At 38.2% G+C, this 72089-nt stretch overlaps 1 protein-coding gene across 1 annotated transcript; it reads right to left on the bottom strand.

The window, feature by feature from the left end:
• Positions 1-15621: 15621 nt before the first annotated feature.
• Positions 15622-65106, bottom strand: OLFM3 (olfactomedin 3). The gene is made up of 6 exons (XM_058808612.1): positions 65023-65106; positions 31207-31353; positions 28661-28816; positions 25548-25767; positions 18848-18954; positions 15622-17123 (listed from the first exon to the last, which is right to left on the bottom strand). The coding sequence occupies exons 1-6, from the start codon at positions 65089-65091 to the stop codon at positions 16446-16448; spliced, it is 1377 nt and encodes a 458-aa protein (XP_058664595.1). The 5' UTR covers positions 65092-65106; the 3' UTR covers positions 15622-16445.
• Between the last annotated feature and the right edge of the window lie 6983 nt (positions 65107-72089).

Here is a 72089-nt window from a genome sequence, read left to right as displayed (position 1 = left end):
GCTTAGAACTAACATTTCATTCAACCATGCAAATGGAGAGGAAATGAATAAACATTGATTAAGGATGAGAATGGGTATTTTGTGTTATATCAGGCACACAGGAGAGACTGCATGTTGCTGGAATAATTACTGTTGGCATATATGCATAACTGAGGCACAAATGGGAAAAACTGAGAAAGCCCTAAATAGAGGTTGCAGCTGTTTGTTAACAGTGTGATGGCAGATATCCCTCACCCTTAACTGTTCTTTACATTCCTAGTGCTAATAGATTTTTTTCCCTATGGAAAAGCTAAGGAACTAATTAAGTTAATGAACTATTAGGCTGTTTTGTTTCTTCAGATAGCTATGTTATTGTAATAAAACACATTGGCACTTTCCTTAGACCTTTTATTTACTCTGTTGAATTATTATTTGAGAGATATTCTTGAAGGATTGTTAGCTTTTGAGCTACTTGTTAAAATGGTACTTGGTGTTATTTAAAAGTCTGTATGCATGGCATTTTTTCTTCTACAAAAATGCTTATGTTTATTGTAGGAATATTAAGGTTATTGCTTCACATGATTTTAATTTGAACAATGAGAAGAATAGGGTGAGTATGTGCAGGTGTGTGCAGCAGTAGAGGAGCTTTTCCAGAGATATCAAAGCAATGGGTTTTTTTATACCTGTTTTTCATGGCTCTGATGTCTTTGCAGGGTAACCACCCCACGATTCTGTACATATCTGAAAATTCTTTTATAAGGTCATAATTAACTGTGGCTTTTAATAGACAGCATTTGATTTTCAGAAATAAGGTTTGCCAATGGTAAAAAACCCTCTGATTCTCAAGTGAGGGGTTTAAGAGATTTGACGTGAAATACCTCTCTTCAGGGATCTCTTCTCTTGCAGGAGTGGGCCAGCTTTTGACCAGGGGCTCTGTTAGTGATGCTTAAAGGCTTGAGCAGACATACCTGAGGATGAAGTTTATGGTCTGATTAGAGCATGCCTTGGTCACCTGCAGATGCATGGCAGAAGGCTTGTTTCCCTTGGAGCTGTGCTTGAACTGATGTGCAGGTATTGCAGTGCACACCTGCAGTGCTGCCTGAAAGGGCAAAGCAGGAGTTCTCAGGGGGCTGCTGTGGTGCAGGCCTGTTATCAAATACCCAGCCTCAACCTGCCAACAGCCTTGCAGATGTTAATGGCTTTGAATTTTCAAAACATTTCGAATGCCTGGGGAAGGAGACAGTGGCTATCAGCCAAGAATATCCAAAGAGTATTTTGAACACTCCCTTTTTTCCTGAATGCTGATAGGGATAGGGTGGAATTTAATTTTTTGTTAATTTGGCATGGACTGCTATTCTGTTGTCTTTCAGACACAGACTGCATGAATATTAAGCTTTTGTAATGCCTAATTACTTTTTAAGAAAACCTAGATATTAATTTCAGTCTATGCCTCAATAAGCTAATGCCTACATATTTGAAATGTGCATTTGAGATGCTGTGAGTTTGAAATGTTAGTCTATGAAATGTAGCAGGTAAATTGAGAGTAAGAATGAAATCTAGTCTCCTTTCTCAATAAGATAATCAGGAAATCATGTGTTTGGTTTTTTTATTTTATTAGAAAAATAACAGTGCAATTTTCTTGCCACTCTCTGCTCAAGGGCAGCACTTTCATTGACTTATGTGATGTAACTTTAATAATTTCTATCTATTCCAAGAAAACTTATGTTAGTGATATACAATTACAATAAGCTGTGACTATTTCCACAGATCTGTTTCTGTGGACAAAAGATAATCTGTACAATATATCCCAAAAGTTACTAAGGACATTCATCCTCTACAGCCACAGCTATGAAATGAAAATATAGTTAAAATCCCTGGAAAACAGGTAGGCGTTTCTCAGTTTTGCCACTTGTTTATTTTTAATCTATGCTTAATAATGTGCTGTGTTTCAGAGACTGCCAACAACTCCACAGTGTTTGATGAGGCATAACTAAATCTTTCACTACCTATAAAAAGTGCTCTTATCATGTAGAACCAGAGACGTGCGCCGAGGCTGACAGGACTTCTCTAGTGACTGTAAACTGATGTTTGGCTGCAGGGAAGTAGGGAACAAAGAGTCTTTTAGTGGCTTTATTGATCTCCTGAAACAAGTGGAGAGATAGTGAGACAAAGCTGGGTGTGGCTTGCTGTGCTCACGGGACAGGAGGAGTGAGAGGCAGTGTCACTGGGAGGAGGGATGGTGGGACACGTGTATGTGGTGTCTGGTTTTCATCCATTTAGCTCATCTGGTTTGCCTTTTGTACCCCTCAGCTTCTGTGTATAAATGGGAACTGAAGGCAGCAATTATTTTCTCTTTTTTCATCCCCTTATCCCTTTTTTCTCTGCAGTGGCCTGGGAATTGCAGGGTGCAGTGCTCACCACACTGTGCTCTGCTGCTCAGGGTGGGTAAGGAGTCCTGTCCTGGAGAGGTTAACCACGGCTATAGGGAAAACAGCAGCACCTGGAGGGGCCTGGGGGTCACGAGGGGAGAAAGGACAGAGGGTGACTTGCCCTTGCTGTGTGAGGACATGATGGCAAAGCACTCCTTGTTCCACAGCTCAAATATGTACTCATTCTTCTCTTTGCTGTTTTCCAGAAGTGAATTTTAAACTGCCTGAGACTCTATTGCCACTCTGTATTGAAGTACAGAAATGCAGGGAAGACCCTCTTTTGTTTGACAGACAACACTAACTATTGGACAAATAAAAAGGAATTAATAGAAATGCTGCTAAATATTTCTCCTTGAAATTTGAACAATAGATGTTGTCTTTTGCCACGTTATGTAGCAAAATAACACATTTTTTAATCATATTTAGTATATCTTGGAGGAAAAAAGAATAAAGAGTAGTTTGTGTCTCTGTCCACTTAGATAGATACTGTAAATTTCCCCTTTGTTTTTCGGAAGACAAAAAAAGAATTGTGGCGCTTTGATTTTCAAAATATTTTCCGTGCCATCTTTTAAAGAAAGACAGATATTTAAGTGCATTCAGCTACAGGCTCTTCTAGTTCAAAGAAGGGAAAAGAATAGATACAGTACTTGGCAGTCCAGTCTTTTTTGACTTAACACATTGTTTTTTTCTTCCTGCTGTGGCAGTTTAAATTTATGTATGGTTGTACTGCCAGTGCAGTGTCTATCCATCATACATGCCAGATAAAGGTCAGAATAGAAAAATGCCACAGCTTTAGGAGAGGAGGATTAAAAACATTTGTCTGAGCTAAAGCACTGGAAAATTAAATCTAGATTCAGTCAACTACAGTTTAAATATATATTTTGATAAAGTTATTTCATTTAACCAGACACCTTGTAGGGTAAATGAGCTCTATTAAAGTAATCAGAACTGATGAATTTGCAATGCACTGAAGTGAATGAATGGGCTTCAGTGTTAGTTAACCTTTTCATTTTGTGAATATAATATACATTAGAGTGAACATTTAATCTACTTGTCTTATTTGTCCTCATGATCAGTGATGGCCAAGGTATGGAACTCTGAAATAGTCTGTAGACTCCACACTTTACTGTATTTTGTCACTCAATCATCTTGTCAGCTGCTGCACTTCTGGTTTTTAGTAGCATCAATTTGGAAACTGCTGAAGGAATTGTCTTAAATCCAGGTGCCTCTAGAACATTACAAGACAAACACAAGAGGATGAGGCTGCTCCTGAAGTCACACACACAAACACATCTCTTTCATTTCTCATTTAGTGTTTTAGAACCAAAACCTCCCTTTCCTTCAGCGTGTTATCTCTAATGACACATTGACTTGTTATCTGGGCTAAACAAATAACTTCAATTCAGGTTTGATGCTTTTATGCTGCTTAAATGATCTGATTTATTATTTTACATGGTGTTCCTTTGTGGTATGTATGTATATGATGTACTCTCTCATATTATAATTTTCAGTCATGTGTCACATGAATTCCACAAAAGCAAAAATATCTACCATTTCTGTCTTATCAATGCAGCCATAAAGCCCCCTAAATGTCCCCCAAACATTAATTGAAATACTTGCTGCTGGCCAGTGTGAAGAAACTGGGACAGTTTGTCTGAATCTAAGTATGGCCATACACAAAGAGTATTTGCTATAGAATTTACTATAGAACTTATTATTAGCTACCAAATGAAGCTCCAAAGGTACATTAAAAATGTAAAATATAAAACTTACTCATGGGAAAATCAGCATAGAAAATGCCATAAAGAAGTTCCTCAGAAAGCTGAAGACTTACACTAGACTGGTTAAATGTGCATCCACAGTGTTTTTCTTAACCTGCAGTCTCCTGAATCAGGAAATACATTTGGCTCCATGTGCTTTTCTTTACTTATGAAGCAAAGGTAGGCTGCTTGTCAACCCACCACCAGGGCATTATTCCAAAAAAAAAGCTATTTCAGTGTTGGTAATGAATGGAACACTTTCTAAGGACACTGAAGTAACCTTAGAGAAAAGAAAGAATAGCACCAAACCCAATCTTTTCTTTCTAGAACAAGTTATTGGAATATTTTATGGCTAGCATCTTCTTTCTTTACCTGTCAAAAGTGTTCCAAAAGAAATTTCTCTCCCTGTTGGATAAGTTCACACTGTATTAAACAAACATAAAAGTTTTTTTTCATACATCAGTCTCTACATTTAATGACATCTTTCATTTTCAGAGTATTTGGGGCAAATCTGGTATAATCCCCTATTCTGTATCCCTGGCCATTATGCAAGTTACAGCAAGAAAAGTGTTCATCTCCAGGAGTTGTTCTCATGGTTTGATCTTTCTAAGGTTCTTAAAAGTACTTAAGTGATTTAAAATGGTATTATCACTAACTTCTTGATTTAGGGAAATTAAAACTAATTTTTTTAGGAATCATCATTATTCTGTTGCTAAGGAACAAGCCGAGAATGCTGGCTAATATTCTTTCACAAACATAATCCCTTATAACATTCTTTCTATGTATTTATGCACAGAGCTGCTGATGACTGAATGGAAATAGGATTTAGTGGGATTTCATTATATTCTCAGTAGAAAAGCTTAACTTAATATGCAAGTTCTAGTGGGAATTTTCTTTCCCAAAGATATTTTATAAGCATTTAGATACTTTAAAGTATACAAAATAGTGATCCAGCTCTCAAGAAGAAAAAGTAACTCTCATAAAAATATTACTGTATTAAAATGTAGATCTTTGTAGAAGCTGATACTAAGCTCACGAGCATAAATCATGGGATTATTTATTTTAAGGCTTTGAATTGCCTGTTCTCATTCTTGTTATCAACTACATTCAGTACAGTCTTTTAATGTATGCTCAGTATTATCCAAAATTGGATAAAAAGAATTATCCCAGAATTGGATAAGAAGAAATTTCCCACAGCTGGTCAATGATAAAGAGGGATGAAGTAACCAGCAGCAGCTGGGCACTCTCCCCCATACAGTCTGAGCCCCCTCTGTGAGATGTGGAGTTGTAATCCTGAGCATGTCCTCCACTCTCCAGGAGTGACAGGTTTGACACAGCTGCTTCACCCTGGTGTGACAGCACAGATAGAAATTTAGCTGGAAAACTGACTATTTGTGCAGGTTTTTGCTTCCACAAGGTAGCTGTGAAGCTGGTAGAACATTTTTTCCCCCAAAAAGGCCTTGGCCTTGATGGTTGTGAGCATCATGACTGATATGGTCTGGCAACTTCAGCTTCTGTAATGAATTATTAACAGGAGAAAAGCTATTTAGTACCTCTGGAAATTGTAGCTGAATGCTAGTATAGAGTCTCAGTATTGTTGTAAGGGATGCTAATGAATGGGCTCTGTAAAATTGAAATAATGGAAAAATCTTTAGAATATTAATGGGGTAAAATCTGCCTGTCATGAGTCAGTGACACAGCAACAATTGGTTACTTAGTACAGGTTTGGAGATCTTGAAGATGGTTTACTGAGCCAGAAAATTGTCTAATAAAGTGACTTTCATATAGATGTTTTGTATAAATTTGTGGTTATTTGCTAAATTACAGTCCATGTAATTTTGTAATATAGTGTGGAAGGTATTTATTTCAGCCTTTTTTGCTCAAATTAGATGGATTGGCCTGGATCATTTATTCAAGAAAATGCTTCCTGAAGAAGTGATAGCTATTTTAGAAAGAAGGAAACTCAGATATCACCAAAAAATCAGAAAGGCGAAGCTAGTGTCTTCATACATTCTCTTAGAAATATTTCTATCCACAGCATTTTAATGTAGTGACTTGGAAGCTGAGTAGACAAAGGCAATATCCTCATTGGACTATTGCATCTTCAAGGATGGAAACAAACAAAAAAACAAATTAAAATAATTGGGTTTCTGTCTTTGATAATAAAATTAAATGGAAATATGGAGGTCTCTAACTCACTCCTGTGTATTTGCAAAATAAAAGGTGATGGTTAAGAAAGATGGATTTTATTAGCAAGTATCATCCAGACACAAACCATAGTGATTAAAAAGCCAGACATAAATGTGTAGAAGTAAGGGTCAGGTTATCTGGGGTCTAATACCTGCCCAGATTATCTGGCTTGTGGTTATTTCAGTCTGTTTGGGTTTCTGTGAGCCATGCTGGGACGGGGTGAGTTCCCTGCCTGAGATTTGTTTTTTCTGTTGGACAGACACTGAGGCAGAGCAGAGCCACTGAGCAGAATCACTTCTGTGGGGGTTGGTGGGGTTCAGACAGCCCCTGTAATGCTTCTCTCCTGACCCAAAGAGGTTTAAGGGTTTACTCATCCTAATCCATCAGTAGCTCACCATCACCCATGGTCTCTTCCTACATAGCTATTGTAACATCATTTTGTTTTGTTTTATTTTTAAGGCAATTTTCTTAAATTTCTCTGAAAAAAGAGAAAGTCCATTTGTTGCATCCCACTGTTGGGGCTCTTGCTTTAACATTTATGTTCCACATGCTACGTTGACTTTACTACAGTCAAGATAGAGGTCTGGAGGAACCTATAATTGAAGGCTGTAATCATGTCCCAAAATCTTTCTTTTCTTTTAACCTAATCTATAAGCCAAATCAATGAGTGCCACATTTATAGGGCATGAGACATTTATGGCTGTTTTTGTGTTTATGTGGCAATATCTATCTAGTTGTCTATGTTCTCTGTTTATTCCCCCCTGCCATTTTTTTTTTCTATTTAATTCTAGATTATTCTATTTGTCAATTACACAGCACCCCACACAGTTGTATCAGCTCAAATAGGCTCTGAGTAGTACCAGGGAGCTGGAAACAGGAGGTGAAAAGAGGGAAGCTCTTTAACTGGATTTACTTCTACTGAAATGAAGTGTAGAACTATACTCTTTAAAAGCTTGTGATTAGTCTTGATTCCTGGCAGGTCTGTAACAGTCATTGAAAAGACCAAAAATCATTCTACATTTACATATAAACATATATCCAATAAATATATTGGATAAATCACTTATCCAATATACAGTCTAATTTTTATGTTAATGATAATTGTTAAAATTGATTAAATGCCGGTTATCTCATTTATATTGCCAAAGACAATAAAGGCAGCCCGAAGTTACCATTGTTTAGCATTATCTGATTTTTTGGAGCAAAAACTCACAAAGGGTTACTCATAACCACTTTCATGGGACTTTCTAGATCAGTAATGTCCATGAGGGCAGGAAAGTCCCAATCGATGAGGCAATTTTTAAATGTTGACCTTTTTGTGTTTCTTGAAGCATTGCTGTGTTTTTATTCAGTTTTAACAAATATGAATGGAAGAATGCACCCAAAAGTGCTGATAAACATTTTAGATTCTAAATCTCTCAGAGATTCATACTGTCAGAGTGTAAATCTATACTGAATAATGCATTACCTGATCTGACCTTTCCTATTTCGCAGACCATTACACTTCTCCAAAATTGACTCCAGTATTGGTTCCTTGTTGAGTCCGATAGTTTGGGATTGACTGAAGCAAAACAGAGGTGAAACTTCCCACTGTTCACACATCACATCCTCAGCATCTCTGGGTGCAGCAATCATTCAGTCAGTTCTTTTACAGCTCTTATTGGTATAAAAATATTTTCAGATAGGGTTCCTAATGCCTCTTTAAAAGTCAATAGAGACAGAATTGTTGATGTAGAAGGGAAACAGAAGAGTGTTTGTTGAAGACATTTCTAATTAATTACTTGAAATGGCGAAGGTCCTTTTCCATAGCTTAGTGAAGCACCTTGTAAAAGGGCTCTGAAATTTTGCAGGACAGGGCCCAGTAGTGTCAGTGAAAGATAATTTAGCTGTTAATATTGATAGGTGCATTCACACAGACAAGACATCCAGGCATGACAGTGGGGCCAATTTCTATTTCAATATATATGTGTAGGCTGTTTAAAATGGAATATTTGCAGGCCAAAGGAATACCTATTTAGTAGCTGATGACTGACGCATTCCAAAAAGAATACAAATCAGAAAAAAATTTGTAAAAAAACCTAATTAGGGTTTCTAGACTTGCTGTAGGTATCTGCTTATTCATCAGAATTTCTAATGAATCATCCTAGTTCCTGAGGCTGTGCCACTGAGTGGCCTAGCTAGACAGTGGCACAAAGCTTTGCAAACCCCTTACAAGCTGCTTACACGAAGATTGTTTTCTTACAGAGCCTGTCACACTGTACAGTCTGCTTGACTTACAGAGCTTCCTGTGATTATTTGGATGACCATTATGTGGAACGCTAGGGATCCTCAGGATTATCTGCTGAGAGCTTCACAGTTTCCCCAGGATGAACATATTGCTGTTAGCATGAACATATTGCTGTTAGCACTGCATGGTGTGGCAGCTGCCTGATCACTGGGGGCTGTGGCTGTCCCAGTCTGTCTGTCTGGCTGCAGCCTCTGCAAGGCATGGCTCATTTTGTTCCAGGTAGAAGAAATATATCCATTTTGGGAAGTCTGGCTAACAGGGGAGTAGTTTTCTTATGCTGCATGTTGGATTGTTTTCTGGCTGTTATTGCTTCAGTCAGTGTCTAAACTCTTGCCCACACGTGCTATATTCTCTCCAGGCATGGTTGTAAATATAATGTACAACCCAGGTACAGTCATGTGTCTCTATTTACATCTGCATCTGTCCGTATTATCTGCAAAATTGATTTTGTGCTTTTTCTAAGTACAGTTTGGAAAGAAAAATACAAAACTGAAATTTATGTAGCTCTTTCATCCATATATATTTGATACACTATATACACTGATTTCTAGTTTTCATCTTCAATAGAAATATCATCCTACTCTGTGGCATAAAACATTTCTATTGAAATGTGTTTTCTTCTTCTAATTTAATATGGCAAATAAGCAGTGTTCCATGCTCATAATTATAGGATTTTAAAATTTTTTGTCTGTTGAATGACATAAGTATTAATTTTTAGATGGTACATAAATATTCAATTCCATAATTACCTACTTATGTGATGCATATTACTATTCAGTAATACCAATAAAATCAACTGAGCTGGTATTTGGTATATTCTGTTGAAAAGCTATGAGTGTTATTAAGCTAGAGCATATATTGGGAAGCACTAATTGGGATAATTTTTTAAATATGTTATATTTTATAGTGTTATTGTCTTTCAGATTAGGAGCACTGCTGTGTGTCATTTTTCTGCTCTCTATCATGATATTGCATTGCTATTAGGATAACAGCATTTTAGTATTTGCCATAAGAGTGCAGTTTAGTATTTTAGAGTGTAATTCATTCCTGGGCACGGGGCCAGAATGAGGCCTGTGAATCTCCCAAATAAGTGTCAAAGCATATAAAATTTGTCATGTTTTCCTCCCTCATTTGGCCTGCTGAGCAGAACTGCTTTTGTAAATACTTTGATGAGATTTGTGCTGTGAGGAGAGCTAGTCCAGAGATGTAAGAGCCTAAAATGTGTTTGGGTAGGGACCCTCTGCTCCTCCTCAGCATGGCTGGGCTGTGTCTGATGCCCAGGGATGGGCAGAGCTCTGTGCCCAAGGTAGTGCCCATCCCTGATGCTGCCCGGTGTGGGAGCAGCCTTTGGGCTCCTCCTCCATGAAGGGACCAAAGTGACTCCATGTAAAATGCCATCTTTTTCCTCAGAAATTACTGGAAGGCGTCATCCATGGCAGGCGTAGCATGACTGTGAACTGACCAGCCACTTTACCAGTGGACACAGGCCTTCTAACTAGGCTGAAAACAAAACAGGCAAAGCATTAAAAATCAGTCTGAGAGTATGGGAACTGAACTTTTGGACACACATATCTGTCTCAGCACAAGTGAGATAATGAGTGATACACTGACTGGAGAACTGAAAATCTAACATCAGCTGCTGGTGAGCCAATGAAGCCCTGCTGGGCTTAAGCTGAGCACTTGTGTCCAAGGCGCTCAGCCTCAACACTGAGACTTGTACAAATGTCCTTTCTTCCCTGACAGAGTGGGAAATGGTCTAAATGAGTGTCTGTAAATAACCTGCAGTCCTGAGGAGGTGGCTGCTGCAGGAATGGCAGGTGCTGTGTGCTCTCCCCAGGAATGAGTCACTGCCAGTGCTGTGATGATGAGGAACCTCCCCAGGGCACCTGTCTGTCCCCTGCTGCACTGACAGGGACAGCCTCAGCCACCATCCATCTGGGGTGTCCTTCAAGGTGACAGCAAGCCAAATTTACTGACATGAGGGAAGCCTGAATAAATGGCCTGTTTGCATGGTGTGACACAGACCTGGAGCTTAACTCGAGAGGTGTAAGGACCTTTGACAGTGTGCACACTCAGTTACTGTGAGACCTGATCTCCTGCAGTTGGAAGTGCTGCTGACCACCTTGAGGCTGTCATCCAGAAGGGAGAAATAGATGTCTAAACCTGCTGGGGACAATGATGAATTTAATTTGAATGAATTTCTTGCCATGGCAGATATGAAACAAAATATTTCCTTTAAAATAAATAAAAGGGAAGAAAGTTATCTTGAATCTGATTTAAATTGTTTCTGTAGAGCATTCCATGATATACAATCAGTATTGCTTGTAAGCAGTTTTATGAGCATGCTAGAGCTAAACTGGAAAAAAAAATTATACCTTCTCCAGATGAAACTTGCTGTACTATAAATCTTCTATGCACTTTGAGTTCTATCTGAACAGCCATTCATTAAACATACTACAAGATGAGAGGGGTTGAGGCAGCTTTAAGTGAGGATCAAGATGATTAGAGCCAACAAAAGAAGAGAAAATATAAAGAAAAATAAGCTGGAGTGGTTTGTGTATGTGGCTGATAATATGTGGGGGAAAAATGTGTAGTTCTGGCCCAGTGGGTTCTTCCTGTTTATGTTTAATATAAGAACTGTGTAAATAGGAATTCAAACTTCTGTACAAAAGGCACAGACACATCTCAGTGTTTTGAGATGGCAGATCTGAGCTGTTAGCTGTCATTTTCATGTGTCTTCATATACTTTGCTGTGCTGCCCTGGTCTATCAGTCACACAGTTTCTAGGGAAAAAGGTACTTCTGGACAGTGGATGTCGAGGTGGAGCCAGAATGCAGCTGATCTAAATATTGTATTCATCTATAGTGAGCTCTGTTTAAAACTCTGCTGTTTTTTGAAACACAATCCTGAGGAAGCTTAAATCAATAAAAAATGATTTGTATTTTAAGAGTGAGGATTCCCTCCAGAGGTGGTATTGGAAGAAAGAGAGTTTTGATATCAATCAAAATCAATATCTATATTTATGAATAATCCCTCCTGAGTAATGAGAGCTGCAGAAAAGGTGTGTCCCTTGTGTTCATGACCCTCATGGCCTGACACAATGTGTGCTACCTGTGTGAGAGGCTTCTGAGCAAAAGAGAGAGAGGTAGCACTGTAGAAGTTACCTTGAAATGCTTACTAAATACACAGATTGACCACAAGTAGAAGTCTACAGGAGCCCACAGATTATAAGGATGATAATTAATCATAATACCAGAATATTCAGGAGGGTGATGTGCTTGCAGTTTTGAGAAAACTGCACACCTCAGTTTAGTGACTCTGTGGTCATAACTACTGCATCAATATAGACTCTCTGTTTTATAGGGCCAAACAAAAGCCATACTATACAAACCAGTCATTTTTGTGTACTTTCCACAGCTTGGTGCTGGGTAGCTCTCTTTCCTCATTTTCCCATTAAGTGAGTGCAGAAACCCTCATAAAAACGATCTTCACATAACCTAAATGGTCTTTCCTATGGAAAAATAACATTATTCTATAATTCTAGGATTATTTTATAGTTAATTTATTTGCTTGCATGTTGATGTCCATGCATATGATCACGTGTTTGGAGAATTACTGAGGAGAGTTCAACTTAGAAAACAGGCTTTGCTTTCAGTTCTGGAAGTAAGGTGGTCTCTTCTTGGAGGGGAAGTGAGTTTCAGGATTTGGTTTTTGATTTGTGGAAGGTAGTTTGCATGCTTGAGTCATTTTGAGTGTGTGCTTCTGGTGGGATGCAGTTGTGACACTGTTGCAGCAGTTTCTCTCCTGGGAATTAGTGGTGTGGGGAGCTTGTCAGCACAGCAGCTGTGATGCAGCTCTGCCCAAAGATCTGCAGCTGCAGCCCTCATTTGCCTTTTGTGGAAAAGATGCCCAAATGCTCAGCATTGCCTTCTGCATGTCAAGGGTATGAGATTCACAGCAGGGAATGCTTGGGTGATTTATAGGAAGAGGTGCTTATTCAAATGAGTTCAAAAAACATTTTCACTGGCACAGACATCAGTATGTATCAAGACTGTTCCCTGGCAATTCTTGAACGGGAACAGGATACAATTTATTGGATGAGTAATTTGCTGTGAATGGTTTGTTCATCTCTACTCTGGCATTTTCTAAGCAATTGATTATGACAAATTAGCAGGTAACAGGTTTGTTCAGACTGTGCTTTGAAACAAACAGCCCTTGCTGTGGATCCAGCTGCTGGGCTGAGTGACAGCCAGAGCCCCTGGGCTTGTCTGAAAAGGAGGATTCTTAGATATTAGAAATCTGTGATTAAAACCTTGTACCAATCCATCACTCAGCCATTTTATTTTAATTTTTCAAATGGAATCCCATATTTTGCTAGCAGTGATTGCAGTGCTGGGGAGGTTGCACACCACCCTTCCAGGGGTCTGCCTGGCATGCTGTGACACACAGGGCAGGCTGCTCAGCCTTCCAGCAGAGCAACAGACTTGGGAGCTACTGGCTGGCACAAACTGCCAGAAGGGACCACAGAAGGTTATTACTGTGCAGGAAGCTTTCTCTGGGAAGGTTTGTTCTGCCTATTTTGTCCTGGGCAGTAGTCAGTCCTTACCAGGGAGAGTGCTATGGCCTTTGTGGTGTGCATCATTCACCTTCCTTAGGCTCTTTCAGGCCAGGATGCCTGGAGGATTGGCAGACTTGTGCTCCTGGGGTAGATGTGGGAATTGTCTGCACCCCTCTCTGCTGCCAGCACAGCTTGGTGAAATTAGGTATCCTGTTTTGGGTGGAGGAGTGACATGGTCCTTTTACATGTTTATCCCTTGAAACAGGAGGTCATTAAGATACTGAGAGACTTTACAATTAAATTCCTCATGTTTAGGGAGATGTTTTTTTTTTCCCCTACCTACTACTGGTATCCCATTATCATAATAAAAAGCACATGCTTCAACTATAAAACTTGTAGGTGCTTCTGCATTATGAAGATTTTTCTACCTGTGCTGCCCAATTATGAAGGCAAAGCTTGTAACAGAAATCTGCTTACATTGAGTCTTGGTGGTTTCAGCCTTATGGGAATATTACTTTGGAATTTTCAGTTTTGAAAAGACAGGTGATCAACACATTCACAGAAAAACAAGTGCTCCTTAGCAGAAAGCTGTGTTACTTGATAATATCTCACCATGTTTCATATTGATTGTATGGAAGCTGTTATTTCATGTTTAAATATTGGAATCCAACCTGTTGTTACTGATTTAGAAGGGCAGGATTTATCTTGGTTCGACAAACCACCTTACAAAGGTGCTTTTCCTAACCCTCTTCTCCATCCACCTCTGTCACCCTGTAGTAGTGTTTTTCTTTTCTTTGCCTAACCAGGTGTATTACCCTGTAAATGGTATTGAAATCAGGTGAGAGTAATCTTACTGTAAGAACTGTTATCAACCTATCCTAGTGTATGTATGCTAATTACACAGTGTGAAATTCTTATAAAGAAATATGGTAGTAATCATTGTTTTCAGATAAAGTGATTGTGGCTATTCTTCAAGTTTATGATGATAGAGTAGAAAGAAGTTTAATTTCTCAATCTAATGACTAATGTTGTTACAAATACTCTACTGGTTGAAAAAACTTGTGTTTTGTTGAAATTACTCTGTACAGAGGAAAGGTTGAGGGGTTTTTTATGGCTTTTGATAAAAATCTGAACATACTCCATTTTCATAAAACATCCCTGTATAACACAAAATACTTTTTTTAATGAATAGTCATATACATTTTCACATGTCACAGAGAAGGTTTCATTGTCAATACAGGTAAGTTGGTTACAGGAGGGAAGTGATTAATTTGTCTATTTAGCTGAACTGAGTCTGTCCAAATTCTGTGTAACTGATTGTATGGGACAATAACTACCATTTGATCTAGAGAGGAGAGAGGAGATGGGAGCAAGGAAGTAACTTTTCTCTGGTCATGTTGCAATGTAATTAGTTGTTTGTTTTGCAGGGGTTTTTGCCTCCTTTATCAGTTTTTGAAAACTTATTAGCATTTTTTTGTTTTGCAACTGGTATGAAAAATAAGGCAATTTGTTCAGCTTCACATGGGCTTGTATTATAAAGCATACTTGTAAACATATATAGACACATATATTTATAAAAATGAAAACATTAATTAGACTTTAGGTTATCTCAGCTGGTACATTAGAAGAACCAGCAAATAAAATATCTGGCTTTTCAATTGCAAAGGATATAAAAAATAGAAGCTGAGATAGTTTGAGGAACACAGCTTTAACAGAATTTTTCAGATACTTGTCTTTTACCAATATGTTAGAGCCCAGCTATTAAAAAAGTCTGATTACTAGTGTTTAATGGTAATTTCTTTCTATTTTTGCCAAAACAGATAGATAGCACCTCATTCCTTTTTTCTCAATTATGCACACCTCTGCCTGCCCCCCAGTTTCTAATGAGATAGTACAGCAATTCCTAGAGTTTTCAGAAATATTTGTTTCTTGAAGGCATCAATTTGGGAGTAGCAATTCTACTGCCAGCAAGCCCCAAACCTCTTTGCAAGAGCTTGGCCTTGATGGTGCTCTCTAACAAGAATTTTGGTGAATACCAGTGGCCACACTGATCCTCTGGGCTTGGCACCTTCCCTGCTGTATTTTCTGTGACTACTGTCGTCCCAGAGAAGAGTTTTGTCAAGAGATAAATGTTCTCCTGTTATGAATAAGAAGACAGGCAGATGGAGAGCAGCTTTGTGCTCCTCAGTGCCCCAGAGCAGCACAAACACAGGATGCACTCCCACTCTCAGCTGGTGGGCACCAGCTCCTTCCAGCTTCTGGCTTGTAAAGTCACAGCAGGGATAAGCATAAACAGGGGCAGTCAAATGGTGGAAGGGAAGAAAGTAGGAGAAAAATACTGAGAGAGAGAGAGAGAAGCCAGCAGCAGGAGATTAAAAACTGGGCAGAGCAAACAATTGTGAAGCTGGAACTGGCAGGAAGCTTCAAAGTTGCAAATGTGCCAGTAAGCAGCACTGGTGAAGAGGGGATCTGGGAAGCAAAGCTGAGAATATAAATCATGCATCTGAGAAGCTACTGGTCTTTCTCAGAAATAACAACCTTTTATCAGATTTTTACCACTCATAGCCAGAACTGCAATTAAGCTTCAATATATTTTATAAAAAATAGTACTTAGTTTACTTTCACATAAGTGAAGAGATACAATTGCACAATGGTGGTTACAATGGTAGAAATACATACTGTTGATAAAATGTTTGCAAGAGATTTAAAAACATACTGTACAGCACCACATCTGAAATTGGATGATGACAAAATGAACCATACGCCTTGTCTAAGAAAATTAAATTCCTACTAAATCTGTTTTTTGGAATAAATAAAAAAATACAATGTGCAATATGTGTCTGACACTACTGAAATATTTCCTGAAGTTAAGCAATATATTAAAACAAAAAATGAGGTAAAAAAAGACATTCATGCATTTAAGCCACCATTAGTCTCTGACTCTAAAATAAGGCAGATATGATCTTTTAAAAACTGTCTTTAGCCATTTAAATCCTCTTTAGTGCTTTTCAAGACAAGGTCTTGACAGACCTTGCAAAGTCATGAGTTAAGATGCTTTTTATCTCTGACAGGTCATTTTTGACAGGTTCAGCCATATTTGAGATGCATTACATAGTAGAAAATGTTGCTTTTGTTTAATGAAGAAAGAAATGTAAATTAAAAGGAACTGAGAGAGATAGATGCTTTTAGAGTTAATCACAAATGAGACTGCTTTGAGGGAGGGAGGGGTAAGGGAAATAAAATTATGTGTCATCCTCAGTTTTAATGATGTGGAAAAGGGTGACATTAAACAGGACTTGATGTCCATTATTCCAGGCATAGAGAGCTCTATCTCTTGCGTTGTAGTCAAGCATGGATATATGAAAATACTGATTATGGAAAGGAATGTCTGTGTACTCATAAGTGGAGGTTTTTGTGGAGTAGGAGTAGTAGACCTTGGCTCCTGTTAAGTGCGAGTTAGTGACATACAAGGTGCCACAGATCATGAAGGATTCTCCAGCACTTCTCTTTGGGTAGCCCGTGCTCCAGCTCTTCAGCACCTCCAGCGTATCCTGGTTCAGCTGGCTGATGACAATGTTGCCTGCGTTCTGGTTGGTGGCATAGACAGCCCACAGCCCAATTTCATCTGCCATCAGGTCGATATCAGAGAAGCCACCCCAGGTGTAGGGGTAGACGTTGTGGAAGCCAGCGTACTCCAGGCTACGCTGCGCCAGCACCCGCCCCGTGTCGAAGCTGTACTTGATGATGATGTTGCTCTGGTACTTGTTGAAATAGAGGGAGCCATTGTAGACAACGTGGTTGGTTCCTGCCCATTTGAATGGAAGGTTGTATGTCCTTGATTCGGCCCCACTGACGAAGTCTGCGATGGATTTGTATTCACGGACGATTTTATTGTTGGTGTAACTATCCATGTACCAGACCTGAAAAGGAAACAAAGATTGGGAGTGACCATCTTAAACACAGCATGTGGTAGGTGATCATGATATGGCATGAGGGAGTATCATGGTTTGGTGTCAATGTATTCTTCTCTTGTGGAGAAGTCTCCATAACATTAACAAGAGGGACTTCTCTCCCTAAGTGAACCGAAGAAAGACTATTTTAGAGGTGGTAAACTGACTGGGAATTTTAGGTTTTGTTTCTTTACATTGTCAGTGGGAAAGAAAAGGTTGTGGAGTAAGGAGAAGTGTTCTGAAGGGTTTGCTTTGATTCCTACTACTTTTTTTTTTCCTTTTAGTTACTGTTGGTAACATTTTCTTTATACCTTTTTAAAGTTTTGAGCCTGCTTTGCCTTTTTCCTAATCCTATCTCACAGTAGGAAGTGAGTGCATGAGTGATTGGCCAGCACCAAAACCTGCCACACTCTTTGGTGCATTGGCCAGGAAATCTTAATTGGCAAACCAAAGCCACTACACAAAGACCTTGCAGAAAAAGAGGGAAAACAAGTTTTAGCTGTGCAGAAGGCTATGAAAGTGCAATATTGCCCATGTTCCTGTTACAAAAGCAGGAGGAATTCTTGAATTTCTGCGTCAAACTTACCTGTACAGGTGAATTCTCAACACGTCTGTTACTAACTACAGTGTCTGCATTTTCAGAGAAATTTAATTCTGGGTTATTCAGTGTTTGCGCTTCTGCTCTATCATGCTTGCTTAAAGGTATTTAATAATCTAAGAGAGAGAGGTGGGAAATGGTATATGAGATAAACTTGAATTTATACTTAAGAATAAATGTGGTTAAATTTTTTTCAGCTGATTCTCTATTCAAGGAAAGTCTTTATTAGCAAAGAAAACAGAACCAATAGCAATGAAACCAGTAAAGTTTCAAAGCCCTTTTTCCCCCCTTAAAACAGAATTGTTACTTCTTTTTAATGTTCTTTAGGCAGCTTCCATTCCCCCATTTTTTCCTTCATGCAGTTTGCTTTTTCTCCTTTTAGTTTCTCTGAGTTTGATGCTCTCCTAAAGGTAATTGAGATTTCTGCAGTCAGTAGCAAATATGTACGGACACAGTGGGCAGGGGAGAGCTGCACACAAATCTTTATCTATTGTCATTTTTCTGTTGCCTTTTCTGTTGCCTGTAGTTTTTTTCTGTATTCAAAAAATTAATGTTGTGGGTTTCATACAAATGTAGCCTAGTGTTTTGACTCCCAAAACTCTTTGATGGAGAGAGCATCTTCTCAAAACTGTAGCCGATTTGAGATCTTATTGGAGATCCAAATAACAAAACATGGGTATGATAGAACAAATGATCTGACCAGAGCATATATGGGGCTGAATCCTGCAAATTTTAACTGTATTGCATTATGGGTCCTGTTCTTGGGTAAAAATGTTGATGTTTTAGATTACTCTGGTTCTTAAAAGACCTAAGCACAATTAAATATGTTAGGAAATAAAAAAAAAATTAAGTTCTGATAGATGATTATCAACCCTGAAAAAGTTGAAGTAAATGGCACAAAAGTGCTTAGATAACTTTTGTAGTTGGATATTTTCCCAAAAATACTGTTGCTTTTTCTCTGGATATGTTTGAGTGTGAAAATGACTGAAATAGAAAAACATGCTTAGGAACATAATGTCCTAGGGGAAAATATCTTTTATAAGATTAAAATAAAGCAAGTAAGACTCCAGGACACAAAGATAGTGCCTCAACATACTCGGTTATTCTTCTCTGATGCCAGTGGATCCGTCATCCAGGCTCCAAATCGGGTTCCAGATATCTTCACTGTAATGGGGCCTGTAATTTTCATCAATTTGCCACATGCTGAAATCAAAAAAACAAATGCAATAATGCACAACTCTCCTTGACATCAGTTAGAGCACAAGACCAAAAGCTCCAAGCGACACAGTGGCTCCAGGGGATTCAGGCTTATGTTGAAGATTTATTGTCACCTTCACAGGAGGAACTTTTCCATATTGAAGAGTAATATAAATATGCAAAAATATGCACATAAAATTTTATTAGTATGCATTTTTGTATTTACATCTTTGTAATTTACATTTTGTATTTACATCTTGCATCAAAGCACAGTTATGGTCTTTGGGCATAAGCTAAGATACAACCGATAAAATATCTTCTGAGCTGAAGAGCATTTAATAATAATTGAAAAATCAAAACATAATCCCTCTCTGGCCTTTTGCCCTCAGAAAGTTCAGCACAAAGCTGGGATTGATGGATGTTTCAGTTTTCCATTGGCCAGGGTAACAAGGTGGTGAAGGGCAGACACACAAATGAGCTTGTACACACAACATAGCTGTGCTCTAAGCTTGTGCCCGCCTGCCCCCTGCTTACACACACACACGGCTCTTTCTTTACTGGAGGCTGCCTGGAGAAAGTGAGTGTGAGAATTATTTAGCAAGCTTGGCTGTATTGGTTGGCTTCTAATCTATTTGGCTGCCTGGGAGGAAATAATGAAAGTCAATACCACCTCAGATGCTGACCTTCCTAACAACTCAGAAATCTATATTTTAGGGGACATTAATAAGATACCTCTTAGTAACAAGCTCCTGGTGGAATTCATGTGTTTACCAAGATGTAATATCACAGAGTGGTGTGCATGCAATTAGGTTGAATAACATGTTTTTTAAAAAAAGAAGGTAAAAAGAAGTGAAACAAATTTTTTAAATTTAAAAGTAAGTGCTTCTCTGTGCTACATCGTTGTGCTATACTGATAACCATATCTATGTAGGAAATGTAGAAAACAAATGGTATCTGGTGTTGAGAGGGAATTTATTCAGCTCAAAAGAGAGGGTCACATCAAGCCTGAATTTTATACTCTGTAACTAGAAAGGAATGTATCATGCCAGCCTATTTGGGTCACTTAGAATGGGGTTAATGCTGTGGTGAAAACTCAGAGGCTGCTTGGGTAGCTTTTGTTCACAGCCGGGGAAGTTGGACATAACAGAAATGAAAATAACTGAGCGCATGCTGAGACCTCAATGAGCAGGGTAGGCTGTGGCTATTTTCTGGGTCAATTAAGAGACATTAAGAGACATATCTCAATCTATTTACGTTGTAGTATTTTGAAGATATTTTTTGGAATTTCCCATTTTAAAGAATCTTATAGGTTTTTAAATACTTGGTTATGATAGGACATAACTTTTTATTCTGGATTTTTTTGTCGGTAGGCTGCTAGCATTGTGTGCTGAGTGCTCTTTTTCTACAGCATGAATTGCTATTAGCTTGAAAGGTAGAAGACTATAACCTATCAAGGTGAAGGCTTTTATTTTTAGGCAGTCTGTTGGTAAATAGTCTCAGAAATGGGCATAAGATAATGCTTCTGAAGGTTTGAGTTTGAATTTGGAATACTTAATTTGGAATGAGTTATCAGAAAACTAATAAATAGAAAGAAATCAGAATAACAATTACTCCTGAACTTGTAGTTTCTAGGATAATTAAAACACAGTGAATGCATCAGTTATAAGGTATGCTAATACTATTTGGTGCCTTTACAACACAGTATTGCAATTAGTGGGAAAGAATAAAAGGAATTTGGAATCTGAAGCACTGTTTCTTCTATAAAAAAGAAATCCAGGAAACTAAAAGTGGACTCATAATGAGTTATGAAGTTTTGCTTCTGAATGGGCAAACCTATGGAAGAGCCGCTGGCAGAGATGTGAGGGCTCCCTGAGGCACTTTTGTGTCAGGGGCCCGGGCAGGGCAGGTGCAGGTGCAGGAGCACTCCAGCTGGGCTCAGCAGTGCCCGGCCATGGTGGGAGCAGCATGGGCACACAGCAGGCTCCAGGCTGCAGCAGGACAGGGCTAAAAGCAGGGGATGTTTCGGTGTTTGCAGTTCGCAGGGGGGTGCACACAGCTCTGGGGCTGTTTGGGTGCTGCTCTGTGTGTGAGGAGGTTAGAGAGCAATTCAGAGATTTGTATGCCTAAGTACAGTGGTTCCCCTGTTTTATTGTATTTAGCCTAAATGTATAGCTTGCTGATTAAGAGTTAGTTACACATTGTTAATAATTAATGAACCTCTTCAGCCTTCATTTAGTTTAAACTATATGAATAGAGCTGTGTACCCCTGTCACAGGAGTTAGATGCTTTTAGAGAATAATCTTTCAAAATGTATTGAGATGCTGTTCAATGTGAAGAGATGAAGTACTTCAGCAGTTAAATGATCAGTAGTTTGAGTCAGGGTGAATTTCTGATCAAATCTTTATTCCCAGACAGCATGCAGTGATCAAGAAAGGAAGACTTCTAGGAGAGCTGCTGTATAGCTGGGGGGCAGCTGACTGAAAAAGTGACAAAGCTTCCCTTTTTGGCATAACAGAACAGAGCACTTTGTAAGAAGCATGAAGACTTTTTTTCCCTCCTGCCCTATAGTAGGTCCCATTTTTCTTTTCCTTCCTCACTAAGCGGAAACCTTTTTTTTTCCCCCTGGCAGAAGGGAACATACCAAAAGTTTTGGTTTATAGCAATTTGATTCCCTGAAAGAAGGACCAGATGCTAGTAAAAAGTTAGGTCAAATATATCTCCATACTAGCACCTGTGAAGAAGCTCAGTAACTCTAAGAAAAGTGTGATACTTCTAGGCTTTCTTTTTCTTCTTTCCCTAAGAGGTTCAACTGGGGATAGACACAGAAAAGCAGTGGGATTTTTAGAAGCCCTCAGTCTCTTTTCCTTGGCTTTGAAAGAAGCAGCTGCCCTACATTAGCAAGTTCCAGCCATAACTGATTGCAGTAGTTGGAAAATCCCAATCATAGAGTCTTTTTAGATCCTAAACTAAGCTGTACAGGAAATATCATATGCAGAATCCAGGTGTTTCTGGCTTGATTCCTCTCCTGAAACAATTCTGTGCAGTGGACTCTTGTAAGTCTGTTCATGATTTCCACTATTTATATTTAGGAAGAAGTTGAGCATGAAGTGACCAGTAGAAGAGAAAATAGATGTACTTCTATACAGCCTATGAGCTGTGAAAGTACATGGGGCAGAATGTGTCTGGAAAGCTCCAGAGTGATCAAGTACCACGGAGGAGGCTGTGACAGTGCAGCTGGAGAGAAGCTGCCCTGGATTAGCTATAAATGTGTGGATAGTCCCATCCTCTGTGATTAGACTGAATATTGGTAGCTGCCGTATAGAGCAACTGAATGTATCATTTGTAGAAGGACTGGCAAAGGAACTAAAACCACAACATTCTCTTGAAGGGTTCATAAGCATCATTATTATGGGTTTTTTTGGTAGGTAATAAATAAAGGAGAATGAAGTGAGGGTTTTTTGGCACTTGCACAAATGCATTCCAAATGTTTTACTGCTTGCACTTTTCTGCTTATGATTAAATTTATTATAACATACTAAAATGAGTGAATGAAGAATTAGTTCTTAATGAATGTATGTCTATTTTCCTGCATAATATGAATCCAGGAAGCACTATGATATCATTTTTAGAGATATATATATATAGAGATATATATACTTGCTGAGAGGAAGTCCTGGATTTTTCTGCATAAATGCCATGACTTGCTTTGGAAAATCCATTTATACTTTTGGGCTGCTTGTTCCTTGATCTACAAAATAGGGATAAGAATCTATATCTCTATTGTCCAGTTTTATACTAAATGATATTTGTAAAGTTCTTCAAATTCCAAAGGGAAGGATGCTGTGGAAGTAGAAGTACCACTGCAATCAATAGTCTCATGGCTGCACTAACAGCTCCTCTGCCACTGATGTAACAGAACTTCTTTGGACACATAGAATATTTTACCTTGCAATTTTTAACAAAAAAAATTACTGTAAAATATTTTACAGTCTCTACATTATAATCAGATGCAGTTAGACCTTAATCTGATACATATCTACTCTAATTATATGTCAGAGTATTAGCTTCTATGAATGTTACCCATGTAAGTTTTATTCTAATTTCATAAACATGTCATGACAAGAATAGGAAGGTTCCAAGCATCCTGTCCAACCTGCATTCTCTTATAAATACCCATGACTCACAGGACTATCAGCAAAGGACCCATACATGCATAATTACTTGTGAATTTGGTGTGTGTTTAATCACATGCACTCTATTCCTCCGTGGTTAGCTGCACGCACCCTTTAAAAGTTTTGTTAACTAATTTCCCAGCAGCTTCATCTTGAATTTTCTCTTATTCCAAAGAGAAGGAGCAAAATTCAGTCGTCAACAACTGCTGTGGTAACCATTAAACCTCAGTGAGAGTGAGATAACTGCTTAGTGTACTGCAATGAGTGCTGAAAGTGTTGCCAGTGCAGATGGAAGAACCCTTTTAAGTGGCCAGGACAATATAAATAATGCATTATACTGCTGAAAAACACCTGCTGGGGAGAAGAATAGAGAGTAGCTATTGCATACACTGATTAGAAAATTGTATTATGAAATGCAGCAAAATCTGTGAAGATTCAAGCCAGATCCTGTGGCACACTGGGGCCATTGGCTTCTGGCTGTCAGCTGGCATGGACAGGCACGGCTGGGTCACCTCCAGCATGGCCACTGTGGCCACAAAGCAGGTGCTGGCATGAAAGCTGCTTTTTCCTCATGCTCTCTGATCTGAGCACGCAGCCCCAGCTCTCAGCAGTTACAGGAAGCCAAACTGAGGCTGCTTGTGCTTCAAAAGGCACACAGGGACAGGGCAGAAAACCAGCCAGCCCATCAGTTGGGGACCATAAAAGTCATTAAAGCATCTAAGGCCAGGGAATAATGCCAATAATGATGAATGATTCTGTGTTACATTTTGAGAAGGTCCACTCCCTTTTGTTAATGGCTATGCTTAATAATTTATTTTATACAAAAACTTTCTACTGCTAATGTACATAATTTTAATACTTTTTTTCATTAGGTACATCAAGAGATTAGAATGTGTTGCAGGAATTCAGGATAGATAGGATGTCAATACACCTAGTGATTCCATTTACAAAATATATCTTGCACTCATTGCTTCACTAACTGTTCTTACAAGATGCTGTAAAAGCAAAGCCAAACAAGATACTTGCTAAACTGATGATTTTTGGTATCTAATAACTTACTGGAACACTCACTATCAGAAAATACTGTTTATTCACAGGAATTTTCTTGCTTGCTGCAGTATTGCAACACAGCTGTTTTCTCCTGACTGCCTTCTGTCAATGCAGTAATGTGCTATTTTGTGTGTGTACTGAGGGGAAAATAGGATCATAAGAAATTTCTGTTTGAAGAAGTCTTTCATGTATTTTAGCACATCACCACTCTGCTATTTCCAGAATAAAATAAAGAAATAAATTATTTAAGAAGCTAACTTAACCTAGATTTTTCTCATTCTACTGCATCACCAAAATAAGGAGGCTCTGCTTATCCAGTTAAGAAGATATTTAATGTCCTGGGTAGCATTTAAAACATCCCACACTTGATAACTGAGACACTGATCACAGTGTCTCAGGCATAAACCTTGGATTTTCAAGTTTATTCACGTTTAATGTTAAGTAAATTGTTTAGTGTTAACTAAAGTGTGGAGTGTTTATTTTTCATTAAGGGGCTGAATTGTTTGTTGTAGTTATCCAATCACTATTGTTTGCAATAGTGATCCATTCAGAGATCTCCAAATGCATGGAAAGACTGGGAAGACTGCATTGTGTTTGTAAAGCAGGTTACCTATCCCTGATGGAAGTTGAGGCTGACACTTGATATTGATCCTTCAGGCCTTAGTTTTATAGCTGATACTGAGCTAGTGCTGATTTTCAGAAATGCTCAACATTTGACTTGTAAAGGCAGCACGGGAGCAGCCAAGGTGGAGGTGGCCTGAGGTAAACCTGGTGTAGCAGTAGCAATGGATTGCTGCTGTGCATCCTGCAGAAATCATGCTTTGGTCTCTTTAAATTAGATGTGAAGTTTGGTTAGATTATAATGCTAATTGGAGAATGGGAGATCTCCTTAATACTAATATTGCAGGCTAAGGACAGTACAGTGAGAGTGGCCTCTCAGGTGACACAGCAAGGTGCCAGGGTTATGATGTGGACATCTCAAAACTGATTCCATTCTACTTTTCACTGTTTTTTTTACACTGACAGCCCAAAGATGTCTCTAGTAGTAGTGTCTGTCTGAGCTTTTATGAAAGAATATTTGTAACTCTCCAAGTAGTTTTTAAACCTCAGATTTTGAATTTGCCATCTGTTATGATTTTTCATTTAATTCCTTTTGTATACAGTAAGGCATTACATTATGTCATGCACTTAGAATGATATAACTGACCTTAGGTTGTTACTCTTGTCTTTTTTTAGGGTAGCACAGATCAGAATATAATGCAGTCTTTCATCAAAGAAACAAACAAATCCTCCCTCCCTCCAAACTTTAATCTTTCTAAAGAGAGACAACTAAAAACGCAGAGCCAAGACAAATTTGCCATGAACTTGTTAACTTACTGAGCTTTTTCATGCAGTCACGAAGCCTGGTTTCTAAACTGATTACACGCTGGTGCAGTTCCTCATAGTCATAAGCACCAATTTCTTCCTGAATCCCAGTGAGCACAGTAGACAGATTCCTAATTTCCTCCTTGAACTGTGTGATCAGCTTGGCATCAGTTTTGTATTGTTCCAGAACTGGGATCAGTGGCAGAAGCTCATCCATCTTTTCTTTCAACTCCTGTTAAAGGCAATCATATGTGCATTACAGTTGTTTAAAGAAAAAAATCCCCTAATTTCCTTTAATGTAATATTTAAGCCTGATTATTAAAACAACTTGAAAATGATTATTTTAGTTACAAATCTATTATTAGTCAACTGTGAAATTCTCAGGCACTTCAGACTTAATGGTAGTAAGCAGGAGATTCAATGCATGAGAGAATAGTCTTTCTATTGAACATAAAGAGCTATCTTCAAATGATCTGAGCCAAACCCACTGACTTTTCATCTAGGGGGTATAAACTACCCCTAAGTGTGTCTTTCATCACAAGATGAAGGGGCCTGACCTCACAGAAGTGTTCAAGGTCATACCTGGTTTACAGAGAAGTCATATGTAGTTGTTGAGCTGGTAATCTCTATTTCATTCCCTAAAAGTACTAAATCCTTTGTTTTTCTCAATGTCTGTTGAAAATTGTTTATTTCTGTTCCAGCCACAATGATAGATAACTTTTTCTTCTGAAGTAAAAATCCATGGTTCTGATTTGTACTTGTCAACTGGCTGCATCACTAAATGCTTTTGAACTTGCTCAGTTGACATCTCTTCTGGAATATCACCAATGATTTTTTGCCATGTGCAGTTGTTGCATTGCAAATGCTATTCTTAAACATTGACTGAAGGAAATAAGACTCCATCTTAAAATCTCAGACTGCCCTTTCCTCAGAAGTTTTTGAGACTCATACTTTGAGAATTTATCCTAATCTGTAGCATATATTGGTTGGCCATCTTTCATTTCTTAATTATTCTTTTAAAAGCACTAATAATAGGGGCTTTGCTAAATTTAAACCAATTGTTTGAAATTGTTTTTTGTTCCTATTCTGTAGAAAATGTCAAAGAATCCTTGTAGTCAAAAGATTTTGCTTTACTGAAATGTAGCAGATATATCATTTAATAAGGATTTCAGAGTATTACTTCTGTTGATTCTGTTCTCAGTTCAATGACATTATGGCAGCAGTTACCAAAATGGGCACAAAGAAATGAAGTCCTTTTGTTTACAGTTAAAACCATTTTTATATTGCTGTTTTTAATAAAATCTTAACCTAAATCTACTTTATGCCTGTTGAAATGAATAGTAATTTTTTCCTTGATGACAAGGGAAGTAGGCTTTGTGACAGAGAAAGAATATCTCCAGAAACCATAGTTTTTGTTACTTCATTCTGAAATTATGAACTTAGGCTTCAGTTCTGTAGGACAGTGAATGGCCAACTCAGGAAGATAAAATCTTTTTGAATTAGTGAAGGGTATATATTCCTGGTAGCATTTATACCAGATGATGTATCACATTTGAGCAAACTTGCTGTGTAACTTTTTGTGGCAGTCAGATACCTCCTGCCTGGCACAAAGTAAAGTATATACTGAGTATATGCTCAAGCGTGATCTGAACCAAATTTGTACTCCTTGGCTCTGGTCAGCATGAAAACGCAGATTTAGAATATCTCACTTCAGTAAATCATGTAGAGTTGATTCTCGCATTTTCATGATAAATAAATTTAAAAAATGGCTTCTACTGACACTGCAGACCTTGTTGCTGTGATAAGTGGCACAAGAACTAATTTCTATTGCAGTACAGATAGTTGGTAGATGTGTTCTGGTACTTTGTGGCAGTTGATATGAAAGGTTATGTTATATCCAACACGATTTCTTTATCTCAGGAAAGATAAAGCACTGGAATTTGAGTAGACTAAATTTCAGAACAACATATTGTATTATTTTGACTTTTAAAATGATTTTGTAACTGGATTGGCTGGAACTCTGTTTTATACTCCTGGCAAAGTGTCAAATGAAGCTAAATGACTGGCCAATAGAAATATTGAATATTTAAAAGGTTAGAGCACTGGAGTGCTCTGACCTCTGCTACTGTGTATCAGACATTCAAATTTTGGTATTTTATTCCCAAGGAAAACTAAAATAAGAACAAAGAATATATAATGGAATTATGCAAATGTGTTATTGTAGCAATAAGGGATAAAAGGGAAAAAAAGGTGCAGATATTTTCTATTAACTAAAAACCTGTGAGAATGTGCTCAAACAGCTCTAAACTAAGAACAATGATATAATTTATAAAGCTTGGTAGTTAGATCATTAGTGTACTTAATTCCTGATATTATTAAGATCCACTTGATATTCAGTGGCCCTGAAGAAAGTCTTGAAAGATTAATTTATCAGACTGTATTTAAAGAATTTAAATATGCTATTGAAATATTTTTCTCCTGAAGAGTACTTCAGGTAGCTTTTTCAGAATACACAATATTACTTGTAATATATGCAAGCCTTCTTCCTCACAAAAGGATTGGCTTGTGGTTTTTGTTGTCATTAAAATTCAGGGGAAGTCTTTTTTTTTAATCACACAAATGTGCCTGGGAGTGATTGCCCTCCTCCCCATCCCAAATTCAAAAGAGCAGACCTTCAGACACGAAATTAGATCTTAATTGTACTGGATAAAACTTACAATAAACTGATTTATTATACCCTTTCTTCCTTTCAACTGCAGTAAATGTCATGGAACAGTATGAGCACAGAACTCTATTTGTTTGCTATTAATTCCACTGGATCTCCCCCTTTAGCAGTGCAGCTTGAAAGAATATAAATTTCGGTATGACATGCACATTGATACAGAAAGAACAGGAATCTGTTTATAGTGACATTTCTCTAATGACTTAATAATTATAATTCCTCCCTATTACAATTAAATTGAACAGAGCAAAAGATTATCATCATAAAGGAAGATTTGTTATGCTTTTCTTTTAAATGGCACCCTTGTAGGAGCATTTCCAGCTGAGACCTTAGCAGTCCATGCATTGTCACTCAGCACATTGTTTCCAGCAGGTTTGGGAGTTACTGTAAAAACTGGAGCTACCTGGAAGTGCTTTGTCATCAACGTCTTCCGATCGTCTTCAATCTGCCGGAACTTGGCCTTCAGCCCCTTCATTTGAGTCTCCATTTTTAAAACGTACTGGAAATCCCTCTGAGTCCGTAGATTTAGAACTTCAATAGACTGGGACATGTTCTGAACCTGTTAAAGAAGAACACTGTCTAAATGCACCTTTGTTGCTTTGGTTTTTTCCCTGGTTAAATGTCAGGCAATGAAATGCACTTCTGTCAATTAGTTGTGAGTCATTCTACCACACATTCTGTAACTACATGATGGTATAAATATTGGGGAACAGGGCAAGGCCTTGAAGCCAAAAATTGTTTGGACTACTTAGAGGTAAAGAGAGACAGAGAGATCCCTCAAGCATCATCTTCATTGTTCTCAGGAAAGGCTGTCAGGCAACAGAGTCTACTTTGAGACCTGTAGTAGATGTGGCTGTGGTTCAGAAGGTGCTCATATAGCATATATTTCTGCCCAGGCACTTTGGGAGGGACAGGACTGAAATTTGGAGATTTTGGTCAGTATGAGGAGCATGACTTTACTTGTTAGTAGGCATTTATAGAATCATTCAATATAAGGCATTCAGAAGACTACCCAGAGATAAGCGGGGCTGTGTCAATCACCACAGAGGTGTTTCCTCATAATTTCGTAAGTAAATGTAAAACTAGAAATTTTATCCATTTGTCTCAGTGGTAGAAAAACTACTATTTATTTATTTGTTTTTCAGAAGAAAAGTAGTGAGTGTTTAGGTTACTTTGGTAGAACAAGTGACTTTGTAGCTATAGTGAGGACTTTTACCACAGTGATGCAACAGTAACTGTCATCCAGAGTGAATTACACATACTTTTAAAAGTTTCTGTTATGAAAGCAATGCTTTTGCCAGCCATAAAAACACATTTTCCAAGTGCAGTTATTCTGTTTTAGCAAGTGTTTTGTTTTTCTAAAACATGATGAAACTAGACTGCTGTAAATGTATTAGGCACCTTATTGAAGTTTTGGCTCAAACAAAACATTTTGTACCTTCTTAAGGAAAGACAAATCCAGCAGTACTCCTGTGGTTAGCAAGAATATGCAGTATTTCAAGGAATATTCATGTTTGGAGCTAACTTATGATCTACAGAAAGTGTGGATTTAGAAACTACTCTTAAAAATAGTATACATTACTTATTGTACAGTTGCCACTAATAGTTCTGAGAAAGGATTTGTAATGTAAGATGCAGAGGCTTTTTTTTTTTTGCTATCTAATTGTTGAAAGCAGGCAAATAAAGTCCTTTGGGTGCTGGAAGAATTTTGAGAATTTCCATTTGGCAGAAGACACTTCACACAGAGGTTCTAATTAAAGGACTGTATGGACTCAGGAAATAGTAATACAACATTACCTATCCATGACTGCCACAGTCCTAATCACAAGAAAACAGCTTTGAGAGGCTGATGATTTAGGTTCATTTCTGTGGCAGCTCAAAAATTATGTTGTGATCTTATCACACCCCTCCAGCCCCCACCTCAAAATAAAGTTTTTTTTAGTAATATTTGAGTATTTGGGGAATATGCTGGAGCAAAGACTGGAGAATGTTCCTTTCTTCAGTAAACAGACACCATGAGGGGAGGCAGCTCCTTTTCTCTGCTGGTCCATCAATGTCCTCTCCATGTATCTCATGTTATGGGCTCTGTCAGCTTGAAACTTTCTCCCTTCTGAAGTTCATGGAAGCACAGAGAGCAAAAATCTATGGGGATCTGGCACTATATTAACACTGGAATGATTTTTCTATAGCTAGAAAAATACTAAAAATGGTGTGCTAAAAATGTATTTTCAAGTCAACATTTTATGTTGGTTTTTGCTGCTGTTAAAACTCCCTTGGGCCTCAGGTTCTGTACCACTGGCTGTGATACAGTAACTATAACCTTGCTTACTTATGCAGGGAATGTAGAATGTTTGTGTTTTCATATTTGCAGCATTTTTCTGTTGATGTAAAGCAAGACTTCATTGGTTTCACCATATGTGCAATAGTGGATAATACTGGAATTAAGAATTGGGCTGTTGGGGAAAATTTGCACTGTCAGGAAATGAATAAATAAACTTGAGAAAAAGAAACAACAAAAAAATTAGAACTGTTTATGCTCTGCAGTTTGCCTTCAAGATGCTGTGGTGTCTCTCTCATTATTTTTTGATAAGAGATGAGAAATGGCCTTCAGCAGTCTCACGTGATCGTAGCAGAAGCTGTAGTTTAAATCCCTGAGCTAGCCTGAAGTGGGATTTGTAACTGATTTTACACAGAAAAATCTGTCCTATTGTATGTAAAAAAGAATTTGGGAGGAGTGACTAAGAGAGGAGATGACACTTGGGATGGGAAAGGTGTGATGTAAGGAAAATAGATAACAGAGATGAGAACACAGATAGGGGATATACCCTGAATAACAATTTTTATCAGGTAACTCTTCATTAGTTCATGATGGATTAACTGAGAAGGAAAGCAGTAGATTTCCATGGGAAGTTTAATGACCAAGAGGAGGAATATTTTGGAAAGACTTACCTTCTCTAGTAGTTGTCTGAGCTGCCTGCTTTTGGCATCTCTCGAACATAGGTTTTGTTCAGGTGCAACAACAGTGCAAATGCAACGGCCATCAGGATCCTGGGCTGAACTATAAACTTGCCACCCTTCCTTGGGGCTAATCTGAGTCTGTAACAACAAAATAATAACAATCAAAGGAACTGAACTGACTTTTTATTGCTTGAAAAAAACACTGCAGCAGAATATTTTTATTTTTGCAGTACATGTCTGCAATGAGGTTCCAACTTGCCAACAATTATTACTCTTCACTAATTAGTTTGGTAGTTTCCCAGTTTTGCCATATCTCAGACCTTTGCAATAGTTCTCTAGAGGAGTTTAGCACACACAGTTTCCAGGGTGGATGAGAATGGCACTCTGCCTGTGATTCAGCACAAACCAGGTGATTTAATTCTCTGCAGAGGGACATTTAGAGTTTTTCATCAGCAGAGAACAAACATGTCCTTTCAGCCTGGATGACTTTTACTTTAGACTAATGGAAACAACAAAGACAGGAAAGAACAAACATCTGAGCCTGGGGAGAGCACAGTGTGTGACTCACAGGTGGGAACTGGCTCAGCAGCACTTTGGGGGTGGGGGACAGGTTTGCTCTGTTAGCTGCACCTCACAGGAACTGCTCCCCAGGCTCCCACTGCACTTAGCCAAGGGAACAGGGGCTTGCTCAGGGTGGGATGGAAAAGTGTCTGGTTGGGCCAGGGGAATGGGGCTCCTGGCAAGCAAGCCACTGGGCAATTAAGACACTGCATGTCCTTCACTGGGACAGCAGAAAACTGGGAATTCATAATCTGTTCTTTTTTACAGCAACCATGACTGAGAAAAAAAGGCTAAAAAAAAATTTACATTTGTTTGCAGAGCAGGGTAACACTGAACTGCATTTAATGTTTGTGTGGGATTCAGTATCTCTTTAATGGGATGTACAGAAATAGTGTAGGAATGACAGAAAACAATATAATGAGATGATTGAAAGCATTCAGGTGATGGAACTTAATAGATATAAGAAACAGTTTTTGAACTTTCTTTTTAAACTGTAAATTACAGTTAATATTGTGCTTTATTCTTTCCTAATATTGTACTGAGTGATGAATTTCATGGTGCAGATGCTAATGGATATCATTGAAGTAATTTTGGTCTGGACACAGTTGGAATCAGTTGCTATTTATATTACACAATTGTACTCAGTGCCAGCAGAGAAAGTGATTATTTAAACTGGGAAGCTTTGATACTGACGCTTTCCTGGCAGCTTAGTGCAGGAGTTGCAGAGTTCCTTGTCTCTGAAGAGGTGCCAGTATCTCTGTGGACTGACTCGTCTGAAGAAGTAATTGAAGAGGCAGTACCTTCTACAATTTTGGCTACAGTCCTATGACTTTTTCTGTTATTCCCTCTATTTGGATATTTAGGCTTCCTTCATTAATTAGGATGGGTAATATGAGTGATGATAGAGAAAAACATGCATGTGTGCAAAGGGGCACTTTGCTTTATTTTTCTTTTATTGTTTTAGTTTGACATTTAATCCCTACTTCAAACAAAAACTGCTGTGCAGAAAAAGAGCTCAAATCATCAAAACCTTACAGAAGCTACTGCATCAACTTTTCAAACACAGGCCTTAGTAAACACTGCTGACAGGCCTTAGTAAACAAGAAAGAAAAGAAATGACAAGTGGAAAACAACAATAGTAACTTCTAGTAGTTCTTGAAAATCTGGGGAAAACAGACAAGTCCCTGTAAAGTCCAATATTAGCCACTGTTGTGGCAGGCTGCTATAATAAAGACTTAGTTCACTTCTAAAAGATTTATTTTTTCACTTGCACTTTCATATTTTCTAATAAAACTATTACAGCTACCTCTGTTGTTACTATGGTGACAGGTCAAAGGACAGTACCTTACTTAGGATGCTTGCTTAAACATAAACAGTATTTTCTGGTTTGTCTTGCAATTTCAAGCCTGGTACTGTGACAGGGCTCAAAAGAGGAGGCCCTTTTCCTGACCCCACATCCTTGCACAATTCTTCCAGCTGAAGGCAGGAAATTGGGAGGTTTTGTCCTTTTTGTACATTGTACAATATACACAATTTATGAGCTGTGTATGTGCTGGGAGAGAAATTCTGGAGAAGTGCTCAGGCTGCAGAGTTCACTGGAGAAGCTGCAAGTGGGGAACTCTGGATGGCAGCCAAAAATCAGTCAGTGATGACCCTGGTATTACTGAGCACTTGGGACATAAAGTCTTTCAACCAACATCTACTGTTCTAAGAAAGGCACCAGATTTGTGGTGCTTGGTTTAGTGAAAAAAGAACCCTACATGATTGTAATTCATGTTTTTTTTTTTTTTATTTGGCAGATGTTGCCAAGCTCAGATAATCAAGTTTTTATGATCACTCTCCCAGCTCTACTGGCACTCTTGCTGCCCTTATCAAAGCAAAAAATATTCTTATAGCTCAACTCAAGGAGTGAAAAGATCATTCTTGAAGGAATTCTTAATATTTAGAAGGCATTTCTATCAGCAGTGCCCTGTTGTAGCCAAGGGGAGCATGACAGTTTTGTGCTACTTGGAATCTGAACATATCAGTACAAACACATATATTTGTGTGTGTGTATAAATATATACATATATCAATATATATCTCATAATAACTAATGTGCATCTCGTGGTTACACAGTGGCAACTTTAAACTTGGATGTAAATGTGATAGGGAACTTCTACTTATAATATACAGCCACAAGAACTAGCAATACATACTGTGACTCAGTGAAATGAAATTACATTTAAGGAAAATAGAGCTTTTCTTTGTACTCTCAGATGCTGCTTTAAAAGATAACAGAATTTTTCTTACAACATATTTAATTTTGAAGTATTAATATTTATAGACTAAATACAGTGATTTTCTGCAGTAGTATTTTTCCTGCATGCCTATATTCAATTATTCCATTTTGGTTAGTAAATGCATAATTGTTAGTTACAAAATTCTGAGTTTTGAGAATTGTGAACTGCTATACAAATATTTACATTTATATTTTACATAACCTACTATTATATAAACATCTGATTGCAATTACACAAAAAGATACATAGACAAGAGTGTTTTACTAAACATTTAGGGAAATTATGTTCTAATTTAATTTATGAATACCAGAATAGTGTTCCCTCTAAAGTAAAAAGTTACTTGACTTTTTAGGCTTCTCATGATTTCATAGGTATTCACAGCTTTCCTGGAGGTTTTTATTAACTGAGGCTGCTGTATATGAGCATCAATGATACAAAGTGATATTTCTGTCATTTGTATTATTCCCATTAGCAGCCTTTCAAAAATTCTGGTAACTAACCTCCTAGTACCAATTTTATTTTGTTTCTAACAGCTATTTATTTGTTTAACTGTATTCCAATAAAGAAAAATAGGAAGGAATCTGACCCTTTGCATATTATAGTGAATAGTTACTAGGTAACATTATCCAATTCTCAAAAAGAAAGCTACTGCCAGATGTAATATTCTAAACAACACAATGCATTTTTCTGGAGCAGTAAAGATAGGAAGAACAGTCTAGATAAATGAAAAGACATTGCTGTACTCTTTTTAGAATTTCATGCTCAAGGTGAAGGCATTTGTTGTTACATATTTAAGGATACTATTTTGAAACCTTCCCTTTCATTGTAAGACCACAACATGCTCAAAAATTTGCAGTTTTATGATGCCCAAAAATAAGCATGCATTAAGAGATGAAAGGAAGATTAGTAACTAAAAAAGAGATTTACAAAGAGGCAACAAACTAACACTTTTGCTGGCACTTAAATACTAATTCAGCATTAAGATAGTTTGCAACATATAACAGCTACTTACTAGAGAGTCTGAAGTGGTTATTCTGGTGGTATTTAGTCCCACCAGAGAAGGGAGAGTTTGGGACATCCAGTTAGAGATCATTGCCATGGTACTAAGAACAGCACCCAGCTTCAGCAGTGGAGGGTTCATTGCTGTGGAGCTAATGAGTTTTCATAGTGAGTGATTATCATCCCAGTGCAGGCTGGCAGTGAGAGGCGTGACTGCAGCACACAACATCCACAGCATGAGAGGAGATCAAGCTACCCAGATTTAATCATCCATTAAAAACATCCATGTCCTCATCTGCCCTCTCTCTGCTCTTACTAACAAATACTTATGTGTGTCTTATGCTGACCCCTAAATAAACAATCCTTTCTATGCTAATAGTCATTGCAGTTTCCAGTGGGAGATGGCGTGGGTGAATTATCTCTTTATAGGTGCTAGACAGTCAATTAGCCCTTAATTAGTTGAGTCCAGGCAGGGCAGTGTGTTCCTGTCTGAAATGCAAAACCTGAGCACAAATAACCCCCCTACTCCCCATCAGTGCTTTGGCAGAAATATGCTCAAACCTGTTTGTAAATACTGTCCATGGGGAAGGGGCAGAACTGCCAGCCTGCTCATCAAAGCACCAGAAACCTTTCTGGACCTCCTATGATTTGCTGATCTCTCATAAATCACAAACATCAGAGACTTTATTATTTGCACAGCTTGTTATTAAGATCTTTATTGTTCATAAAAGACCATTGAGGCTGTGAAGAGTCACATTTCTCAGTGTTCTTGTTAGTTTACAAGTTTTTGTACCAAGAGTTATTGCATTACTCCCAGGGTTGGCAGACTCACTATGTCTTCATTTGGGCTGGGATGGGAACAGAAGATAAATTGGGGATCACACATTTTGAGACTTCTTTTGGCTTTGCTGTTAAATCTACTGCTCTCTAGTGCTGTAGAAGGAGCTGCAGGTTCTGTAGCAATTTATCTTGTTTATATATTGAGTGTGGGGGAGGAAAGAAAAGCAGAAAAAACAGTCTAGAAATCATTGTGCCACAGGGGCAGTTTTACTTTTTAAGAATTATTTGTAAAAGAAGTGCTGAGCGAGGACTTTTAATGGCACTTATTTGAGAGAAAACTTGCATAAAGTTTGCTGAGAGACAGACTACTGCATTTTCCTCAGGGCAGTTATGGACTTAGTTTCTGAATTTGCTTCAGAAAAGCAAATTACTTTTTCTTAAGGATTTCTGGCAGTGCTATGAAGGAACCCTGCGTGCACTGAAACTGAAGGGATGTATATTTATGGGTGTGTGTCAACATGGATGTATTTATTAAAACCACTGTAACTCTGCAAAAGTTTTTCAGATTCTCAGAGTTTATGCATCAATTCAGGCTAGACGTTTCTCTTTCAGTATCCATTCAGAATGATTTCCATAAATCTCTGCAGTTTAAGGAAGACACATGTAAACTCATTTTTTTTAAAAAGACAATGAAAACCCATTGAGAGCTATTATATAAACTTAAGGAGTTGCCCTGCAACAGAATATAGAAAATCTCTGTATCCAGGTATTAAGTACCTTGTGGTAGTTACACAGTAATGTGAGCTGTGAAATATTTCATATACTCAAAAAATTAATTCACTGAAGAGATCTGAATACAGTGAAACACACTGAAATATATTGATGCTAGAAGTTGTGCACAGATGGCAAATTTGAGAAAGGCTATGTGATCACAGCTGTTTTGCTCAGAGTGTTTTCTGTATTTCAGGAGATAAAGTTGATATAAGTTTGGGTTGCCTGATAGTGGTCATTCTGTACATTTCTCTGTAGAGTCCCTGTAGTCCATTCTTGATATGGAGATCTTGAGACTGAGAGCTGAGTCAGGCCTTTATCTGAGCCTGATGAAGGGCTTAGTGGCAGGAGGCATTTGAGCCTTTCCCTGAGTCTGTGTTTCTGTGGAGAGGGGCTCAAAGCTGTCCCCTGAACACATGTGCAAACTGAACTGTCCAGATTGACATCAAATTGAGGCTTTTTGCTGAACTGTCACATTGCATTGGCAATTTGTCCATTTCCCAAGGACCTCCACTGATTACTTCCACTATGGATTAGGTAACATTTGACAATGTTGGATAATTTTCTAGTTTTACTAGATTCTTCTGAAGTGTCTCAGCATCCTATCTAGACCTAATACAAAAAAGATTCTAATTAATCAGTTTTATCAGCTTTTTCTATTCCCATCCTCTCTCAGAAGTTTAATAAGCACAGTGATTCCCTCAGTTCCAGGACATTTCCTGAATGTAATGATAGAATTTTGTTTTACCACACTGAATTGCAGCTTTTGACATCTTTGGTTTTCTTCTCTCCAACATTTGCTGTTTCACCGAAGAATGTAATTGGTCTCCTCCTGAATTTTAACATTGGACAAAATACATTCAAAAGGCAATAAAAGACTTTTCTGATGCCCAGATTAAAAATTTTTGTTGATTATCCTCTATCCAGGGTAATGTCAGCTTCTGGAAAGAATGCTGCTTGTTGAGTTATTATGATTATTCCTAACAGATGACAAGCTTCTTGGTTCTTGTGACAGAATATTCATTAATGCAGTTTAGCACTTTATTTTCTTCCAGCTGGTTTAAGTGCAGAAGAGAAAGCTTGCTGCTATGTGATTCCCAGTACTGCTGCTGGATACATCTTTTCAGAACTCAGCAGGAGGTGATCCTCCACTCTTCTTGGCTGGTTATACAATTCAGCATTCCCAGAGCTCTGGCATCCCCGTGCTGCCCAAGTCAGACCTGCTGTAGCTGCACAGGCTTTAAAGCCCCTTTGTGCTGCAGTGCAGGGATCAGGGCAGCTTGTGCAGCTGTCTGGGAGCCCGGGGGCTGCAGCGGTGAGGCTCACCTGGGGAGATGAAATCCCTTCCTTCCAGGGCAGCTGCAAATGGAATGGCAGCCCCGGGTGTGCCTGCACACACAGGGACAGCACGTGCTCTGGGGGATTGTCAATATTCCACATAGCTGATATTTCCCATTTTGTGCACCCACTTGTCAAGAATTGCTTCAGAGCAATCCTTGCTTCTATTTCTAGAGAAGATGTGCAAGGGAACACAGTCTTAAAAATGTTTCCTTCCTGAACAGTGAAAATATTCAATTGAAATATAGTGAAACTATATTTTGTATTTTTACCAGAACTGTGTAAGTGTTCAAACCCCCTTTTTGTTAAGGAAATTAAGTGTTAAAATAACTGTAGCTCTATTTTACTATAAATAATTGGGTAAATTAAAAAATGGCAAGCAAAGAGTGGAAAATTTTTCTACCACCTCTGAGGTGACATATACAAAGGAAGCCACAGAATAGCTGAAGATTTGTTCTCATATTGTTAGAAAGTAGAAACAAAACTTTATGATCTGTGTTTAATTTCAGCTCTGTATTTTCTGTTTTGTTGGTTCTTTTTTTAAAGCTTCAATTTCACATTTCTAGTTTATGGTTAACTGCTCTGAACAAAAGCTAGAATACAACAGCAATTCTAAAATCTGAACAATTCTTTATTACCCTAGATTTCTGCTGGTATGATAACTTTCTCTTTTAGTTAACTTCTTCTAAAGCCAGTAAAAGCTGAAGCATCCCTACAGAATGACTTCAGATGACATATTTTGATCTTACATAAAAATCTGTCAACCTGTAGCAATTTCAATGCTGTTAATGTTATTGTATGCTAGTCCTGTAATATTCAATTACTGTATTACAAATTACTAGGGTCATTAAAGGTATTATTTAAAAGCCTTATTTAATAAATAGTCTGAAGGCTCTTCTAGTCTCTGATATTACTTTTGCTTTGAGATCCTGTTACATTTTGATAGGAATTAAGTCTACTGAAAATGAGAATACATCCCAACATTCTCTTATTACAACTGAGGTAGTAGGATCTCTGTACTGTAAAAAGCAATTAACATCAGTATTAGGAACAGCAACAGAACAAATGTCCTGAGTCAGCAACATGTGAAAATATACCCAGCCACCCAGCCCAAAAACTAATTACCTCCTGGCCAGAGGAAAGCATTGATTGTAAGAAAGAGGAAATTGTGAAGTTCAGCCACAGCCACTTAACCCTGATGTCAGCGTATTTAATATATGTGAAAAACAATGCTACCTTCAAAAATTCTTACAATTCGAAATTGTGTTCATGGGTAAATGCTATAATGTAAACACCTGAAACCTTGCATTTTATGATGAAGTGATTGCATACTCATGGCTCAGCTGGCTTAACTACATTCCTTGGAAGCAGAGCAAAATCAGTAATCTTAAATCTCTGTAAATTTCTATTTTGACAGATTAGGTTTAGAAAGTAAGCTCAAGAAGAAAAGCCAAAGCTTCCCTCATTGCACTGCTGTTCTACAGTGCATTTAGTTCTTTATTTTCTGTGATCCATTGTGCTCAGTAGTACATTGGTTTAAAAATGGCAGTTCATTAGTCATGTTCCTGAGCATGATTATTTATTCACATTAGGTTAATGCATGCACAAAGCAAAGTTCTCAGAACTGGAATGGCAATTACCATTCCTAGAGCTGCAGATTGACTGAGAAAGCACAGACTTGTGCTATCAGTTCAACTGCAGTTCTCTGAATTTAGAGAATTGTGCCTTCTTCATCTTACTCTGGTTTTGTTCAACAAAACCCTGTGGCTTTGCAGTGCTACCTGTGAGTAGCAATATCCAGTTTTTTTAAGGGCAGTTTGAGAGGTATGTGCCCTTTCTAGAAAATTTCTTTTCACAGCTCATCACTGCATACACAGTGACATTCTGCAGTCAGGTGTCTCCACTGAGAGAAGTACTGAGCAAGGGAATTTTAGTCTGTGTCCATTACATGCTTCTGTACCACTGCTCTTGAGGTGACCTTTCTGAAGTGGTCTTAGCTATCTGCTTGTTAATTTTTCAGGCTTCAGGGAGCTTCTTTTGAATGAAGACATTAAAGAACATTTTCATGTTTTTTTCACACCTATTCTCTTGTGTTCTGCTGTTAGCAAATCCCAAATGTACAGAATAACAAAGTAGTGTCTCTACAGAAGAATTAGTTCATTATGAGAATTGACTGAAACAGGAAACACAGTGGGCAGTCTGCTTTAGCAAAGTCTGCAGTTAATTGAAACAGCTGGGAAAATAAATGGGTGGTGAAGGACTAAGTGAAATAAAAAGAAATGCTTCTTCTGTTGATTTTCTGCCATTTTAATTTCCAGTAACATTTATATCAGATACTCAATAAAACCTCATAAGTTTTTCCCTCAAATGTGTGATACGATGATGGATCTAATGGGAGAAAGAGCATGTTTTCTAAAATGAATGGAGACATCTGTTAAGTAGATAATGACTAAAGATTGTGCAGACAGTCCTCCTTTTAACAGAGGCTGGAAATCTGTATGTTTTTAGAGGATTCTGGGATCCCTTATCTTGCTCTGAGCAATGAGGATGCAATGTTGGATGGTTCTGGGGCTGGAATTTGTTGCAGTTTTGCTTTCCTTGAAAACTGTATGGATTTGATATGAGAATTTATACAGAATTCCTCCTGGAGTAATTCTCATGCTTTATGTACAATTTTGGTTTTCCATCTTGAAAATACATATTATTCTATAGAGGCTGGATGAGGTAGGTGAGCTGGCTTTCATTGAAAGTAAATTTTAAGAAATTAATGGAGCTGAAACTGAAATTCCCCATGAAGTTAGTTCATATATAATCCTGGAAAGAGCTTGAGCCATGAAAATCAGTAAATTCTGTAGTAATTTAATAAAATAAGTGGTTTCAGCTAACTCTGACTGCAACTTGATGTTCAAAACCAGAGACCTAAGGTACTTAGGGCCAAAGTGCATTTAGACTGTGAGAATGGTCAGTAGAACTATCCCTTCCCCTGGTTAATGCAAACTTACAGCTTTGCAGTCAGCACTTAACTGAACCTTGCCTGTCACATTTAATAGATACAGGTAAATTTGTTCAGTGCCTTTTTAAAATCTCCTTGAATCTCTGCAAGTGAGAAGACAGAAATGAAAAAGTAGAAAAGGTTTGCAAAACAAAATTCCTTGTCAAAGGAGAATTTTGTCTTAGGGAAAAGACTTAGTGGGGTATGTCTCCACTTACAAATACAAAAGGGTTGGGGTATGGGGTTGAATGTTGGCCCACAGCAAACCAGAGTGTTTGTTGGTGCCACACACCCTAATTACCTTTTCCTTTTATGCCTGGGCATGATTCAGTTCGATGGTTTGGGCATGGATGCAGCATTTCAACAGGGAAAGAGTAATTTTGCTGTGTGGAAAGGAGCTGTCCCTCAGAGCCCAGAAATCAGCTCCTCTCCTTTTTATTTAGCAGCTGTATGGCTGTATTTGCATTTGGCCAAGTGCTGTCTTTGGAACTGAGAGCAGAGGAACCATGTACTGAGAGCAGTACATGAGAACTGAGAGCAGAGGAACCATGTACTGTTTGATTTCTGCTGCATTCTGACAAGCAAGTCTTTGTCTGTTCTTTGTAAATTTACAGCTTTGCATTAGAGAAACACTTGGCTGTATTCTCCCATGTTTCCCAATGCAGATAATTGTCAAGACTGACTAATGAAAGTTAAGATGGGGAGGGTTATCCTGCTGACTTGCCCTTCATCCCACCATGTTTTCATACAGTCTTTTGGCAAGTCTCTTAAACTGTCACATCGTGCTGATACCCTTTTCTAACATATCTCTATAGAGATGAAATAGGGAAAAATTCTTCAGAAGTTTAAAGCTGAGTTTACTCCCAGTGGTCTGGCAACCCACAGGCTACAGTACTAACCAAGAGTTTACAGGTTTAAGCAGCATGGCACTGATAATGGCATTTAAAGGCTGTAGCATCTTCCTGTTTGGATTTTCTAACAGTGGTGGCATTAACAACATTTCCTTCCTGAGATATAAAGATCTTTTTCCGTAGGCAGAAATTCCAAGAAAGAAAATTACATCTCTGTTCAGAAAGCACCACACATTTCCTGCAACATCTTAAAATAATAAGATTTTGTGAATGTGTCTCAGTGCAAGCAAATCCATTCTTAATGTATTCTGCTTCTTGACACCATCCTGGAAGGCCTGGTTTACTTTTAAATAGGGATGAAAGCTTACAAGTAGTGTAAGTGAATAATGAGAAAATCCTATGGGCAATCTTGCCTGCAGGACAGAGGTGTTAATCCAAATGCTGTGGCCAAACTCCAGTAGTTAGCTGTGTTCTGTTGAGCAAAATGCTTCTTGCAGATTCAGTTGGATACTTAACCTGTTCTAAATGCTGTGGAGTGCTTTGAACACAATGATCCAGGCGCTGTTTCAGCTCAGTAAAACATGTTGCTTTTCAGTAGTGGGTGAAACAATGTATGGATATGCCACAAAGCATGATCCCAGATGCTGTAAAATACTTCCATGTTCAAATAAGGGTATAGAAAGTAAGTGCTTGCTGTTTTCTAAGGCTGTTTCTGAAACTGAATAATTCTGAGAACTGAAGCCATTTATTTGGGAATCAAAATTGTATTACTCAAAAAAAAAAAAATAGAGGATATACCACAAACCTTACTGAAGTTATGACACGTTTTTCTTGCTGCTTTTTAAATTTCCTATTTATGTTTTACAGAACAGAAATAAAAGTTTTAAATACTATTTCACTTTAAGGGATTTAATTGCTGATTTCTATTAATCTTCCCTTGCTGGAAGGAAGAGATGGGGAAAAAATAGCTCTCAAAAAGCTGACATATTTAGTGGTGAGCTATTAGGGATTACTGCCTCTTTGCTCCCACCTTGGCACTTGAATATACCAAAAGAAAGATACCTAAAAGACGATTCAAAGTACGTTGTAAACTAAATTTAGTATTTATGCATGGACACAGTGGCAGTCATGGTAGTGTGCCCATCCTCAGCCTGGTCATTCTGTCACCTCCTAGGCATACTGCCTGCTGTGTGAAGGTTGAGATTCTTCCTTGAGACTTTACAAAATCCTGAACAGGTTAATATTCTTAGCTGCCTCTTCTTAGAGACAAAGGCTCCATCAGTCATACAGCTCATGATATTCCAGGATCTCTGGCTCAGCAAATGTGTTGGAAAACCAGAGATCTCTACATTTCTTTGAAAGAAGTGATTTGAATTCTGACTTCCCTTCCTCCATTTCTACTAGGAATTTGACTCAGGTGTGATTGCCACACCATTCTGTAAACTTTTACTATCAGCACAATGCTCAGAAAAATCCATATGGGCAGCAGTTAGCATCTATTAGGAGAGGCCACATTCTTTTGATTACAAGGAAGTGGTGTACATTGAAAGTTCTCAAAAACTAGCACAGAAAATTGTGAGCTAAAGTAAACACTGACATAAATGTAGGTATTTTTTCAAACTTGTGGAAAATTAAAACTGGAGACATAATCTAAACAACTGTGTTCACAATACAAGTATGTAGCTTGCATGGTGGCACTCAAAGGTTAATAATGTCAACACCTGTGATTCTTCACCCTGTTATGTGTTATCCTTTACCCCCTCCTTGTGTCTCTGAAAGAGGCATTGAATCCTATTCTCTGAGTTAGGAAGTTGTGGTCTTGGACTAATACTGGGTGGTTTTTCAGTTGCTAGAGACCAGGCCTGCAGCAGTTGAGGAGCTGGTGGAAATGGCTGGGCTTGGTGCCTTTGCAGTCACACAGAGCACAGTCTGATACTCCAGACTGGGACACTGCAAGGGAACAAAGCTGTTACACCTCAGTAGGCAGGTCTGACACCACACCAATCTATGACTTATTCCACACAAAAATTTCATTTTTCATCTTCCAAATGAAGATGGAAATGTATTCTAAAAAAACCTTAACAACGCACATCAATCACATTGCAGTCATTCTTTAACAGTTGCAGTTTATGGCCAAAGCAAACAAGGTCATTCCCAATTTAGGACATGGCTGGAATTTTGCAATTTTGTGGGATTTAATGAGCTGACAACAGTGGAGTATAAATAATGAAGACTCAGGTGATACCCCATCAGAAGCCTTCTGACACTCTTCATAACCTGTATTTTTAAATGTCTCTTCAGCATTTGAGGCTATTATCATCTCCAGCACTTAATCCCCACATGCAGTCATAATCCTCTAGTTACAATATCAAAATTAAAGCACCACTATTATCTCACAGGAGAAAAACATGAAATAAGTGAGGAGTGAGCACCAGTGAACAGCTCAGAAGCAAAGATTTCATTTACAGAGAAGAAGGTTTCTGTCCACAAGAAGTTAATGCAGGCATTCTTTCTAGCTTTAATGAAGGCAAATTCACCAACTGAGCATCACAGTCAGTGAGTCCTTAAAGGATGGTTTAGCAATGTGCCTATGAGAATAAAATTCATGGGCAATGCTGGTGAAGTTTTCCATAAGCTTTTAGATCTAATTAATAAAAAAGGGCCAAGATTTTGATTAATGAAGGCATTTACATAACCTTAAAGATTTGATATTAATTTTACAGGGAGATTTAACTAACTTATTAGCAAATGGCAGAGAAATTTAATAAAAAACTTGTCATCAGTTTCTGCAGCTTGGCTAGCAGTGCTACAGAAAGTAGAGGTATTTGTACAAGGACAAAAAATAACTCTGGACACAAAACTTGTGCTGGAGCTCTGTAAAGTGTTTTCAATCCAAAAATACAATTTTAAAAACATGCACAAACTCATATCAAGGGCCACAAAACAAGAACAGGAAATTTCAATCAAAGCCACTATATAGTTCAGACTATAAAGTTCTTATCTGTATTTTATAGCCCTCTCTCCTGACCAAGCAAAAATTCTGTTCTGAGTTTTTGTCTTGCATCAGTTTATTCCTAGCCAAGATTCCCATCTCCTCCTTCTAAAAAAGCACCAAAACATTAAGCAGTAACAGTAAAAACTACTAACATGAAACTGGAAAAAAAAACCCTTAGCCAATTTGTCAAAGTGCTTGTGGTGTTAAGGCAATTAAATAGCAATAAAAAAGCATGATGGCTCATAATGGTTAGCTTTGAAAACCCATTTTAGATTTATAATTAGAATAAAATGATTTAAAATCTATATAAAAGGAGATGGTTGGACAGAAATGGGAAGATGCTGAAGATAATATTGTGGAACTCAAAAGTGGGAAGAAACTGTATTTCACACATTTTTTATTGACTTTTTGGTTTTTGATGGAAAAAATTATTGCTTATTTGTTTTCTTATGAATACAACAGAGTCAATCTGTCACAAATAAGGAGAAAAGTGATTCCAGATGGAATCTACTTCAGCCAGAGCTTTGGGAAAATATTTATCTTTGGGGCCAGATGGAATGCCATAGGGCTATTTAAAAGAATTTGGGTTTTTTTTTAATGTAGCATATAACGGAGAAAAAAGATGGTGAAAATACATTCTCTAGTATGAAAATATGGCTGCTACAAGGAAACTCCTCTCTGTGTTCCTACTTCTCTCTTGTGGTCAAGGGGAAGGTGGGCAGGCCCATTAATGAGGGATTTCAGCAGGAGGCCATCAGGAATAACAGGAAATCTTCACAATGAACAGGCAGTAACAATTTAAAAGACACTGGCTTTTTTAGAAGAAACCAAGAATTAGTTTATTGCACCTTCTCATCTGCTTTAGACTGTTTAGGAAACAGACTTCTGCAGGCCTTACATCTGATGCGAGGTATCACAACTTTAGCCTGAAGACTGTGTATAATATCCTAAATTATCCCTTTTTGTTTTACTGCCACACACACGTTTTACAGACAATACAAGTCATTTCCTGAAGGGCACTTCAACAAAACCCAACATGATTTTATACCACATATTCCTGGAGGGATTTAAGGGGACTTTTAAAATAAAGGACTAAGTTTCAGCTCTGTAGTAACTTAATTACATGGCAGTCACTCTGCAGACAGGTTGTGCTCATTATAGTCAAAACCAGTTTTTAAAGGCAGAGAGTGACTTGCGTAGTTTACACCAGAGCTCTCTCACAACCCTCCTGGTTTGGATAGATCACACAGCACATTGTAACTTTGCTCACTTTGTTAAGCTCCGGAATGTGAGATTTTTTGATACATTGTTCAGTGAACTCAGGATAGGGAGAAGTTCGTGAATTAAAGGGAAACTCAGTAAAGTTTGTGACATGGCCGTTTTTTCATCCATAGTACTAATTAAAAGTATTCTGATGAATTTAAAATAATAAATTTATCATTGGGGATTTTATTAAATGACTGGTATAAAACAAAATATTTCCTTTTAATAAATTATTAATAGGTGAAAGACAATTCCTTAGGTTGTAAATGACTTTTTGATCCTTAGAAACTTGTCAATCAAGTAATTTCACATAAATTCAATGGCTTATTAGTAAGAAGAATTTTTGGCTAAGCAACAAATTCTTTTTTAAAGCATTTCGAATAAATATCAGTTTAGGCAGTTTATTTCTTTTGAAAAATTGATACAGACCTGAAATACATTTATTTTGTTGCTTTTGTTGCTTACACCCACAGTCTATGGGAATGCTCCAGTGCTTGGAAAGCAGGCTACAAAAACGCACCTAAATGGAGACATTCAAGCAATCTTGTTTTATTCTGATTTCTACCCTCATGTTTTGCTGCTGGCAGTCTTTCATGTTTGTTTATTGTTAAGTTACACGTCTTAGCTATACAGAAGCTGTTTGCAGCTTTTGTGTATTTCTGATTCTTCACAACTCATGGTTATGGTTTCTCAAGCCATATAAATTCCTGATTTTTCCCTTAGCAAACCCTTTTCTCTACCCGTTGGTTCAATAAATGACACAACTTCCTAAAAACTTTACCTGGCTTATATACATACATGAACCTGGAACCCTCCCTTATTGTTTATTAGTTTTCTACAGTTTGCTTTCTGGGGTTAGAACAGTAGAGTTCAGCTGAGATTCATAGATATGGATCTCTTTGCAGAAGAACTCTGGCTGCAGATTTTCCATCCTCCCTTGCAGGGTCAAAGACTCTCCCAGGAGCTGGAGCTTGAGGGTACCTGCATTAAGTAACTGAGGTATCAGAGTGCAGACTTAGCCTTGCTAAATCCTTCTAGTGTGATAAGCCTTCCTAGTTTGGACTTTCCTTGTTGTTCCTTGAGGGTATAATGAATTACCTAGAAATAAATTTTGGTCTGTGCCCTACATGCAGACCAGCCAGGAAAACACAAATTAGTATCTCAATCAGTGTTCCTTGAAGGCTTTAATTTCTGCTATGAATTCCATGTACAGGAAATGTCACTGCTATAAATCCCTTGAGCTGATCAGCAGTCTCAGAGACAGAATATATTGGATTTGGAAATATTTCTTTCAAAATGTAACAAGATCAGGTAACACATCAGAGCAAGTAGGCAGAGGGGAGGAGATAAAACCCCTGGTTTACAAGGCAGATGAGACTTCTGCTTTTACCTCAGCAGCACTGTGCTCTACAGATAAAGCTGGAAAGCCAAGGTTGTATAATGTATAATGCAAATTCTATCTAGATACAAATGTAATTTATTGTTTTTACTCTTTCTCTTTGCACTTTGAGTCTTGGAGGAATTAGTGTTTAATTCAGAAGATATTGTTCCTGCATTGCTGCAAGTTTATGTTGTCCTGGACTTGGCAAGAATACTAGAATCTAATTAAACCAGTGTAAGAATGAAGGCTAGGAGTCAGCAGGTGCAAGAGAGTCACAGATAAAAAGGGTAAAATCTCTTGCTTTGACTCAAAAGTGAGGTATCAGAAGTCAGATACATTAAGCAGGGAGCAAATGAAGTCTCCAGTGCAGCTTGCTTGGCAGTCAAAAGAATGTTATTATAATGGCTTTTCAGTGGAGTGGAAATATCCAATTTCCCCAAAGACCAATCTGGCTTAGCAGTGCAGACTTTCTGACTTCATATTCTAATGCTTACTTCACAAGATGCCTCATTTCTCCTTATGTAATGAATTGGAAATAACATTGTTTCAGAGCACAAAGTGCAAGTGCTGCTCCATTAGATAAAATAATTCTCAAGGAACTTTACAAATAATAAAAAAGAGAAAACTGACTCTACATGTGAAAAATTTCAAATTTTAAATATTAGATGCCTCTAGAGTTGATAATTAAATATTCTTTATCTCTAAGACAATCTGAGGAAAATAGTGTGGCTGATATAACAACAGAGTTCCTTTAAAATGCAATGGAAACTGAAAGGGCTGACAGTTGGGAATATCAGTCTCTTGGAAAAGAAAAGCACCCCTAAACAAGAAGGTGCTTTATCTTATGTTGAGGGACTGATTATATTTCCAAATTACTTAACACTGTTACTTATGCCAAAGGCATAAGAACTGCAACGTAGCTGTACCATAGTACGCTGTTTTATGCATTCTGAATGTAAGCAGCAGGATAAAAGCCTTTCAGCATTCTGTACAGACAGCTTTGCTGCACGAAGTCAGTCTTGGGTAATTGGGAGGAATCTAAGGCAATTCACAGTCTGTATTCATATTGTAATTTAAGCCTTCTGGGTTGGCAAACAGTTGTCTGCAATCTATTGTAAGAGAGGAAAAAAGAAAAGAAATACTTCACATGTTAATATAAGATTAAAGAAGAAAGAGAAGAAGAATATAAATAAAAATAATAGATTAAACTGAACAAGATAATATTCTTTACTCCTTACCCTAAGTGACTCTTTCTTAAGACTTTTCCTCAGTCTAGTATGATGCTCCTGCCAAAGAAAACTACTGCAGCTGAAAGCTGAGCTCTTTCAGAGAGGCCAGGATGGAAGTGTAAGAGTGAAGGCTAACAGAAATCAAGAAACAGGAGCTTTCTGATTTGTGTGAGGATGCTTTGGGACTCTCTAGCTGTCCTGCAGTGGCCGAGCAGGGATGTCTGAGCATGAAAACTCCCTGGATTACAGGATTCTCTCTTCCTCACTGCCTTCCTGGAGGCATTAGTTGGCATCACAGGCTGCACTCAGCTCCGGGTTATGCTGCAATGAGCAGGGACTCCTGGCAGCACCAAGGCTGCAGTAGAAAGTGATTTATGAGCATGTCAGTCCTTCTCTGGTGTTTTTACTGGATACATGTCAGAGGGTGCTGAAAGGCAAGCCTGTAATCTTTAGGAAAATGCAGCAGAAATGCCAGCCTCTGGTACTGAGATACAAATTTAAGGGAAAAGGACTGGTGTGTTACTGTCTCTCATGAGTTCCTTATCAATAGTAAAGAAGTGTGGACATATCACCAAAAATCTTGTGTACAGTAGTGCTTTTTGATGGCTTTTATTCATGCATGGAAGAAAGGTATGCAAATATGAATAAAAATTTTTGTATCTCAGTGAAAAAACTATTGTTCTAATCAGCAACTGGAGAGAATTTTCTGTATGAATTGATTATTTAATCCCTGGAATGAGGAGAGAAAACCTCATATTCCACCTTATGGAACCTTACTGATTTAAGCACTTTTTTTTGCCTACTTATTACACAGATTCATAGGTATCCTATAACTAAAGGAATACATGCAAAACTCTGAACATAGTTCTGCCTCTGAAGTAATCTGCAAATTACTGGTTACTCTTTCAAAAGAACACTTAGATTTGAGGAACATGTACTGCAGCTTTTTAAAGAGTTTTATAAAATATAATATGAACTGTGTCATACTTTCAATCAATTAGTACATTTCTCCTTGCAGTGTTACATGACCAAGTACCATTGACTTCACAGATATCTGTGTTTTAGTGGGTTTCTGAAATAGGAGACTGAGGTAAACCTTTCCAGGCAAGTCCATCCTGTGCTGCACTGAAGAGAAGAGCCCATCCAGAGGACAGCAGCATTCCCACTTTCTGAACCCAGACCTTGCAAAGTGCTGAAGGAGGGAGGCTCAGGTTGTTCTAGTACAAGCAGCATCCTGTTGGTTGAAATAGAAGGGCTCTAAGAAACTTTCCTGGGAAACCAGGATCAATCCCCTTCTTTGGAACACGTTTTTAAAAGTCACAATGTAAGTTACCATCTTTTGCAACTGAGACAACATCAACAAAGGAGTTAACGAACTGGAAGTGATATGAAGCCTAAAGGGGAACATAAGGAATGCCAGATATCTTTAGAATAACATTCTTGAACTACAGGCTGCATATAATTTGTGACATCTGATCAAGCACTAACTTGATCAACTGTTTTCCTTTCTTTGCCATAGCACAGTATTAAGATCTCCTCAGTCACACCTGCACATTCCATCAGCTCCATGCATAGGAGGAGTGAAAACTCTGTAATGCCCAGACAATTAATTCACTGATTTTGAAGACTCCAGAGCAAATGGCCTGAAGTCTTAGTTTGAGACAAATGTGTTCATTTTACTTTTGAGAAAATGTTCTTATGACATCATCTGTCAGCAAAAAGCACTCTAATTTTGGCTGTATTTCTAGGGCAGGGCTCAGAGTTTATGATGCAAGTATGCTAAATTATTCTGTTTTGGAGGAATGGATTAAAGGCATTCTGAAGCTTCTGTTTCTAGTTTATCTTCTGCGATCCTGGGAGTATTCTGATGAAAGTATGGAGCACGAGATATGTTTCTGGTTGGAGGGAGTGAACTGGGAAGGAGAAAAATTTTTGAAGTACCTAAGAGACTTTTTTGCTTTTCATTTGAGATTAAAGTGGGGGGATAGGATCCCCAAAAATACCATTAAAATGAGCAATGCTTTTAGAGGGCAGCAGAGTGACAGAAAAGGAGCTCTTGTGAGCTGACAAGAAATGAAGGCCAATGTCAGTAACTATTGATTGGGCTCGGCTCCACTAAAAGCAGTCAAGCAGAACAATGGTGGGATCTATGCATAGATAAGGTAGCTGTGCCTCCTTAAATCCGTAGTTTAAGTTTGGAACATTTTTAATGACACTGTTTCATTTAAATATTTTCTTTGTGTTTGTATGTGAGCTCAGACTATGCAGTGAGGAGAAGGCATAATGAAGGTTAATGGAGCTCTAAGGTTCAAGCAACTCACACGAATTAGAAATAATTTACTGAGAGGAGGCTTACCAAAATCAAATCTAAAAATACTTCATGCAAAGTTCATAACAGACTAAATATCACTTCCAGACAGCTGCAATGTAATTTTGCCGAATGAGATAAAATAAATGCCAAGTGTCAGAGTGAACAAAAGAAGGGTCCCTCCTGTGTCCCTTTACAAATACTTTTTCTTCCACATTATTGCTTTTGTAAATGGAGAAGGAATAAGAATGGAAAGAACAAGGAACATTAAAAACCAAAAGGAGCTCTAGACCAGTCCTTCCTTCCTTCCTATCATTGCTACAGGAGGATATACTCCTGAAATCTCATAATCTGAAGTCAAACACAACAAACATCATTCTCTCTTATTTTGGTAAACACTTGGAAGCATTATGAACTCAGCATCATATTATGAGCTCAGCTGTGTGACTGCTGAGGAAGAACAAGTCCTGTTCTTTTGTTCTTCCCACAGGGAGCTATAGAGAATTTCAGAATAGGGAGGAATACAAAAACAATTCTCTTCCCAAGATAATATGCCATTGCAATGAGGCAGTGTGACAAGAATAGTAAATAGTTTCTTTTATTAATAGCAATAGTTAACATATTTGGGATTAAAGGGGGAAAGAAATCTTTCTCTGTGTTGTTCATATAATAGTAAACCAATCTAATGATCATTGAGAATTGTATCCCAGGGCATAATTTGGAAGTAGATGACCTATATGGTTTCCAAAGGATTTCTTTACAATTTTATAAACACAGAAAGAATGTCTCACTTCATCTGGAAATGAGTTGTCCCTATACATGCTAGAAAAGCTTGAAGGTTTTGGAACACAATTTTCATTAAGGACAAGGGATCAACTTGTGTCACTTGGCACTTCCATCTTTTCAGGTTCAGTCAGTAAAGAGCAGACTAACAGTACAGCGAGGGTTTCCTGATAGGAACGCTGTGGGAACTCCATGGAGGGGGAGCTGTCCCAGCAGTGCAGTTAATCAGCCATCCCCTAAGGGCCACGGGAGCTTCTCAGAGGGACACCACAAAACTGCTTCAAAGGGTTAATCTTAGCTTATCCAAGCTTGGGTTCTTTGGTAAACCAAACTTGAATTCACAGAAAGTATTTAAGTCTGGAACAAGTCTGACTGAATTATTTTCTATTTCATTGTGTTTCAAACTTTAATATTTAATTTCAATACTTTAATGTGCTCAGTCCAGCCTAGCAACAAAGAGGAATTTTAAAATCCTGTTACTTTCCATGTGCTATGAAAAATGTGTGTTCTTGTCATGAATATGAACCCACAGTTAAATTGCTAAAGCCCTGGAGTGGCAGCAAGGGAGGTAGAACTGGAAGTGACCTCTATTGATTGTAATTGAATACACTGGTGGTGAAATCTAGCCCGTGAGGTGCAGATTTGGTATAATTAAAATATAACTTGTGTACAAGGAAGTAACACAGTTGTATGCTATTTCACAGTGTATGGAGAAAATAAATGTATGTGAGACAACACCACATAAATGCACTTTGTTTCTAGATTGAGTACAATGAATACCAAACACTAGGCAACAACATATTCTCTCATCATTACACAGGGTAAAGGTAACCATACAATAATAATGTGAAGCAACTGTTACACAGAGCTAAATCCCTAAATTCTTACTCAGTTAGACAGGATAAGGATTAAGAATTTTGTTCCATACTGCCTGTTTACAAACCTAATTACTTGGTTACAGGTGTGCATGGTAAAAAACATTGTCTGTCACTGTGCCCAGAAAGAATGGAACCATTCTCTTTTTCACACTCCACTATTGCACTGTTCTCAAATTAGTCCCTGGAAATTGAGCTAAAAAAACCCCAGAAGTGTGAGTTCAAACTACCATATCTGTGTTTTGTAGATATCCAGTCCTGGTGTTAGCAAAAAATGAAACAGTGTCTGCATGATAACTAATAGAAAAATGATGAGCGAAGTCCTTACTGAATATAAATGATGTTCAGTTCAATAAATATTTCTGTGCATGAAATGCAATTCTGAGTGTTCTTTAAGGTGGTTGCTAGTGATGGCTCTAAGCATCAAATGTCACTGTATTATGCAAGTGTATCTGTCTTCTCAAAAATTATAGAGGCACATTGTCTTCTGATATCTAGGACTAACCCTGAATTGACTGCAGTGTGGTACCTAGTTCACACCACTAAGGATGTCACCATTTTTTTTCTCTGGAAATTGCTTTTGCTCATTGATTCACTAGAGACAAATGGAATGAAGACACTCTGTACTAACTTCTCTTTCCAAATATAAAACACAAATAAATATTGTTTAGGGCAGAAACAAATCTTTATATGTGCCTGATCAACTCAGAGTAATCTGCAGTAATTGATGTGTTTGCTGGAGTATGTTGGTTTATTTGAATATTTAGGTTTTACCAGAATGAAATATTTATGGAGTTTTATTTAGTTAATGATGAACAGGGAGTAAATAGCAGCATGACTTTCTTTGTTAAAAAGGTTTCAAGGAGAGGAGAAAAGGCAATTAAGAATTCCCATACACAGAAAACAGACTTTTTTCCAGCGCTACAATGGGTCCTCAGCCAGACTTCTCAGAGAACCTTTGGTGACAAAAATGATGCAAAAAATGTCTCTTGTTATTTCAGGTTAGGATTCCTTTAGTGAGGAGGAGGGGAGGAAGAAAATGGGGACAAGGATATTAAATAATGGTAGACAGATTTTGTCTTACCTAACTTTTTAGTGCTGTGCTGATGTCAGGCCCAGGCACAGCCAGTAATTACTGGCTTGGGGATGGCAGCACCACTCTAGGCTCAGTAACACCACAAAATTACAACTGGGAATTTAGTTAGGGTCAGATCTTCCACTGGTATAACTTGTTTGACTTGTGACAGTGCTCAGGGGCTGCAGCATCTCTCAATTAGACACGGATACCAGAGATAAGGCCATAAGTCAATCCTCAGCCTTTGCCACTGTTTCCCTGCTGCAGTGCAGACAGTGTTTGTTAGTACACTGGTTCTTGTGCAGAAACACTGGCCTAGGGCTCCTAACACATTTTAATTGTACCTGAGACTCCAACACATTCTCTTTCTAGCTATAGAATAAGAAAATCTATTTTCTTGAGATTGTACAGTACAAATCCCTTGTGAATCCCATAAAAACAGTTATGTTGTTTGCTCTGCCTACTCTTTCTCTTACGGAAGATTTCTTTTATTTCTTCTGCAGTAATGTATGATATCCTTAAAAGACAGAAGTCTGGACAGAAACAGAACAGGATGGCTTAACAGTTCCCAGAAACACAGTACAAGATAGTACAGTTCAAAGCAAATTCATACACTGAATCCATTCATAATTGCATATTCACAGCAGGCCTCCAGAACAGCAGCAGTGGAATGTGTTAGGCTCTATCTCGCTCTTCTCAGAAGTGCTGAGAGCCCCACTGTGTAGTTAAAAATAGACTGCACTGTATTCTCAATAATAAGGCTAAGCAGATAATTTGATCTAAACAATTTAACAAAATTAGCTTTCTCTTTTACTAGACTCAGTCTAAAAAGAGTGCTATTTTCAGCAACATTTCTATAAATAATTCCTACTGCACAGCTATTTTATGAATAATTCACAAATCTGAATGCTAAAATTTGAACAACTTTGGATTGATAAGCCATAAATATTGGTATTTCTTAAGTGAGTACACAAAATTTGTTATCTTACACAAATGCAAGTACAAATTATAAATGTGTATTCAAAATTATAATATTCATCTAACATTCTGCTTCGTCATTGATTTTGCTTGATAGGAAAGTAGTACAAACAATTTTTAACCTACACTTGTTTAAAAATCAGAATAGCTATTTGTGGAAGATTTCACTTCTGTTTTCCTTCTCATCTACTGAGGGCAGTGTGTTAGGAAATACAAATATTGAACAATTTGCTTTTTCATCCTGACTTTCTTCAGAGGTGTCCTGCACTGATGTGTTGTTCACAATAATCTCCTGTCCACATGAGCTGTGATGGGCACAGGCCTGCAGACACAGCCAAAGGTATGGGAACACTCTAACTCACAGCTGATGGGTACAGCAGGAGATACAGCCACAGGCACTCAGCAGTGTATTTTTAAATGAAATATATCCCTGTCCCAGTCTATTTTGGTACTGTTACGCTTATTTTTATTAACAGGTCAGTGCCTTTATGAAAGACAAAATAGTCTTCAGGTATTAGCTAGTTTTTTCAGATATTCCCATTTTTAATGTTTCCAGACTGTTCCCAGTAGAATTATTTATTTTAATATCACATTGTATCATTTGGATTTCTTATCTTCCCTTTCTAAGCCTATTCTTTCCATTTTTCAGAGTACCTAGTACATTTTTCTCAATGTGTCCACTAGGTAGCTTATTACTTTCATCCTTCTTTTCATCACAAACTCTCAGTTTCACAGCCTGTTCATTTGAGATAGATTTTACATTTTATCCTGTAAGGCTCATATCTTGTGCATTTTTAAAATGTATGCATGTTCCAAATGACACAATTCAAACCAAACATTTTTGGTGCCTTGTGACAACAGAAGTTGTTTTCTCAAGGGACAACACAGTGCAGGTGGTCCTGCATATAGCTTTGAGCTGGATTTAGAGCTCTTTTTTCAGTCAGCAGTGGCATAGTCCTCATCCACAGTCAGGCATTTCAGGGTTTGTTCTGAACTCCCCATTACCTCCAGTGCTATCTTTGGTCATTCAGCCAGCTACTCTTCAAGGAAGTTGATTTCCAAGTACAGATTTGTAATGAACAGACACCATGGCACTCAGTTATACTGAGTTTCTGAGGCAGGGGCCCAGAGGGACTGGAAAGTGAAAAGGTAACATTGGTCATTCTTAAGTATTAGAGGCTACTAAACCAGAAAATCACAAAATACAAATAGCATATAGCTAAGACTGCTAATGAGAATGGAGTGAGTGCTGGATGATATCTAATTGCATGTGGTTTGGGAAAATTCTGAAGGAGAAAAGATCCAGCCTTGTGTCTATTTAACAGAACTGGGCAGTTGGGGCTTATCAGGCATATTTTTCAGTAATCAGCATCATTCTTACCATCCATTTAGAAAGTGACTTGGGGAACCACATGCGAAAACATGAATGTTGTCAGGGTCTGAACAAGGGTCATGTCCCTTGTATAGACATGGACCCACTGGCTTACTCAGTCTTAACCTTCTTTAATTTCTGTGCTATTTTAAATGAGATAGAACTATTAGCAACAGCAATTAGTTTTATTCCTGAAAACACTGGTGAACATAATAAGAATGCTAATAGCATCTGGGGAAATTTTTCCTCTGTATAAACAACAGTGGCGACTTTAACCATTAGTGTAGCTTGCACACTTGACGAATCTAGAGTCGGACAAATTGGAATACTTCAACTACTGCCAGTATTGCAGTATCTGTGAACATCCCTTTTCCTTCATTTTCTCAAAAATCAAAATTCTAGGCTTTCCATGTTGCCTGGTGGCTTCTTGTGCAGTAGCCTTGTCAGAGACTTCAAGGAAGCCTGATGTCATTCTGTCTTTTGGTTTTGAAATGTCCAAAGAAAGAATGTTTCTTCCCTTCTCATGCAGGCTGGAAGAAACTTAAACCGAACCAACACAGTCCTTCTCCTTGTGCATCACATCCACCAGGATAATTTCATTGTCTAGTCTGACAAGTAGAGGAGCAGATCTGCCTGTACACCCCTGCACACACAGGTGATGTTGAAGGAGTTGGAAGAACAGATGAGTTGCATTTGTGGTCCTCATGTGCTGCTGTCTGAAGCACAGAGCAGGAGGAGGAAGAGGGGGAAAGCTAGCACTGACTGAAGTATAAATAAAGGTGTTTTGAGGACAAGAAACTATTTCTCTGCTTGCCCTAAAATTCCACAATCTAGTCCCTGGTGGTGCTCACAAAATCAAGTTATTGCTTCATGAAACACTTTTAATGATGACTGAGTGCTTTAGCCAATACACATTTTCTCCTAAGTGCTCGAGATGAGAAAGACCACCTTAGAGAGGGAGAACTTTGTCTCTAAAAAAGATAAAACACCATGGTCTGCATACAATGGGCATTCTGAGAACACTGATTCAGTAAATGTTTTGCTTCACAGTTTTGTTCAGGTGCATGCTCTTTTTCACTGACAGGTAAGAGGGGATATATATATATATATATATACACACACACACACATATATATATATATATACATATATATGTGTATATATATATATATACATATATGTGTGTGTGTCTGTAGACTAAAGTTGTATTCTGCTGTTTTAATGAAAGAGCAGAACATTGCTGGTGTTTTGAGATCTCACAGAATGGTAACAGCAACATCCACTCCAGATAAGGATAACAGCAAACATTTAAAGCAGGGCACCATATGTACATGCAAGGCCAGTACCCAGAACTTTGGATACACTTATTTTACTCAATCACCACAGCAAGGGTATTCACAGCAGATGTATGTGGCTTTATGAGAAAGAAAGTCCGAAGGGCAAAAATCAGCTAAAAAAAACAACTACAGCACAGAAATCTGAGCTTCTTGAATTGTGCTGGACAGACCGCTGATCGCAGCAAGATGTATGGAAAGGAAACAAAGTAGAAATATATATCTCTATCATCTGCAAATATGGAAGTATTTATTTTAGCAGTGTCTGCAGAACTCGTATAGCAGAAGGTCATTAAAAATTATTTTTATAAACTTTCTCTTGAAAAGGATTAGAATGCAAATCAGCTATTTAACCTTGCATGAGCCACAGCTGACAGATTTTTTGATGTCATAAGTGAACCTGTTACATCAAAAAACATAGAATTATGTAGTGCATATGTAACTTCAAGGGTTTTAAATAAAATTTCATTAGAAGGGTAAAGACATAGCCACTCCTACTATTTACATGTGCTCCTACCTTAGAGGAACTTGTCTTATTCTTTGCATACACTGGTTTCAGCATATTTTTCAGGGCTAGGAGACTTCTGTAAGACTGAAAACTCTAAGTTTTGTACGACATAGTATGGAATATAGCTTCTGGTTTACTCATTTGCCTTTCCAGCTACATTTCTGCATGTCTAGTTTAATTGCACATGTTACTATACATACATACTATTGAGCTTGTTGAACAGTAAAGTCCATGTTATTTTAATATCACCATATTAATAATAAAGAAAAGTAAGAGCCCTTGCAAAATTTTTGTTGGAGACTGAGGAGATATCCAGGAGTCAGTAAATTCCTGCATGTTATGTGGCAGGCAGAGGTGGCAGTAGGTTCTTTAGCCTCTAGGTTAAAGAATCAGAAGTGAACTTGAGGCTTTAAAAAGTCAGAAATGCAGATCATCCTCTTTGCTTGTGGCTAAAGCTGATTCTCAGGGGAGATTGTTAATGTGTATGTTTTTAGTGTTTTGATAATTGTGTATGTATTCAGGGACAGGATGGAAAACAGATCAGTGGCAATCTTTGTATTTAGGCTACTCTACCTGACATGCATCTCTATATTCTTTATGCAGGTGCCCAGAAACACCTGTGATGACAGCAAGCAATATTGATCTGAGATCTCATTATAAATGCAAACCTGTCACATGGTTTCAGGACTGGATCTACAATCTTTGTACCATCATCTAGTCTGTGTACTGATGGTTATTCAGTGCAATAGTTTGTTTCAACTACACTGCCTTCTATGAATTTTCTTGGGAAAAACATATATATTGAAAATAAAGTCTTATTATAAGAAGGTTGAATAGTTTGAATAGTATGTAGGAGGTTATACAAAAAGAATACAAAAAAACTAATTGTAGTAGGGAGGCTGAGACTTTAATATGAGTAAGGAAGGGCGTGATAGGTTTGTGTTTATGAGATCTCAGATCAATAATTTTTGCTGTCAGTACAAGTATTAATGTAATCTAAATGCTTCTAAATTAAGCCCATATTTATGTAAATCTGATTTTAAATCTGAAGTCCAAACTCAAATAGCATTTACAATTTCATACATGAAAAACTACTAATGTGTTTAGTTGTCTCCTTGAGAAGGCCACACAAACACATTTTGAAGTATATTCCTCTAGCTGTGGTTCTAAGAAAGGAAATCCATGAAAATCTCTAAAAACTGTCTTTTAATAATGTGCCCCAATAATTTAAGAACAATATTCACCATATTATGAATGGCACTTAATAAGAGTTCATTCAGTTCTCACTCAGACTGGAGTTAGTTTTTTCCAGTTGTTCTGGTTACCCCCTTATGGGTTACCCTGAAGCTTAAGGAGGGTGCCAAAACTATCTCCCAAAACCACAGCAGTGAAGAGGGCTACTTGCTCTCAGAATTTGCTTAGGCTGTTGCTATGCTGACTGATATATGCCTTTCAGTGAAATAAGTAAACAGAATCATTAAATAACAGTCACAAGGATTTGTTTGGTTAGAAGGCAGTGCAGCAGACAGATGACTGTTCTTCAGGGGAATGCAGGATGAAAAACATTGAATTTGTGTTATCTAGGGCTGCTTTAGGTTAGTTACTTAAGTGATTTAAAAGTCTGGAAAAGGCTCAGAAGAGGTCAGAATATTAAAGTTTCTTTAATTCCTCCCGAGAAAAAAAATGTTTTAAATAAAGAGGACTGCATATTTTATGAGTAATTACATAAAATGTTTTTCCTTCATGTGAAAAGACATAGCTGCAGAAGCAGCTTGGTAGGAGTTCACAAAATGCTAATCCATAGGCCTGGTATTCAATCTACTTTTGGCTATAACTCAAATTGCAATTTAAGGTTGTTTACTGAATTATGAAAAATATACCTGAGTGCTTCTTTAGCTTTTCTGATGTGCAAAGCTCTGTCGTGAAGCTGAAGGCAGCATAGCATAGTATGAAAGGAAAGTATTCCACCATGAACATTTCACTATGTAAATTCTCCAAGTAGTTCTGAAATTCTCAAAGTAAGGTTACTTTTTCACTGTTTCCGAATTCTCACTCATGAAGAGTTCTGTACTCAAACCTAGGCACACAAAGTCCTTGCTTTCTCTAGGTTTGGTTCTAAACAAGAAATCTACTGCCTTGTGGAGTGAAGCAGTAGGATAGATGGCTGTTCTTGTTGAAGATGGTTCTTGAGAGGACTTGTCCCACACTTCTGCTGCAAAGATTTACAGAACCCTTTTGAATTTCTCCAGCTTTCAGTCAAGATTCACTAAGAATGCCTAAGTGATGCCCTGAACAATTTCTGTTATACTGCAGTTTTGAAAAAGGGGATTTCAGTGCCCCAAACAGACTGGGGCCGCTCTGAAGACTCCCTGTTCATTTCTTAATAGGTCCCTTATTAATTTCACATGTTTGAACTTGCAATTTTAACACAACTGTGTTAAATCTGCAGCCAACTAGAAACACCATTTTTAGAGCTGATGTTGTTTTAATAGCTTCAATACTGCATTTCTTGTTTCTGATGGTTGTCTTGTCTGCTCCAGCTTTTTCTTCTTTGCAGACTTAGTGAATTGATTCTGTTTCACTGGCTCATGACTTGGCCAAACATAGAAGAAAGGTGGAAGACTGGTTATCTGAAGGCAATATGCCTCTACTGGAAAAATAATTGTTTCCTGTAAGGATATGTCTGTCTGTGTATATGGATACATATGCAAGTATATTTGAGATTTTGTATAACATATATAATTGGTTTTGAGTGCATTCAAATGAGTAAAAGACATAATAGCCATGAGCAACAGAGGAATTGGTTTTTCACCAGAGGGAAAAAAAAAAAAAAGACCTCTTCCCATCAACAGTTTTAAAAAGCCCTTAAAGACCATGTGGTGTCTGATAGCAACAGGGGAGTTAGCACTCATGCAGATGTCACTCTCATGTGCTTTTGCTTAAAATATGTTACTTAAAATGATGTAATGATTAGCTGTCACTCTCATGTGCCTTTGCTTAAAATATGTTACTTAAAACGATGTAGTGAATACCTGTCTGACACCTGGGAGAGAGCCCAGGGCATACTGATGGCAATAGGGTGTTCTTCAATGGCTGTCGAGTCACATTCCTCAGAAATGGGAGAGCAGACACCAAGTGAGACTTGACCACAGTCAGCAATTACTGATTTAGAGCACTCTTAAACCTTGGAGGTTAAATAAATATGAATGATTTTCATACTGACTAACTACTAATACTATAGGAAACGAAGGAAATTAATTTCCAAGTAGGTAACAAGATTTAATTTAGCAGTGTATTGTACTCCTGTAAGTCACATTTTCACTAAAATAGTTCATTGTGGTAACCCTTTGCTGTACATGGTGTTCTTGTAAATTCTTGCAGTGGGGATAAATTAATTTGTATTGCTAATTAGCACTAAAGTGGTGCACTCTTCCTACTGATAAGTTCTTGAAATCCAGGAAAAATAAAGATTTTAATGGCTATGTTTATAGTCTGATTATGTGTGAAAATCATAGGTTTTTAAAATCTAGAAACACAGCCATTCCAAGGATGCAAAGTTTAAGCATTCAAAAACAGATGCCTGACTTCAAACCAGCTTTTGCTTTTTAATGTTAATATTCCAAACCATCCTATTATCCATGCAATGAATATAAATCACAGTTCCTTTCTGTAACTGTCCTTTATAATACTGTACTTAGTTTCTGTCTGGGATTATATTTGGCAGTCATTTTCTGAAATATTATTTTGCAAAATTCAAACAATGGAAAATAAATAGATGTAGGATATAAAGCCATTAAAGGCCTAAAGGTCATTAACTGCACTGAAACATGAACATATTTATCAGATCTATTTAGATTAATAAAATTAAACTTACAAAATGCCATCTAGACTTCAAAAAATGCTGAGCTTGATTTTTATGTAGAGCAGCTTTATCACACTACAAAGTGCTTACTTGGTCATACCACTGTGATTATCAAATGATGGTGAGCAAAGGCAACCCTTTTAAAGAAGTCCACTTTACATACTATGAAGGTCATTACAGAAAACTCCAGGTGGAGAAAAGCAGCACAGAGATGCCATCTAGCAGTAACTCTTAGAAATTTCCAAGTATCCTATGGATACTTCCTTCTTGCAAGATACTGCACTTATGAGTAGGAGAAGGAAGGAAGATTTTTCTATCCAAATCCTTTCAGTGTAGCTGACTTTCTGCTGAATGTCTAGCCACCCTGTTGGAAGTAAATCTTTGATGAAATATATTACCATTGATAATTTAAAAAAAATTCTTATGTTAATACAGAGAAAAAATAAAGTCAACAAACATAACGTTTAATAAGTATCTTAAATTGAAATTCAGTAATTAGCACTGTGTTAAAATTTATCACTAGTGAGCTGCTTTCCAGTTTTTAAAGAAGAATTTCTAAAGGTGATTAATATTTTATATCAAGTTTAAAAGAAAGAATTCAAGAGCATGGACAATAAATTACTATGGTTGAAATAAAATCTTGATGTTTCAGAGACTGGGAAATAAAAAATCTATAAATTTTTGTTACATATTTTACCATAAGATGGCGATACTTAAACACTTTACTATCAGTAAATAACTGAGTAAGTTCAGCACAACATCTCTGTCATAACAAGAGTGCCTGGAGACAGCAGTCTTGACTCAGCGATAGCCTGGTACTAAATTAAAGATTTTTTTTACTCCCCAAGGCATTATTTCAAAATAGTTGATCAATAAAACCTGAAAATTATGTAGGACATGACTAGAAATGTATTGTGTATACCAGAAATATCTGTTGTGATTCATCTCCATTATAAGATAAGCAGTTTGCGAGTGTCAAGGGCATGTAGAAAGTTGTCTTTCTAGGCATGAGTATACTGCACAATTCCTTCTGGAAAAGAAAGAGTTTACCATTCCCTTGTTTCTTACAAATCATAGATTTGCTTCCCAAACGGCAGAGCAGAAAATTGATATTTTACTTCAATTTAGCATAAAGCAAGAGAAATAATTGAGCGCCAATTCCATTTCTGAAGTGTGTTCAGTCAGAACTTTTACTTTTCTGCCAGAAAAATGTTGTTAAAATTTGACATACATAATTTTCCACAGAAGTATGAAATATATTGTTCATAGTCAGCAAAAAATACTGTTTGCTATGTGACACCTTCTTATGTTTAATGTGGTGTAGGATCCACTTGATCTCACTTTTTTAATTTATGAAAACCCAATTAGCTCTGATAAAAACCAGACTTTCAATTTTAATGTAATCTTAAGGACTTTGGAGCTTTTTTAGTCCTGACCCTTGACAAAGTCAAAAGAGCCTGGAAAGAACATCTGAATATCTCTGAAAATGTCACACAGAGTGATGAATAAAAGGCCATTTTCATGCCCTTTGCACAGCATGGCACAGCAAAAAGGGCTGGAAGCACAGCTTCCAAAGTTCATTTGTGCCATTTCATTTCAGTGCCTCATCCTGTTTTCCAGTGCTGGATGGTGACAGAGACAGAAAATGGAACATTTTTCCCAGTGTTATTTTGGAGTCTGAACTAAAAAGAATTGCTCTGCCAGATCTGTTTGCTTCATTAGTGGTTTTACTCTTCTGTGGACATAGAAGGATATAAATTTGCTTTTCTTGCTTTTATGCAGTCTCTTTAGTAGATCTTGCTAAATAAGACAGAAAAATAAAGAAAATGAGTGTATGGAAACCTGTAGTTATGATGAGACCATGTGCTGCTGTTCACACAGATGTGAAACTCCCGTGTGTGCACTGTTTGATGAGTCTCCTTACAGGTACAGCAATACCTGACTTCCAAATAGCTTTATTTAATGGAGCTGATAGAACTAATTTCTTAGTTAATGTTATTAATCCTCTATCACCTCCTGCTTTTTAAAGTTGTCACTACATCTTATTGATTGAAAAGCAGTCAGAATACTGCAGCTGTAAATCAGATTTCCACTGAATTGCTTTTTAGGTTCTGTTTTTGTTTTTAAAGAGGAGCATCCCTTCCATATTGTTGGACATTCAGTACATATTTGTATACGTACAGATTGATATCTTTATTTCAAATGGAAAACCTGCCAGAGGAGCTGAGCATTGCCTCACACCATTGTCAGGTACCTGACTGGTACCATTAATATGACATTCACCACCATGCAATGTAAATCGTGGCAACATAGCACAGAGTGCTGCTGGTAATGGACTGCAATACTATAGCAATGTTTTCTATTGTCACATTTTCTCTTTCTCACGTTTTTACAATATCACAGTTACAAGACACTATGCCACAAAAAAACCCGACAAATGAGACAAGTTCTCCATCTATAAAATACAGCACTACAGACATCTGCAGACCTGGGGGCTTTGAGTCATTACTGCTTCTAAGCGGCAGAGTGCAATTCTGGATTTCTAAACGACTTAATCTGAAATCTCCTTCACCAGCCAGGCTGCACGACTAAAATCTATTGTTTACTTTTATCATTATTTCAATTTCAGCCGCGATCTCTTGGTGACTTGAACACGTTTGTAAATAACAGAACTGCAGCAGCCCGAAGCGTGGCTGTAGTACTAAATTCAGAGTCTTCACGTGACGCCTCCAGTTTCACTCTAAACAAATTTATTTCCAGTCGGAGGCTGCCCATCCCCTCTTCCAGCGCCTCGCTGCTTCCCCAGAGCTGGTGCAGTCACCCGGCGCTATGAACGCCTCCCTGCCTGGAGCGGGATGGATCGCGCTGGACAGCGACCGGCCTTGGACAGCGACCGGACACGGCAGCGCCGTCCGTGCCCCTGCGGCGGGCACAGCCCGGCTCCGGCGGGCACAGCTCAGCCCCTGCGGGCACAGCCCAGCTCCGGCGGGCACAGCTCAGCCCCTGCGGGCACAGCTCAGCTCCTGCGAGCACAGCCCAGATCCTGCGGGAAAGCGAGCTCCTGCCGGGGGCTGCGGCTGCGGGGGTGCCCTGCCCTGCGCGCCCGGGCCGGGAACTGGGGCCAGGGCTCTCCTCTCCGTCCTGGCCGCTCGGACAGCCAAGGACACCCCCCACCTCTCCCCGGAGCCACCCGAAGCATCGCCCGCTACCGCGGACGCCGTGCGCGGGCAGGCTCCGCCGCTGCGAACTTGCCGCCCGGCCGGCTCCTACCTTGGAGGGATCGAGGCCGGCCAGCAAGGACAGCAGCAGGAGGTTGAGGATGCCGGCGGGCGCCCGCATCCTGATCCCGGAGTTGCCTCTCCGCGCCGCTCCTCTCGGTCATTCACTCCGCTCCCGCCGCAGCGACCGCGCCGGCAGCCGCGCTCTCTGCCCGCCCGCCGGAGCCCGAGTGGAGGCGGCAGCGGCAGCCGCCCCGGGGACGCTCATTCCGTGGGCAGCCTCGGCGCGGGGAGGGCGGGCGAGGACGGCGCTGCCCGAGCTGGCGGAGCGGCTCCGCGGCCCCGTCCCACCCCGCCCCTCCCCTCCCCCCGGCCAGCCCACCGCAAAACTTTGGGCCCGGGAGACGGCGGAGCCGGCGCGGCTGGACGGGCGGGCGCGGGCGGCGGATGTGACATCAGCGCCGGCGGGAGGGCGCGCGGGCGGGGGGCGCGGGCGGTGCGGGGACTCCGGGCAGCGGCCGCGCGTGAGGGGAGGCGTGGCCGGACCGCTGGGGGGCGCGGTGCCCCCGTGAGGGCGGCCCGGTGCTCCCAGTTGGGCGGCCCCGCCGAGCCCGCGCCCGGCTGCGGGGCCCCGCGGAGCCCACCCCCGGTTATCCCCCCGGTAGTGGCTGACGGAGGCCCGGGTCTCTATGGAGGGCAGCTGTAGGCGGGGAGGAGCCGCTGTCCCGAAAGGAGCGCCTGGCACCATGGCAAGGGTGGGTTGATGAGGGGAACTGCGGGAAGAGGCTTTTCCTCAGGGGAATCCCATTCTCATCTCCGTCTAGAAAGTTAAATCAGGGCTTGACTGAGCTCTGGTGAGGGTAAAGCCAGCCATGCTTTCCAGCTGGCCTATGTATGGGACTATCGTGTCTCCTTGGTTTGCCCTGTGAGCTGAAGCCTGTGCGGGTGCAGGCAGGTGGGAGTCATTTGCTGAGGGGAACCCTTGAAAGCCTGCCCGAGGGCAAGCAGGAGTTTCCTTTTCCCTGCATCAGCCAGCATCTTTGTAGTCAAGACAGCGCTGTTTTGCCAGCCAGGGCTCTGCCTTGGCTGCTGTCCCTGTGCAGGTCAGTTTCACAGGACGCTTCCACAGGTCGGTTTCCCAGGACGGTTTCACAGGACACTTCCACAGAACGGTTTCACAGGGCGCTTTCAAAGGTCATTTTCACTGGTCAGGTTCACAGGCCACTTCCACAGGTCAGTTTCCCAGGACGGTTTCACAGGTCAATTTCACAGTACAGGGATTGGCTTCCTCAGGCGTCTGCTTTCAGCACAGCTGAGCATGGCCCAGCACTATCCTATTAACATGGGTGAAGCATCCTAATGGTTCAATTATTTTCCCTTAGAAGACTCATACTCAAGACCTATGGTCTGGCTAATCTTATTTATGACACTGTTAAGGTTATTATAAATGTGTGGTAAACATCTATTTTAGCTTGGAAATTTTTTGGTCTTAACTAGATTCTCTGGGGGTTTCACTGTGTGCTTTTTAAGCATCCTGTACAGAAAGGCCAACACTGTTGTGCCTTTTTTTTTTTTTTTAGGTGCTGTATAATCTTAACTAAGGGAAAAGTGGGTTAAAAATATCCTTAAAGAAGCAAAACTTGAGTGTTAAAATACCAAACTCCAGACAAAACAAAACCCCAAGTTTGGGAGGGTTTAGGATAAGTGTGAACAGAACATGATTTTCTAACTGTCTCCAAGTCCACAAGATTGGTGCCATTTGCCTTGAGCAGCTAAGACCACTGCTAAAAGACAAATGGAGCTTTGTGCTTACAGGCTGTCTGAAAAGATTGCACATCCTTGGCATAATGTTTCCAGATCAAAAATGCTTACTTTTCCTGTAATTTCCAGTGTTTTATTACATTTTTTGAATTGCTTCTAGGATTAAAATAACTAGATTTTGTTTTTTGAGTGAATTAAAATGTATATTTTATGCTAAGATGTCTTAGATACCCCCTTTTCATCAGCAGTATCTTTTACAGAGATACAGTCTTTCATTTCCTTGGAAGGTAGGTCTGCAAAATATGTTTCCTTATGGCTTGGAAAGGAAATTATGAATGAGCTTTCATTGCCATTCCAGGGTCAACAATGGAAAGAGATTCCCCTCTGATGCAGCTGCCTTTGAATTATCTTCTAAAAGGAAAATATAAAAGAGACAGAAAGGAGATTAGATTTTTTTTTTAACCCTCCTGTAGAAAGCATGTAAAACCCCTATTTTCTATTAAGTGGCGCTAAAAAAATATAAAAGAGGACATCCATGTATATTCATATGAATTCAATATAAAGTAATGGTACCAATGCACTGAAAACCTCAGGTTGTCCAAAGGACAAAGTGAATGGTGCTTTCAGCAGAAACAATTTCATACAAAACAAGGCCATAGATTCAAAGCCACAAAGGCAAGATTGAAGGTATTTAAATCTTTTCTAGAGCACCTCAGTGACTAGTTCCCTAATTTTCCCTAGCTTTACTTTCCCCATGCTTTTCTCCCCTTCTTTTTTTCTCAGTTTATCATAGATAAAGCTGGTGAAGCATATGAACTATTAAATTAATCATAGAATGCAAGTTTTTAAGGAGCTTCAGTGATACAGTATGTTTTTCCACTTCCTGATGCTGCTTGGAGTATCTGTCTTTGAAATCAGTAAAATTGAAGAGTTAAAAAAAACCCCCAGTATTTCCCCTAAAAACACAAACCTTCAGAACTCTGAACTTCTCAGATACTTTTATGTGTTACAAACTAGTAATTTATTTGATATATGAAAAAGTACCAAAACATGTTTCAAAAGGATAACATAAAATGACCCAATTATTTTCTTCTTGATTTTTATAATATATGTAGAAGAAAATGAAAATATATAATACACATGTTCTTCTACCATCTGGCAATCTGACAAGTAATTTCTCTTTGACAGAAAAGACTGTCTGAAGACTGGTGAGAATCATTAGGAATTAGTACCTGAAATAATTTGGTTTGTTAAAGTTTATCTGAAAATTAAACAAAATTCAAGTTCTCATGAGAAGTTTTTATTTCTGCCATACGCCCTGAAGCAGCAAGAGAATACCTGATTGTGAAGATCTCTCTCTAGCAAAGCTTTTAATCATCTTTAAAAATCTATGAAATTCTCTGTGAATGACATTTCTTCTGGAGGTCTTTGTTTGGAGACTGACTGCTGCAGTCAGTGTGAAATACATGATTGTGAGAGAGAAGAAAAGAGACACCAAAAGCTTTCCTGCAGGCATCAAGGGCCAGAGTGTTAGCAGAGTGGAGGCACGCTGTGAGTGCAGCTTGTCTGGATGGGGAGGGATGTTCTCAGTGTGTGCCTGCAGTTACAGCAGCTTTCCCTCACAGCACATTGTGAGATCTATTGCTGGCAGCTGGGTAAGGCACAGGCTTGTTCACTCGGGTGCGTGGGAAACAAAGTTGATAAATTGGCTGTAGGTACCAAATTACACATAAATAAGTTTGAAGTTCTTCAGTCTGAGTTTGGCAGCTGGAAAGCAGTGATTGGTGTCACGGTCATGTTTTCTGGAAAAATCCCTTTGCCAGGATTTCTTCTCCTGGGAAGCTGAGAAGCCTCAGAGAAAAATGAAAACCATAATTATGTGATTGCTTCTCCTGTGTTTTGCTGCTTTGGAATGTGGTTGGAGATTGTTTATCCAACAGGTGGTGGTTTGATTGGTTTCATGTGAATTGTTTTTACTTAATGACCAGTCACCATCCGGCTGTGTCGGGACTCTGGAGAGTCACAGGTTTTTAATTAGTATCTTGTTAAGCCTTCTGTAAATATCCTTTCTCTATTCTTTAGTATAGCATTCTTTAATATAATATAAGTACATAAAATAATAAATTAGCCTTCTAAGAACATGGAGTCACATTGATTCCTTCCTGCCATGGGGGGCCCCAGAAAATACCACAATAGGAGTTATGAAAAAGGATACCTCACATGTGTATCTGTGGAAAGGCAATATTTGTTTGTAGCAGGTAATATCTGAAAACTTTTGAATTGCAGTGCTAACAAATATTTTTTCCAAACAGGAAACTTAATTAAATTGGTCTTATACCTAATACTTCATGGGTGTTGAATTTTCTACTAGGTTAAGAAGGTGGTCTGGATTTTGAATTTTAGGCATTCTCCTGATTGTGAGAATGAAAAATTTAGGAATTGGAAAGAAGGGTTGAATACTGGCCCTTGTTGATGTTAGCTGCTCTGAAATGTCCTTGAAGAGGATAAATTTGTTCTTCACTGCAGAAAAGATTTTGATATCTCAAGGAAGCTAAAGAGAGAGAAAAAGGTACAAACAAAACTAAGGTATCATTGGTGCAGAAGCTAAGCTTTTTGACACAGTGTATTTGTTTACATTTGGAAGGAACATGACAGAAACAGAACACATGAAGTTTTTAAAAATCAGATGGTTATAAAAATTAGTAAAAAATTAATTTAATTTAGCCAGTGAAGAGTATATAGATGTTAAATAAAATATAAAATTGTTGCACATGTGGGACAAAATTCATGGTGGGACTACTTTATATTATTAAATTTGCTAATATTTTGATAGTTTTTAGCATCAGATTGAAGTACAATTGATAATTGTCCATCTTATTAGCAGAGTAATTTTTGGAATCTGTCAATACTATGAGCTTGCTTTCTAATCCACATCTGTATTAGTTAAAATATCAAAATGAGGCTTTAAAAGCATGTTTTGTCAGTCTAACTGTCCTAGTGATGACTATTTTTCTAAACAGAAAATTTTTTTTGAAGTCCTACTCTTCCCTGAAAAATGTATTTTGATTTTTTGTATGTTATCAGAATTAAAAGGTGGCTAAATAATTGTTGAAAATAAATTTAGGAGTGGATGTTTTTCCTACTCCTTCCATTTTAGAAGTGAGTCTTTCAAAAGAATTTTTGTTACTCGGAGTTGTTTTAGGAACTTTTCTGTGAACATTAACTTTCTTTGCATATCTCTCTAAGAGTGCACTGAAAGTAGTTAAAATCCAAGTTTCTGCAGAAAAGCAGTGCTGTTATTTCCTGGTGAACTTGTGCTGATGCCAGTGGTGAGATGTGCTGTGATGTGAGGAGCTGTGAGTCCATCAATGTTGCTGCCTCCCTCAACAAACATGAAATACCTGATGGATGGCAGAAACATTTAGGTACTGGGTGATGTGGACAGGTTTAACAGAGAACCAGTGACTCAGGCACCTCTTTAACTCTTTGTTTAAAGCTAATCTTTATCTAGAATTTACTTTTGCCAAAGTTTACGTTTGACCTTAATTTTCATTGGAGAAGAAATGGTCTTAGTAAAGTATTCCCACATATTTACAGTTCCTATGAAATACAAGAAAGACTTAACTCTGTGGAAGTTTAAATTGTATATACAGCTAAGATTAATATTTTTAAACATTTCTGTGATTTCGCTGGCTTTGTTTTTCTTTCAGATACCATGCTTATTTATTTACTTTTTAATACAGGACTTCATTCATGCATCAAAAACAAATCTATAAAGTGAATCTTCTTTCTGGTCTTTTAGGAGTTAACATAATCTTTAGAGTAAAACATAGCTATAGGATATTCAGCTTTATAGTTCAGTTATATTTGAATCACTATGAATAGAAATGAGGAAATGTAATTAAAGATTTAATCAGTGGGAAATGTAGGAAGGGCATTCTTTGTAAAAGTGACAGTATCTATAAAGAATGTACCTCTACCAATAATGCTTTTCCTAGAAGGTTATGGAACTCTGCTCACATGTGTTCTGGCATTTTCCCCTTCCAGTATGGACAACTACTTTACAGCAAATCCCATCAGAATAACTTTTAAATGTATTGCTGGTTATGCATGACTTCTATCATTTTTAATATTGTAAAATTTAAGGATTAAGATTTGCTTCTACAAGATCACAAAAAAAGTATGATCCTGGAGAATAAGTGAAACTTGGAGAATTAAGATAAAAATACTTTTTCTTTTAGAATACAGCACAGATAGAAAAATCTAGAAGTTGTTTGGTAGAATTTGGTTTGTCTGACTTAATATGAGTAGGAATAATATGATTTTTAAATGCTATAATACTCACTTGGCAATATTTAAAATTTACTATTATCATCTCTAAAAATACCTAAATTTTAGCCTGTCAAGTCACAATTAAAGTTGGGTTAAGTGGCTAATTAAGTCTCTCTCTTGGTCTCAGGAATCTGTAGAACGTTTAATATTAGATACCTCTTCTACTTTATGTATTTTTAATGTAATCTGCAAATACAACTGCAGAAGTGACAAAGAGCAGTGTTCTGTATGATGACATGTGTATGAATTTATTTTGGTATGTTCTCTAAATATGCAGGCAAAACTAGTTTGTGTCTCATAGCATTTATGTGAATATTTATTGACCAAAGAGTTGTACTAAAGAGGCTGCTTGCAATATTCTGGGGTAGCAGCATGAAGTTTGTGGGAATTGAAAGGCCAGAGTATGCTCAACTATTGATCGTTGTATAATTCCTGAGACTCCTTGCCTTGCCAGATTGGATCTCAAAGTAATAAAATAATAACAAGGAATTGCTACTAAAAGTTCAGTTGCAGCACCAGTCTTTGTCATAATCACTTAAGGATGCATTACATATTAAGGGAAAGATTAGGTCATGATTGCAAATGATGGTGCAAACATTCTGATGGGCTTTGTGTTCTGTTTTATATTAAGGTTTTGAATTAAGCATCATACCTGATATTTTTCCCCAAATGAAGAATCAGTCTATGTAGAATCTTTCTGGGATGCAGAAATTTCTGCTGGAATGGAGAAAGAAAACTGAGAACTTCTCGCAAAGACAAATGGGCTTAAGAGGTGGGTGTTTTCTGTAATCCAGTAGTTCATTGCTTTGATTTTTTTAATAAGTTTAATTTTTTAAAAGAACCTACCAGTGTGGTGCTATTTGTGGTACTATTACAATATTCATGATTCTGTTCCATATAGCCAAGGGCTTGTTATAACTGATGGCATAAACTCAGGCACTGTTAGGGTACTTTTTATAAGTTGACACATATTTGATATTTAATTCCAGATAGATGTTAGAATATAATTAACTTGGAAAAAAAAGT

This window comes from Ammospiza caudacuta, chromosome 7, assembly GCF_027887145.1.
Source record: "Ammospiza caudacuta isolate bAmmCau1 chromosome 7, bAmmCau1.pri, whole genome shotgun sequence".
NCBI lineage: Eukaryota > Metazoa > Chordata > Aves > Passeriformes > Passerellidae > Ammospiza > Ammospiza caudacuta.
This window is presented reverse-complemented; position numbering and strand designations above follow the sequence as displayed.

Excerpts from the sequence above, each read along its gene's own strand:
- OLFM3 (XM_058808612.1), bottom strand. The coding sequence starts at position 65,091 with ATGCGGGCGCCCGCCGGCATCCTCAACCTCCTGCTGCTGTCCTTGCTG. Across the intron at positions 28,817-31,206 it reads TCAGACAACTACTAGAGAAG|GTTCAGAACATGTCCCAGTC; the intron begins GTAAGTCTTTCC and ends CTTCTTTAACAG. Across the intron at positions 17,124-18,847 it reads CATCAGAGAAGAATAACCGA|GTCTGGTACATGGATAGTTA; the intron begins GTATGTTGAGGC and ends TTTCCTTTTCAG.